This window comes from Triticum urartu, chromosome 6A, assembly GCF_056163025.1.
Source record: "Triticum urartu cultivar PI428250 chromosome 6A, HENAU_Tu73, whole genome shotgun sequence".
NCBI classification, from domain to species: Eukaryota; Viridiplantae; Streptophyta; class Magnoliopsida; order Poales; family Poaceae; genus Triticum; species Triticum urartu.
In genome coordinates, this window is record NC_141878.1 from 103,281,349 (window position 1) to 103,352,346 (window position 70,998).

Consider the following 70,998-nt stretch of genomic DNA (forward strand, 5'->3'; position numbering starts at 1 on the left):
TGGCTTCTTGCCAGTTAGGAGTTCATAGGATGTCTTGTTCAAGAGCTTGTGAAGATAAACACGATTGATTGTATGGCATGCAGTATCAATGGCTTCAGTCCAGAATTTTCTTGGAGTCTTGTATTCATCTAGCATTGTTCTGGCCATCTCAATGAGTGTTCTGTTCTTGCGTTCGACGACGCCATTCTGCTGTGGCGTGTATGGAGCTGAGAATTCTTGTGTGATGCCCAAGGTGTCCAGATATGTATCAAGACCAGTGTTTTTGAATTCAGTGCCATTGTCACTTCAAATGTGCTTTATCTTGGCGCCAAAATTGTTCATAGCTCGATTTGCGAAGCGTCTGAAGACATCCTGCACTTCAGTCTTGTAAAGGATTATGTGCACCCAAGTATATCTAGAATAATCATCAACAATTACGAAGCCATAGAGGCATGCAGAAGTAGTAAAAGTTGAGTAGTGAGTGGGACCGAAAAGATCCATGTGAAGCAGTTCGAAGGGTTGAGTAGTGGTCATGATTGTCTTCGAAGGATGTTTTGCCCTTGTCATCTTCCCTGCTTCACAGGCACCGCATAAGTGATCTTTCTTGAACTTGACGCCTTCGATGCCTATGCCGTGCTTTTTCTTCGCAAGGGTGTGGAGGTTCCTCATGCCAGCATGCCCAAGCCTTCGATGCCAAAGCCAGCATTCTGAAGCTTTTGCAAGAAGACATACTGCAAGTTGTGGTCCTGCTGAGAAATCTACCACATACAAATCACCTTTCCTATACCCTTCAAACACTAGAGATTTGTCAGATTCCATTAGCACCAGGCAGCGATATTTGCCAAACATTACAATCATATTCAAATCGCAAAGCATTGAGACAGACATTAAGTTGAAGCCAAGGGATTCAACAAGCATGACTTTATCCATGTGTTGATCCTTTGAGATTGCAACTCTACCTAGACCCAATACCTTACTTTTACCAGTGTCAGCGAATGTAATGTGGCTCTTGTCGGATGGACGTAAAGTTGAGTCCATAAGAAGGCTTCTTCTGCCAGTCATGTGATTTGTACACCCACTGTCAATAATCCATTCTGAAGACTTTGAAGTCGCTGGTATCGTACCCTACAGTGCAGTTAGGGGGATAGGCTTCACGAAGAGTGTTGTGAAGCATAAACATTTGGCGAACCAGTGGGTTATGAAAACTTAGATCCAGATTAGGACTAATGGGGAGAGTAGCATGCGATTCAGGAACGAAGTACATAATGATGCCATTTGGGCAGTTTATCTTGCGCCCCACAAGATTTTTATGGTCCCCAGCAATAGCATCAGAAGATTTTGTTTTTGTGCTGGAGACCTTTCCCTACAAAAAAAAGGTTAAGATTTCTTAACCACCCACATCTTCAAGGGTGGCTTAGAAGCTATGAGTCTAAGAGCAGCATCTGAGAATTTTGGCTTTGAAGCCTTAGCAAACAGTCTAGCAGGGGGACAATAATACTCATAGGAATAAGCAGAATAATTTTTGGTCATATGAACATGACGGTTCGATGAACCACTCTCATATTCATATGCCTGAGTATGGTTCCCCTGCAAAACATTTGCGTTAGTGCGACTCAGGTGAGTTCCCTGTTTGTATGAAGCATTTGGACCATATGAAGCCTTTGGTCTGAGGTTTGTCTTCTTCAAGTGAGGTGTCATGAAGACATTCACAGGAAGATTTTCCAGACATGTTTTCGGAACCCAGATCTTCTTCATAGGCGGTCCATTCCTGCAGTTAGTACCAATGTACCTGGCAAACACTTCACCATTCTGATTCTTAAACAGCTTATAGTTTGCATCAAAGGATTCATCAATGATAATTGGGTTAGCACAAGTGAAGCCAGATAAATTGGATGGATCTGCTGAAAGTTCCTTTGCAGCAACCCACGTAGTTTTGGGGTACTGCTCAGGTTTCCAGTAAGACCCATCTGCATTAATTTTCCTCACGAACCCAACACCCTCTTTCCTAGGGTTTCGGTTCAGAATCTGCTTCTTAAGGACATCACATAATGTCTGATGCCCTTTCAGACTTTTGTACATCCCTGTTTCAAGCAATGTCTTCAACCTAGCATTCTCATCAGCAATAGCAGTGGTATTCTCAGCAGAGGGGTTAGTTACCACATCAACAGTTGAAGATATTGAAACAGTAGTAGCAGTGGAACATTCAGCAACAGAAGCAGCATTATCATGCTCAATGCATTTAAGACATGGTGGTTCAAATCCTTCCTGAGCGGGACTGATCTGTTCAGCGCGAAGTGACTCGTTTTCCTTTTGAAGATCTTCATGAGCCACCCTCAATTTCTCAAGTTCTTGCTTCCTTTGAAGATAATCATAGGAAAGCTTTTCATGAGTTGTTGAGAGAGTATCATGACGATCTTCAAGTTCCTGATACTTAACGTGAAGGTTTTTTATGTCTTCAATTAAGGATTCAGATCGAGTCATTTCAGCACCCAACAGATCATCGCTTCTGTCTAACAATTTTTGAATATGTTCCATAGCTTTCTGTTGTTCAGTTGCAATTTTAGCAAGTGTTTTGTAGCTAGGTTTTGAATCACATTCAGAGTCATCGTCACTAGATGTTTCATAGCGAGTTGTGCGTGTGATTACCTTGGCACCGCGTGCCATGAAGCAGTAGGTAGGAGTGGAGTCGTTCTTGTCATTTGCGTCGGTGTCGGTGATGCAGTCATTGTCTTCAGTATTGAAGATAGACTTGGCGACGTATGCTGTAGCCAGACTCGCAATGCCAGAATCAGACTCCTCCTCAGACTCCACCTCTGCCTCCTCAGAGGCGGACTCCTCCTCTGAATCCATCTCCTTTCCAACAAACGCACGTGCCTTGCCAGATGAGCTCTTCTTGTGTGATGAAGACCTTGATGAAGTTTTGGAAGAAGACTTTGAGTATTTCTTCTTCTTCTTGTCGTCAGACTCATATTCCTTGCTCTTCTTCTTCCTTCTGTTCTCATTGTCCCACTGTGGACACTCAGAGATGAAGTGTCCAGTTTTCTTGCACTTGTGACATGTTTTCTTCTTGTAGTCATGAGCAGAAGCTTCATCATTCCTTGAGCTTGATCGTGAAGATTTCCTGAAGCCTTTCTTCTTAGTGAATTTTTGGAACTTCTTCACTAGCATTGCAAGTTCTCTTCCAATGTCTTCAGGATCATCAGAACTGCAGTCAGATTCTTCTTCAGATGAGGAGACAGCTTTTGCCTTCAAGGCACGAGTTCGCCCATAGTTTGGACCGTAGATATCTCTTTTCTCAGAAAGCTGAAACTCATGTGTGTTGAGCCTCTCAAGTATGTCAGACGGATCGAGTGTCTTGAAATCAGGACGTTCTTGAATCATCAGGGCCAGAATGTCAAACGAACTATCAAGTGATCTCAGCAGCGTCTTGACGATTTCATGTTTGGTGATCTCAGTAGCGCCGAGGGCTTGAAGCTCATTTGTGATGTCAGTGAGCCGATCAAAGGTGTGCTAGACATTCTCATTGTCATTTCGTTTGAAGCGGTTGAAGAGATTGTGAAGGACACTGATTCTTTGATCTCTCTGGGTTGATATGCCTTCATTAACTTTGGAGAGCCAATCCCAGACCAGTTTGGATGTCTTCAAGGCACTCACACGGCCATACTGTCCTTTGGTCAGATGACCACAGATGATATTCTTGGCAGTAGAGTCCAGTTGAACGAACTTCTTGACATCAGCAGCAGTGACACCTTCTCCAGCCTTGGGAACGCCGTTTTCGACGACATACCATAGGTCGACGTCAATGGCTTCAAGATGCATGCGCATCTTATTCTTCTAGTAGGGATATTCAGTTCCATCGAAGACGGGACAAGCAGCGGAGACTTTGATTATCCCTGCAGTCGACATAGCTAAAACTCCAGGTGGTTAAACCGAATCACACAGAACAAGGGAGCACCTTGCTCTGATACCAATTGAAAGTGCGTTATATCGACTAGAGGGGGGGTGAATAAGCGATTTTTATGAAAGTCTTCAAAACGTGAGAGTTATGAAGACAAACAGTGAAGATTATGCCTATTACTATGCAGCGGAAGTTAGATTACACTAGACCAGCCATGGTCATGTATTCAATAGAGTGAAAACGCAATGACAAACAGCTTCAGTGTAATAAGGATCAGGTAGGAAGAAGTTATGAAGCCGAACAGATCATACATTCATGTTGTGAAGACAAAAGATAAAGCAAGCATGCAATGGCTTCACAATGAATAACTGTAAGTAAGGGAAGTGAAGATGAAACCAGTGACACGTTGAAGACAATGATTTGTTGGACCAGTTCCAGTTGCTGTGACAACCGTACGTCTGGTTGGAGCGGCTAGGTATTTAAACCAAAGGACACACAGTCCGGACACCCAGTCAAGGACACTCAGTCCAAGACACCCAGTCCTCACCGTTTTCTCCTTGAGCTAAGGTCACACAGACCTCGCCCAATCACTCTGGTAAGTCTTCAAGGTAGACTCCCAAACCTTCACAGACCTCGTTCACTGGCAATCCACAATTTCTCTTGGATGCTCAGAACGCGACGCCTAACCGTCTGGAGGATGCACAGTCCTCAAGTGTAATAAGTCTTCAGATCACACATACACGAAGACTTAAGTGATGCCCAATTTACTCTGGCTCTGGGTGGTTAGGGCTTTTCTCCTCACTGGGAATTTTTCTTTCAAAGGCTTCGAGGTGGGTTGCTCTCAAACGACAAAAGCCGTGCACTGAAATCTGAGCAGCCGACCATTTAAGGTTGTGGGGGGTGGACTATTTATAGTCACTTGGCAACCCGACCTGATCTGTCCGAAATGACCCTGGGTCACTAAGGAACTGACACGTGTACCAACGGTCGAATTTTGAACTCACACGGCAACTTTACTTGGGCTACAAGTAAAGCTGACTTGTCTGACTCTGGACAAGATTTTCTCTCATAGACTTCGCTCGAAGACATAGAATTTGAATTAGGCATCACTTCAGTCATTCTGACTGGTTCTCTTCGACCCCACTTAATAGTACGGTGGTTCCTATGACACAACATGAATGAAATAAAACTACGAAGGATCTAGGTCTTCGAGTTCCAAAAGCTTCATAGGGAGTCTTCTCATGTCATTGTCTTCAATATGAATATCTTCATAAACCACCATTGTCTTCAATGTCTTCGTACATTTTTAGGGGTCATCTCTGGTAGTGAAACCGAATCAATGAGGGACTTCTACCTGTGTTTTCCTGCGATTCTCACAAACACATTAGTCCCTCAACTAGGTTTGTCGTCAATACTCCAAAACCAACTAGGGGTGGCACTAGATGCACTTACACACACATCAACAAATCGCAACCAAGTCATTGACTTTTAGAAAAATTGTAATGGTCACATTGTGAATTTAGGATTTTCGTGTCCTAAATCATGGATTATTTAAAAAAAATTACTTGTCACATGGGAAATTCAGATAGTTTTTTTTCTAAATCATGGGGAATTTATAAATTTTTGTAATGTTCACATGGCAAGTTTAGGTTTTTTTTTCCACAAAACATGGACAACTTATGTGGAAATATGAAATGGTCTTGTAGCAAATTTAAGATTTTTATTTCCTCAAAAAATAACCTATTTCTTGAAAATTTGTCTAAATCATGCTAATTATTTTGTTTGTATATAAACTCTTAACAATGATGGGAAAACGCAACTTTAGAGAATTTTGTTCTGCAAATCATGGCAACTGTATATGTAATGTATAGGAAAAATCATGAAGACATATTAACATGGCAAATTTCCGTAAAACAATCAAGTAAGATCATGGAAATTTATAATACTTTGTTTTACGAAAACATGGCAATTTTAGAAAATATTTATACTGGTCAAATGGAAAAGTTATAATTTTTTAATTCCCATAATGATGGATTCAAAAAAATTGTAATGTTCACATGGCAAACTTAAGAATTTTCCAATTGGCTTCTTTTGTGTTGTATTTTTGTTATGCATTTTTCCATGGCAAATTTTACTACTTTTTGTTTCCTAAAATCATGGCAATTTCATTATAATCAGCATGGCAAATTTCTTAAAATAAGTGTATTACCATGGCAAATGTTCACGTGGCAATTTTGCAGAACTCAGGAATAATAGCAACATTTTAAAAATTCAGGTACATATAGGTATAGCTAATTTTATTAAAAATTGTTCAATAGATCATGCCAATTCTAGATATGTTCCAATCGTTGGGGGTGACGGGGCAGGGGGGTGGGTGCTGAAGGGAGGGGTATTTCTGCCTGACAATTCCTCTCTTCCTCGCAATTTTCCACGTCATGGTTCGACAATGCGAAGGGTGGAAGCAGATTGCGCGAGGAGGAGAAGGTTTTCTTTGCTGGAGAGCCAGAAGATGGGTGAAGGGTTTGCTTTGTTTAGGTTGTATATATGTCGAGGAAGAGGAAGGAGAAGAAGGTGGAGGTGGAGGAGCAGCCTAGGAGGGAGAAGAAGGTCAAGGTCAGAGTGGAGGGGTAAGGAGAAGGTCGGTAGGAGGGGTACCTCTCTCCTTGAAATAGGCTTTTGCCCCGCTTTATAAATAAAGCAAGTAGGAGGGGTACCCAACGCGTACGGTATTCATTCGCTCGCTAGTCACGCGCAACACGAACATTTACGCGAGTGTTGTTGGGAGAGAACGCCATCACTATATTAGGGTCCATAGATAACAGGTCGAAGTCCAAATTCAACAAAATGTGACTGCTATCGAAACCCTTGGCCTATTTTGCATCCTCTATAGGCTCTTGGAATCATCAAACATAGCACACGGGAGCAGCTAGTGAGTTGTCCAGCTGTTATCATCAAAGATAGCACTCCTATAAATCATGCGAAAAATTCAACTGCATATGGAAGTTTGAATTGTATTTTTAATCCAGACCACCGATAGATATATTAACCAAGTCGGCGGTAACTTCTCCCGTGGGCTTGCACATAGCATTTGTCTTGTGAGGATAGTGCCTCATGTGTGCTTGTTGATAATCTTCTTGTTGTCACTGTCAGGGGTGCCAAGTATACACTTCTGCTAACAGGAAAAGAATGAGTACCGATGCAAACATCATCATAATACGAACATCGACATAAACAAAGGAAAATCTATGCAGGAAACTGACATGAATTGATTGTATAGCAGACGTTCTATCTATCACTATCAAAATAATGAAATTCCTTTTACAGGTTGCAATAAATATCAGCAATAACTCAATTCAGGCATTTGAAAACATAAAATTGACTATTAAGAAGAGGTAAAGTAAATCCTTCAGTTCAGGGAAGAGGGACATTACTAGGAAGGCCACTAGATACAAGATGCATATTAGTTGGCAAATATTTCAAAGCAGAGCAAAATTGACAGTAACACATTAGTCACTCCAGGCTGAAAAGCACATAACAGTCAGAGATTCTGATAATAACTTGTCTAAAAAGAACAGGGCAGCAGGCTCATACTTGATCCAGATATTGCACAAAAACTAGGCAGAAAGAGAAAGGACTTCACTCAACAACTTCACTGAAAACAATGAGCCGGTTTTATCTTCAGAGTTATTCAGTGAAAGTGCTTGATTTTGCCAAAAGTCTTCCGCTTTTGATCGTACGGAGAAATCAGCCTGTCTAGGTGTGCAATTTAGACGACATCAAAACCAAATCAAAGCCCCACACTTCTGAAAGTGACAAATTAAATCAGCCTGTCTAGTGGGTCCTCCTCAAATAATCTGAAATTTCAAACCTAATCATAGAATTACTACCAGAAATCATGACCGGCGCTAGGGTTTCAGGGGTACAGGAGAGGAGTTGGGTACAACAAAACTTCCGATTACATGGCGCCGAATTCACGAGAGACGAAATAGGTTCAGCATAAGATGGATCTCAGACAGTATCATAGATACACAGTACCAATATACTCCTACTAAATAAACATGGATGGATGAACTAAGCAACCAACTAAAAACTTAGCTGCATACAAACTTTAGATTCAGCATCATATAAAATCCCCAAGTTCTTCGGAATAACGGAGGATCCCGTCCTCGCTGCTGGCGAAGCGGAAGCGGCTGAAGTCAATCTTGTTCCACTCTTCCCTCAGCTCCTCCCAAAATTTGCCACTGTTGTCATAGTAGTCTTCGTCAACCTCGGCGTACCCCTTCTCGATCAGATCCTTGCGGACCTTGGCCTGCAACTCTCCAAACCTGTCATCGGCCTCCTTGTCGTTCCCCGGCGGCAGCTCCTTGTCCAGCTCCTCGCTTCTCTTGATCATATCAGCGGGGGATATTGTGGACGGAAGGATGTGGATGTTGGGGGGCTCCCACTTGTCAGCCAAGATCAGCCTTATGTCGTTTTTCAGCAGACGAACCTTGCCTGGGGCGGCCACGTCCCTGTACTCGGGCTTGGACTGCTCCAGCGCCCTCTCCACCGCGGCGTCCAGCTCCGTAGGACTCAAGCTGGCGGCCTCGGGGAAGCTTAGCAGCGCCGCCCTGAGTGCCGGCCGGTGCTTCGCGAACTCAGACTCCCAGTCGTAATCATCCTCGTCCTCGTATTCAGAGTCGTAGTCAGACCCAGACCCATACTCGTAATCATCCTCGTCGTCGTCGTAGCCGTCGTAGTCAGCGTCGTCTTGGTAATCAAGATCTGCTGCTTCCTCGTCATCGCAACCTTCCTGATCATCGGCCTCGGCCTGAGGCTCGGAAACCGGCTCCTCGATCTGAGCCTCCGCCTGAGGCTCGGTGGTGCACCGCTCCGGCGTGCGCACCCCGTCGGTGGCCGACGTCTGCTGCGCGGGGCTGGGGGAAGTCTCCTCGGCGGTCGCTGCCTTCTGCTCGGAACCTTCTTCGCCGGCCATCGGCGTTCTTCGTGTGATCAGGTGCGCCTCGCTAAGTTCTTTTATTTTTCACAACACCTCGCCAAAGTATCTGTGGCTCCGAGAAGGGGTATTTGTGTAGGAGGAGGAGGAGCTGGAAAATCACGCGACCGGCGTTTTCCTATTGGGCTTTTGACGCAGCCAGCCCACGTACACTTTTTTTTCTCATTGGTCTTGGAAACCTTTTTTTTAGGATCGGTATTGGAAACCTTCTAAGAGCCAGGGACGGTTTTTCACAAATTCGTTAATTTTTACCTCAAATATTCGGTTTTTAAAACTTTTCCTTTTCTTTTTCATTATTTTTCTTTCTTTTTCTCAAATTTGTAAATGTCGACTCAAATTCATGAACTTGTTTTCAATTTTTGTGAACATTTACAATCAACGAATTTTTTCCAAAGTCGCGAACAATATTCAAATGTCTGAATATTTTTTTTCAAATTTGTGAATAGTTTTAAATTTCGTGTCATTTTTTAAATTCACGAATCTTTTTTTAAATTCATAAACCCTTTTCAAATTCATGAACCTTTTTCAATGTCTTGACTATTTTTTAAAACCGTGAACACTTTTTTAATCCATGAACTTTTTTAAAATCCGCAAATATTTTCCAAATTGATTATTGCTTTCAGAATTCATGAACGTTTTTTTTTCAAATCCTTGAACATTTTTCAATTAAGTGAAGTTTTCTCATATCCGTGAATATTTTTCAAATTAGTAAACATTTTTCAAAATCATGTTTTTTTCTCAAATTCATGAATGTTTTCCAATTTTTGTAAATATTTTGAAATATGTGATTTTTCCAAATTCACAGGCATTATTCAAACCCATGAACTTTTATTTTAGATCAGTTAAATTTTCTCAATCCATGCACTTTTTTAAAATTCATTTTTTTCAAAATAGTCAAATTATTCTAATTTGTGATATATTTTGAAACTGAGGAAAAACAAGAAAATTTTTCCCAGGACAAAGTCCAGCAAGTATGAAAAAATTGGGAAAACAAAATAGCGATCGAGCAGGGACGAGGAACGAGCAAGCGTGGCCAAAAGGCTTATTAGGTTGTGGCGCATGCATCGCGTTTGTGCGTTGCAGCCTTGCAGGAGCAACAGGGGCTTAACACAATGATTAGGAGCTCTCTCCAGATCGTCACGAACTGTTTCACGCCCGGGCTCCAATTGGGCCAGCATCTGGTTTCTATAAAAAAATGACACCTACTTCGGTCAAAATCACTAATTAAGAAATACTCGTTGCAAAGAACACTTCACTTTCCCAAGTCGCGACAAGTGGCGTACATGCAACGCGCCACTTGTCGCAACTTGAGAGTTTTCCCTTTTTTCATAAATTGTTTATTTAAAACGTATTATCTCTTAAACTGTGCGTCCAAATCTCGAACCGTTTTCATCACTGGATTCCTCGCGTCGAGATCTTCAAAACTAGATCCCATGTTGATAGGTTTTGACAAACTTTTTTTTCACGAAAAAACTAGACGAAAAAAACTGGGCGAAAAAATCAAACCGGAAGCACGGTTTTTTTTCTCTTTCCAAAAGAAGCACGCCCGTGCCTCTCGTGAAATCACAACCGTGCCTTTCGTGGAAGGAAAAAGAAACAGAAAACACATTTTTTTCGTTTCCGAGAGGCACGGCCGTGACTCTCGCGAAAGCAAAACCGTGACTCTCGCAAAAAAAACGCGTATTTTTTCCTTTTCCTAGAGGCACGGCCGTGACTTTCGCGAAAGTACAACCGTGCCTCTCGCGGAAGCAAAACCGTGACTCTCACGAAAGAAAAAAAAACAGATAACACATTTTGTTTTTCCCTTTCCTAGAGGCACGGCCGTAACTTTCGCGAAAACACAACCGTGCCTCTCGCGGAAGCAAAGTCGTGACTCTCACGAAAGAGAAAAAAATAGAAAACGCGTTTTGTTTTTCCCTTTTCCGAGAGGCACGGCCGTGACTCTCGCAAAAGCACAACCGTGCCTCTCTCGGAAGCAAAACCGTGACTCTCGCGAAAGAAAAAAAAACAGAAAACACGTTTTTTTTCGTTTCAAAAAGGCACGACCGTGACTCTCGCTAAAGCACAACCGCGTCTCTCGCGGAAGAAAAGCCGTGACTTTCGCGAAAGGAAAATAAAAGAAAACGCGTTTTTTTGCGCAATTTTTTTTTGAAATTTTTTTTGATCGAAAAGTTAAGAAAGACCGGGGGAAAACCAAAACGTCGAAAACCCCCAGAAAAACCGTTTAAAAAGCCAAAAAAACGTGCAAAAAAATAAAAAACAAAATCCGAAGGGAGCGTCCAGAGCGCGACACGTCGCGAATGGCTGAGAGCGCGCCAAGTAGTCCTAGCCATCTTAGGCCCGGCCCTGTCGGCCCACCCAGGCCCGCCCGTAAAATCCAGGGCCTAGGCCTGATGGGCTTGCCCGTGGGCCAGGCTTGGGCCTAAGTTTTGAGCCCACCTGCAGGGCCTAGACGGGCTTGGACTTGGCATATTGGCATTTTAAGGAAGAGGCCCAGCCCATGACCCTAAGCCCTAAGGGCTATTCAGGGCTTTTTACCATATGGGCCGGGCTTGGGTTTGAAAACTAGGCCCGATGGTAGGGCTTGGGAGGGCCTGGGCCTTAGTTTTCTGTCGTGGGCTTTTTTAGGTCTGACCCAAGCCCGGCCCGGCCCGGCCCATGGCCAGATATAGCGCCAAGTGACGCTGATTGTTGCGAGGTTCTCGAAGGAGCGCTTGTTAACTAGTTGCTCCCTACTCCGGTTGTTATTATACTTATCAACGAAGTTAGGGTACCACCTTCCGTGGTCATCCCGCGTTGCTTCCACCCACCACATAATGGCACAACATCACGCGTCAAGGTTGATCGTTGGTGCGCCCCGTGTTGCTTCCACCCACCACATAATGGCACAACACCTACTCCGATAGAGGGTCACGTTGATTTTTTTTCCTTTTTTTCTCATTTTCCTTTCCAATTTGAAGATGGTCCATCACAAGGAGCATAGGTGTGCTCCGCCAGGGAGCATGGTAGTTCTTCACCGTGAAGAACATAATTTGTGCCCATGGTGAACTACACCCCTACTCCACACACTTGACCTCACTCATGCTTTGAAGCACATATGTGCTCGACCGGGGAGCACATTTGTGCTTCACTTTTTTTTTCCTTTTTAGGACACGTTCGTGCCCCACCAAGCGTAGTACACATACGCTTTGTAGTTAAGAATTCATGTTTTCTCCGACGAGTTACACATGTGCACCACCTTTGGAGCATATATGTGCTCCACCTTTGTTTCCTTTTCCGAGCATAGCCCTGCTCCACCCGCCGGAGGAAACCTACTCTTTGTGGTGAAACACATCTGTACTCCACGACGAAGTACACATATGCTCCACCTTTGGAGCCCATATATGTTTCATCTTTTTTTCTTGCTTAACCGCGAGGGACCACGCCTAGGCTTAGCAGTGAAGTACACCTATGCTTATGCGAAAAGCACAAATGTGCTCCAATCGCGTCCCTATGCTTTAGCATGGAGCATACCTGTCACTCACATCATAACACCAGTTTGAAGCCTAGACAAAAATATCGATAATATAATATGTTTTTTTAGTTTTATTTTTTAAAATTTATTTCAATCCATGCATTAACAGATGAATGTTTTCCACCATGAGAACCAAAACATGTATAAGGTGCCAAAAAAGAAAAAGAAAAGTGTGTGGTAAAAAATATAAATAGTAGTCCCAAAAGAAAAGGAGTTTCTACAATTTACACAAAATTATATTATTTCTAATAACATAATATTTGCCCCCAAAACATAATATTGATTATTGAATGTTATTCAAGATAAGAGATTTATTTTACAACAAAAAGAAGGCGTTTTAAGAAGTGGCACGTGCACTTGCACTGGCCACTATGCCGGTGATGCAAGATTATCTTCAGTTTTTACTTCTTCCAACCCCTAACATTATTCTCTTACGCCATTTATTAGGGTGCAAAACCTATGATTCTACTCAGATTGATTGACTAGCGCAGAAAAGTAACAAGCGATAGTATTTGGTCTTGTATCTAGGGTTGGCCTTGAAGTGATTGTCATGTAAAATGTTCTTTGTTATGAAGGTCATTACTATGTTTCAGATAAATATTGACAATCTTTCTAAACCATTGGCAATGTAATATTGACTTATTGATTTGATAAATAATATAGTCGAACTCTTGTTGTATGCATTCAGATAGTATAAAACTCTTAAAATAGACCCTTGCCATGCATGTACCTTTACTTTTGTTTTAGACTGACCAAAGAAGATGATACATCAGAGGATGAAGTTCTTGACAAGTATAGCATTCACATATAAAATTCACCTTTTTTGTTTATCATCCTACATGCTCGGAGGCGACCATAGATGAAGAATGGGGATGCTGATATTTATTTTTAAGTTTTATTTCTAAAATTCATTTTAATCAATACATTAACAACTTGATGTTTTTTTCACTATAACAACCAAAACATGTGTGCATAATGTGCCAAAAATGCAAAACAAATGAGTTTGTATAATTTACACAAAATTATGTTTATACTATTTCTAATAACATAATATTCACCCTAAAAACATAATATTTAATGTTACGCAAGATTAGAAATATATTCATGCAATAACATAAAGGCATTTTAAGAAGTTGCACGTGCACGGGCCAATGTGTGTTGGTTATTCAATAAAACCTTAAAGGGGAAGAAATAATTTGACCATACATGTCGGCATCTAGGTCTTGGCCGAGATAAAACTACCTAAACGAAAATTGCAAAGACCAATTTTGCAAGTGAAAGTACTTGATGTCTCCGTGACATCCGTCCATGTGTTGGTGCAAGGATAGTAGATTCGCACGGCTTGTGCTGGTTTATGATAAAAAGGGCACTGAAAGAGCAGCCCTTCACCGTCATGTGTCATCCCGAGAGGGGTGTGGAGTTGGATATGTGGATCCATAGGGATTGCATACGCCTTGTCCCAAATTCCCTTATTTGGATCGGTGAGAAGCCATACGTCGGTGAGCTGAGGCTTGGACGACGACTGGACCACGCAAAGGGTACCCTTGAGCTCAATCACACGGATATCCGTCCATAAGTTGTAGCCACCTTCTATCCGTGGGCCTTGGATCGCCGTCTTCCACCTCTCGCTCTCGAGGTCGAAGCAATGTATGTCCCAGCTGTCTCCCTCGCGTGACCCGAAGACATGCAGGATGCCATTCACAACAATGACACAGGTTGAGGAGCACGTGACATGGGCCGGGGGCGACGGCGCACACTTCCACCCGATGTCGCCTTTTACGGCGAGGACCTCGCATCTCACGTCGTCTATTATGTCTGTGAGATGGACTAGCTTGTAGTCACCGGACGGGACGGCGCGTCCCATGCCGAAGGCGGCCTTGGGTATCCTCCGAACGTCCCTCCCCATGCCCAGCGGTTTGAGGCAGCATGTTGAGCCCCGGGCAGGTCACGAGCACGTCTCCCATGGCCGGCTCAACCACGCGTGTGCCGAAAAAATCATTAGCAACGCAGATGAGGTCGCCGCCGCTGAGCTTCCTTGTTCCACCTCCGTCCCTGATCACACGCACAACACTGCCGTTCATGCCCACCAGCCGCAGTTCGGTGCCCTTGCCTCGGAAGGAGTAAACCCAAACGAGGGGCTCGGCGTGACCGCGGGACTCGTGCGCGGCGACGAAGTCCGGGCCGGAGATGAGCGCGCACCACTCGCTGGAGACGCATCGTGTTAGAGTCCTATCCTACGACGGCTACAGCTCACCTTGACGTGCACGTCCAGCTACCATCAAATCGATAGTTTCCATATTAGTCTCGATGTATTTGTAAACAAACTCTGTAATCTCCTATGATATATATATATATATATATATATATATATATATATATATATATATATATATATATACACACGAGGGGTTGAACCGTGGCTGGCATTGAGCCGCCCGATACTTTCATTGTTACATGGTATCCATCCTCCGGACACGCGAGGAAGAACTTCAGCGCCAAGCCGAAGAACGGGGGAAGGCCGTCGTCCCTCCTGCAGCCTCCACGTACGCCGCCTCCATCAAGAAGTTCGTCCCCATCACGCTTGATCTTCAGGACTCCAACTATGCCAAGTGGCGTGAGCTGTTCCTCGTCGCTCTCGGCCGCTACGGCCTCTCGGCTCATGTTCTCTCCGAGACTACCCCATCGGATACCTCCCCCGCCTCCGATTGGGGCCGCGATGACTTCACCGTCCTCTCATGAATATATGGCTCGATCTTTCTTGAGCTTTTCGGCATCATCATGGCACCAGGCTCCACCACCAAGCAAGTTTGGGACGCCATCGCCAATCTGTTCCGAGACAATAAGAAGAGTCGTGCTCTGGCTCTCGACGCCGAATTCCGCAACACTGCTCAAGGGGACATGACGATCTCCGAATATTGTGCCAAGCTCAAGTCCCTCTCTGACGCCCTCACCGATGTCAGTCAGTCGGTCACCGACGAGACTCTCGTGCTCACCTTACTTCGCGGGCTGAACGAACAGTACTCCCATCTACGTTCGTTCTTGCCGTTCCAAGTGCCTTTTCCATCCTTTCTCCAGACTCGCTCCGCGCTCGTTCTCGAGGAAGCCCAGAAGAAGACGGATGCCAAGAATTCCTCCTCCACCGCTCTATGGGCCAGCAGCAACAGTGTGCTTCCCGGTGCAGGCGGCGAGCGTGCTCCACCACTTAACGATGGCCGCAACTTCTCTCATGATCGCCGCAGCCCTGGACCTCTACCTTCTGGTGGTCGCGGGGGCAGCAACAGTGGCCGCGGACGCGGCCGTGGTGGGCGTGGTCGGCGTGACTCTCCCTGGATGTACAACCCGTGGACCGGGCAACAGACGCGTCTTCATCTCCAACAACAAACGTCGTCACCGCATCATCAACCACAAGCGCCGCCGCCTGCTTGGCCGCCTTGCTCCTGGCGTGCTCCTGCTCCTGCTCATGGGATGCTCAGTCCTCGCCCTACATCACATTCTCCACAAGCCTATACTGCATACGATCATGCGGCTCCTGGCTACAACATGATCAACCCTGCAGCAAATTCCAACAGCTTCCATCAGCATGTCGACCCAGCTCTCATCACCGCGCTCAACAATATGCAGCTCCCTGGCAACCAGGAGTGGTACATGGACTCTGGTGCATCCTCCCATATGGCATTTGACCCTGGTATACTCTCTACTTTCATCCCTTCTAATGCTCACACAGTCACTGTTGGTAACGGTGCATCTCTCCCTATATCTCACATCGGTTCTTACACTCTACCCACCCTGTCTAACCCTCTCTACTTAAATCATGTCCTTGTTGTCAGGGACGGAGCCATGATTTCGGCATAGGGGGGGGGGGGGGGGCGAGATTTCGCACTAAGTTCATCGGCAACTGCTATGTTGTGGTAGAAAATTTTAGGGTCTGGTCAATGGAAACACCGTGTGCAACCATGCCCGATTTTATTTATTAATTCCATTCACATGACAAAAACAATTTCTATAAATACATTACAAATTATTTTCTTAATGACAAAAACAAATTCACAACTCTAGAAACAGAAGATAATCTTACAAACTAATAATTACCATTAATACAATGTGGTAGATAACACATTACGAAATCTCATTAATTTCCCTGTAATTGATGGGATCGACTCACTAATTCAACCTAATATATTTTAGAAAGGTTCAACCGAATTCCAAAGCCAGAACATCAGAAAGCATGCAATTGTATGGAAGCAATCAACGAATAGTGGAACTGGGAGAAAGATTACAGTTTGAAAAGGACAAAACAAGAACTGATCTAATGCTCGTACGTATTAAACTAGAACCTGTTTTCCTCGTTTTGTTGCCGCTCATCTGATCTGCGCTCACCAGCGGCCGTCCCCTTCCCTTCTCTGATTCTCTTGACGTCGATGCCACGGAATCACGAAAAGACCGATATCAGGCAAGGCAAGGTACAGGAGGTAGTTTGGAAACTTAGCGATTATAGCGACCTGTGTGTACGTGGCTCATTATCTCTACATAGATCGCTTTTTATTTTTGTGAGAACGACTGCTGCTAGCCTGCTACTAACTGGCCCATTTATCTTCTATGATGGGCTGCAATGCTACTTGCTGTTTTGGGCTTTGGCCAATAATAGAATGTACATGTACCTATATGGCTTCTCGTTAACGAATAACACATGGACAGGGGGGGCGAAACAGCCCATGGCCAGTTGTCTAAGAGGAAAAATTAGCAAACAACAACCCCTATTAAGGGGGCGACACGATCGTTGCGGGGGGTCTAGCCCCCCCTCGCCCCCCCTTGAATCCGTCCCTGCTTGTTGTTCCCCACATTATCAAAAATCTTCTATCTGTTCGTAAACTTACAACTGACAATTATGTTTCCATCGAATTTGATCCGTGGGGTTTTTTTGTGAAGGCACTTCCTACTCGGACCGAGATTCTTCGATGCAATAGCTCAAGACCCCTCTACTCCGTCTGTCCACCTCCACCCGCCGAAGCCCACATCATCACCGTCTCCCCCGATCTCTGGCATCGTCGTTTGGGTCATCCCGGCAGTCACACCATGAAGTGTCTTCGTCACCACCAGGATATTTTGTCTCCTAAGTTATCCCGTCTCTTTGTCATGCATGTCAACTTGGACGACACGTTAGATTACCTTTCTATCCATCCAAATCGTATAGTGTCAAACCTTCTGAATTACTACATTGTGATCTTTGGACTTCTCCTGTACCCAGCACATCTGGTTTTTTATATTATCTTGTCGTAGTGGATGATTACACTCATTATTTTTGGACGTTTCCTCTTCGTAAAAAATCTGATGTCTATGTCACGTTTCTCACTTTTCATGCCTATGCCCGCACTCAATTTGATCTACCCATTATGTCTGTTCAATGTGACAATGGTCGGGAATTTGATAACACGAAGGTTGATTCTTTCTGTGCCTCCCATGGTATTCTCTTTCATTTTTCATGTCCATATACCTCTCAACAAAACGGCAAGGCCGAACGAGCAATTCGCACCACCAACAATGTCATTCGCACTCTCCTCATTCAAGCGTCTCTCCCACCATCCTTTTGGGCTGAAGCACTTCACACAGCCACCTTTCTCATTAATATTCGCCCCACTTCTTCAGAGAAATTCCTCACGTCATATACCCTACTTTTAGGCTCTCCACCTCCATACGCCAGCCTTCGTGTCTTCGGTTGCTTATGCTATCCAAACACTACATCCACCTCCGCTAACAAACTCTCTCCACGATCGACTAGATGTGTCTTTCTTGGCTACCCTTCACGACATAAAAGTTATGGTTGCTTTGATCTTACCACCCGTCGTATTATTATCTCTCGTCATGTAGTTTTCGACGAGTCTACCTTTCCCTACGAACCAGCCCCAGCACCCTCTCCACCACGTTGCACCGAAATCTTTGATCCACCCGTAGATCAACCCGCTATGCATGCGCCCACTCCACCCGAACCAACTATGCATGTGCCCGCTACACCTGCACCCACTATGCATGCACCCACTTCACCCCAACCTACTATGCATGCGCCCACTAACCCAACACCTCCCATACATGACCTGGGTTCCCCATCATCTCCATCGGGACCACCCAGTCCGCCCGCGCCTGTGACCTCTCCGCCTACTCCCGCCCCACCTCCTCCTCCAGCACCTACCCATCGTACACGTTCCACTACCGGTCGTCTTCCCCCACCCATCGATCGCTTAAACCTCTCGGCCATAGCCTCTTCGCCTCTTCCACATAACTATCTTATCGCCTTACGCGATCCAATTTGGCGCCAAGCCATTCAAGAGGAGTTTGATGCCCTTATACTTAATAACACTTGGACCTTGGTCCCTCCACCACCTGGAGCAAATATTGTGAGCGGGAAGTGGATCTTCTGTCACAAATACAATGCCGATGGCTCACTCTCTCGTCACAAAGCTCGTTGGGTCGTTCGTGGTTTCTCTCAACAACAGGGGGTTGATTTTGATGAAACGGTTAGCCCTGTCGTCAAACCAGCGACCATTCGCATAGTTCTTTCTCTAGCCATAACACAGTCTTGGCCTATCCATCAACTTGACGTCAAAAATGCCTTTCTTCATGGTCATATTGATGAGGTTGTTTATAGTCAACAACCCTCCGGTTTTGTTGATCCTCGTCATCCCACTCATGTTTGTCGTCTCCTCAAATCTTTATATGGTCTTAAACAGGCACCTCGTGCCTGGTTCCAACGCTTTGCGTCCTTTGCTCGTTCCATAGGTTTTGTCGAATCTAAATCTGATGCTTCTCTATTTATTTTTCAGCAAGGTACTTCCATGGCATATCTTCTTCTCTATGTCGATGATATCATTCTCACAGCTTTCTCTTTATCTTTTCTTACTACTAACTAGCTCCATGGCGTGCGAGTTCGCCATGAAGGATCTTGGTCCACTTCATCACTTTCTTGGTATTTCAGTCACCCGTTCTTCTACTGGTCTGCATCTTTCTCAACGGCAATATATTCTTGATATTTTATCTCGTGCTGGCATGCGCGACTGTCACCCAGTAACTACTCCTATTGACACTAAAGCCAAACTCCCTTCTTCTCTTGGTTCTTCGGTCCATGATCCCTCTCTCTATCGTAGCCTAGCCGGTGCACTTCAATATGCCACTCTAACTCGACCTGATATTGCTTATGCTGTCCAACAAGTTTGTCTCCATATGCATGACCCTCGTGAACCTCACTTCTCTCTCATCAAACGTATCCTTCGCTATCTGAATGGCACTCTTGACCATGGTCTCACGTTACACAATACTTCTTCACACTCACTTACCGCATACTCAGATGCCGATTGGGCTGGATGCCCGGACACACGTCGCTCCACTTCCGGATTTTGCATGTATCTTGGAGAAAATCTCATCTCTTGGTCCTCACGTCGACAGACAACGGTCTCTCGTTCTAGCGCAGAGGCTGAATACAGAGCTGTTGCTGCGGCTGTTGCAGAGTCTTGCTGGGTTCGTCAATTATTACAGGAGCTTCACAGGCCAATCTCGAGTGCTACTATCGTATATTGTGACAACGTCAGTGCTGTCTACTTATCCGCTAACCCGGTTCAACACCGCCGGACCAAACACATCGAGCTTGACATTCATTTTGTTCGGGAGAAAGTAGCACTTGGAGCTGTTCGCGTTTTACATGTTCCATCAACCTTGCAATTTGCAAACATATTCACTAAAGGTTTGCCAACAGCTCTTTTCCAAAAATTTCGCTCCAGTCTTCAGGTCACTACCATTCCCGGTTCAGACTGCGGGGGCGTGTTAGAGTCCTATCCTACGACGGCTACAGCTCACCTTGGCGTGCACGTCCAGCTACCACCGAATCGATAGTTTCCATATTAGTCTCGATGTATTTGTAAACAAACTCTGTAATCTCCTGTGATATGTATATATATATATACGAGGGGCTGAACCGTGGCTGGCATTGAGCCGCCCGGTACTTTCATTATTACACATCGGAATCTGCATGCCGACTTTACCGGCACTCTGGTGAGGATGTCGAAGATGATCTCGTCTGGTAACGGGACGGCGGCGGCGGTCGATGGAATCTCTGCGCTGCTGGCTGCGGCCGCGGCGGTTGACCTAGGATCGTGGTGGCATCGTTTGGGCGAGGGTGGAACGGGTGATCGCTGAGGCGTCATGGCGGTGGTGGGCGGCGTGGTCTCGTTGAGACGGCGCGACGAGGAGGACCTGATCCGTGTGGAGCGGTGGAGCGATGTCTACAACTGCCTTGTGGGTATATATTTGTTCCCTCGCTATCTGCTATCTGCTCGACCGATCGATATTTCAGCAGCGTATATAGAGGAGGTAAACTAAGCCAAGGGTTCCGGTAGCAATCGCATGGTGTTGGATTTGGACTCGGGTTTGTAATAATTTGTCTATGGACCCTAATAATATAACGCTGACGTCCCCTCCCAGGCAACCTTCTTCTCCTTCTTATATCTTTTCATGATTTTTCGTATGCATTTACATATATAGTTGCCATGATGGGTAAAATTCTCTAAAGTTCCCTAAAGAAAATCTCTAAAGTTGCCATTTTCCCATGATTGTTAAGAATTTATATAGAAAAAAAATAGTTGCAATGATTTTGAGAATTTGAATTTTTTTAATAAGTAATTTTTTTAGGAAATAAAAACCCCATATTTTCCATGTGACCATTACACATTTCCACATAAGCTGCCATAATAGGGTTAGCGTTGTGATAACTCATATGTGAGATAGAGCCTCGCTCATCCATCCGGATCTACTTCACTGAGAGAGACCGTCGCCTCTTCGGAGAAGATCCATCTTGGATTCAAGACCCCTAACGGGAAGACCTCAAGACCTCCTCGCGGAGAACCGGTTACCCTATGTATCGTCCCTTGTTGATCGTGGATCGTGTATCTCTTTTGTGTTTCGAGGATCTAGCATATGTGTGATCGTTCTTATTGGTTTGAGTGATTCTCCCATGTTTCTCCCTCGTGTTCTTCGTGTTCTTCGTGGGATTCGCTCCAATCGTGAAAGATCGGCCACCTAGAGTTCTACCCTACATCATAACCCCTCTTTCTCCGTGCTTGGTCGAAACATTATAGTGTGGCATGAAACTCTTATAAAGCAGGTGGCTGTGAAGGATTTTTCGGTCAGAGTAAGACTTCGTATTCCCACATATAAGGCATGGACAACACATAAAACCATTTTGCTTGTTTGCCTCAGCCACTTCAAGAAAATTATGCACGACCTTAATATACTCGGAGGTGCGTCTGTCACTGTACATCCATTGCCGGTTTATCTGCGTGCATTATATATAATTAAGTGTGTCAAAAACCATTACAGAACATAAGTAATCAAATTAATAGAAGTTCATCATCACATTAATACCAAAGTACATACATAGTTCCCATCGAACAACATACAACTCTCTAGAGCATCTAATTAAACCATACATTGAAACTATCTAAAACATTTCAATGCAAGAACAAATGCGATCATAATTGTAACTAGGGTAACAATTGATTCAACGACATAATGATACCAAGCCTCAATATGAATGGCATATTTTCTAATCTTTCTAATATTCAAGCGCATTGCATCCATCTTGATCTTGTGATTATCGACGACATCTGCAACATGCAACTCCACTATCATCTTCTCCTCATTTTTTTTCAATTTTCCCCTCAAATAATTGTTTTCTTCTTCAACTAAATTTAATCTCTCGACAATAGGGTCGGTTGGAATTTCCAGTTCACATACCTCCTAGATAAAAAAAACCTATGTCACGTTGGTCGGCATAATTGTCATAAACACTAAATGAAACAAATAGTTATAAAAGATAATATATACCACATCCGAATTATAGACAGGACGAGGGCCGGCGGAGGTGGATACCAAAACCATCGCACTATATAATAACAAACAATAATAAAAGTAAGAAAATTACACAAGTATCTATCTAAATCATACAAGTAAGATTTTTTTTATTTTAGAAAGAAGATAATATCAAGAGGCTCACCACGGTGGTGTCAGCGACGAGATCGGCGCGGGCGATCGACTGCGGTGAGGACGGGGGCGGGATAGGACGGATCGCCAAAGCTAGACAAATCTTGAGAAAAATGGAGTTTGGACAAGGACTTCGAGAGGAGAAAGCTTAAGTGTGGCTTGGGCATTTCATCGAACACCTCATGTGCATAGGAGGTGAGCTAGAGCACCACAAAGCTCTCCCACAGCCGGCCAAAAAAACAGAGCACTCCACTCCTCTACTCGCGGACAAGGGGGTATATATAGGCATCTCATTGGTCCTCATTTGTGGCTGGATCCGGAACTAAAGGACCCCATTTGATCCCGGTTCCAGCCACGAACCGAGACCAATGGTTGTGGGTCAGGAGCGAGGCCTATTGGTCCCAGTTCGTATCTGGAACCGGGACCAAAGGGGCCAGACGAACTGGGACCAATGCCCCACGAGGCTCGGCCTGCCCCCTGGCCTCATGAACCGGGACCTATGCCCCCATGGGTCCCGGTTCATGACTAAACCGGGATTAATGGGCTTACTCGGCCTGGACCAGCCCTGTTTTCTACTAGTGTTGTAGTTTTTGGCCGAATTGCCATGTATCTTACCCCATAGCTTACTCCTTCCTACCTAGACTATACATATTGTATCCCTACACTTTCTAGGGTTAGCAACGCATAATTAAACAACTTGAGAGAGCTTTGCTCCGTGTATCTCCTCTTTGAGGGACAAGACCTCCAATTGGAGAAGGATTCACTTCGATCATCAAGGCCTCCTACTAGGAAAAGGATTGCCCAAGTAAATCACCAAGGCCCCCATTTCTCCTTTAGATTTGGGGAAGATCTACCTCTCAAGATGTCATCTCCCTTAGGGGTTTGGGAATAACTACCTTAGCTATCTATTTCCCCTTGTTGTGTCTCGATCTTGTGCATCTTGACTTGGATTTTGCGTGGAAGTGCATGTGTGATTGGATCTAGTTCTTGAGTGTTGTTCCCTTTGTGATTCGTTGTGTTCCTGAGTGTTCCCCTTTTGATCCCATTCTCGTGGATTACCGTCTGGCGGTTCTGCCTATGCTGGATGTGGTGGTGGTGATTGTATTGTCAGACATGCTCTTATCACTTGGTATGTTGATTTGTTCCTCTATACTTCCGGCCTTTTTCCCCCTAAATTATGTTTATGAAGCAACGTTTTGGCAACCTGCCTTGTAAGAGGTGTATTCCTGACCATAGTGCGTTGAACGATATTAGGTTGTCGAATTCATGTACACTTTTCAGATATGCGAACATTTTTCAAATTCATGAATATATTTTTATTTTGTAAAAACAATTGGCAACATTTTTTCAAATTCATCAACCCTTTTTAAAGTCTTGAACATTTTTCAAAACCGTGAACATTTTTCCAATCGATGATTTTTTTTAAAAAAATCTGTGAGTATTTTCAAATTCGTGATTCTTTTCGAATTCATTTACTTTTTTCCAAACCCCTGAACATTTTTCAATTTTGTGAAATTTTCTCAAATCCGTGAACATGCATAATGTGCCAAAAATGAAAAACAAAGTATTTTCTATAATTTGAACAAAAGATTAGAAATTTATTCATACAATAATAAGAACACATTTTAAGAGGTTTTAAGGGCAAGGAGATAATTTGACTATGTCGGCATCTAGGTCTTGGCCGAGATAAAACTACCTAAGCGAAAATTGCAAAGACTGATTCTGCAATCAAAGGTGCCTGATGTCTTTGTGACATCCGTCCATGCGTTGGTGCAAGGATCGTAGATTCGCACAGCTTGTGCTGGTTTGTGATAGAAAGAGCACTGAAAGAGTAGCCTTTCACCATCATGTGTCATCCCCAAAGGGGTGTAGAGTTGGATATGTGGATCCATAGGGATTGCATACGTCTTGTCCCAAATGCCCTATTTGGATCAGTGAGAAGCCATATGTCGGTGAACCGAGCCTTTGACGACTGAACCACACAAAGAGTATCCTTGAGCTCAGCCATAGAGATTTCCTTCCACAACTTGTAGACACCTTCAATCGGCGGGCCTTCAATCTTCGTCTTCCACTTCTCGCTCTGGAGGTCGAAGCAATATATATTCCGGTCTCCCTCGCGTGACCCTAAGGCGTGCAGGACGCCATTCACGACGGCCACACAGCTCGAGCTGCACGTTACACGGGCTGGGGGCGACGGCGCCGGTTTCCACCCGGTGTCGCCTCTTACGGCGCGGACCTCGCAGCTCACGCTGTCTATGAGACGGACCAACTTGTACTCGCCCGATGGGACAGCGCGTCCCAAGCCGAAGGCGACGTTGGCGTGCCTGCAAATGTACCTCCAAGCGCTGAGCGGATCCAATTCCGACGACGACATGTCGAGCCGCGGGCAGGTCACGAGCACATCTCCGGTGGCCGGCTCAACCACGCGTGTACTGAAACTATCATTTACAACGCAGATGAGGTCGCCACCGCTGAGCTTCCTGGTGCCACCTCCGTCGTGGCCGCGGGACTCGGCGTGGCCGCAGGACTCGTGCGCGGCGACGAAGTCCGGGCCGGAGATGAGGGCGCACCACTCGCTGGAGACGCATCGGAATCTGCACGCCGACTTCACCGGCACTCTGGTGAGGATCTCGAAGATGATCTCGTCTGGTAAGGAGACGGCGCCGGCTGTCGATGGAATCTCTGCGCTGCTGGCTGCGGCCGCGGCGGTTGACCTAGGATGATGGAGGCGTCGTTTGGGCGAGGGTGGAACGGGTGATCGCTGAGGCGTCATGGTGGTGGTGGGTGTTGGTGCTAATCTTGTTACATTGCTTAATTCAAATATTTCATTCGTCCTTAGCTCCATGCACTAGTTCTGTAGGGTACTGTGTACGTGCATGTGTTTTCAACTTGTAGCCTGAAACGTGCTTGTTCACGTTGAGGTGTGTTTTTTTTTTTCTATTTTTGTGTTAAGTTGCAGGTAGTTGGCACGGCACATGTAACGTGCTGCATACTTTAGTTATGGGCTGACCCGAGAGTCTAGGTTTAGCCGGATCGTGTGTGTATTGTTGGGCCACAACGCCGAGTCGTGGGATGGCACGATTCATCTGGAGTTGTGGCGTAACTTTAGGATCTTGATTCTCGTTGAATAAAGGAAAGAGAAGGAAAAGCCGAGGAAGTTACGCGGCGCAAAAATCATCTCCTTCCTTGTGTCGTTCTGCTGCGTGCGTCTCTCGCCGCCACCGTGATCGCGTGAGTTTCCTGTCTGTGACCTAACAGTGGGCGGCCGCACGCTCGGCGACCGACGCGGTCTCGTCGAGACGGCGCGACGAGGAGGGACGTGGATTTTTAGAACATCTGCACCCGGGCCCTGCTATCCTAGCCGTCCAACATTGCTTTAAGATCTGTGCAACGCAACTAACTTTCTATCTGAAATTTTCTCTTTTTTGTTTCTCTCACATAAAACTTGTTTTGAAGTTCAAACCTTTGCAGCATGGCAAAGCTTTCTATCTAGAATCTAGGATAAATCTTTCAGATTTTTTGGTCAAAAATAAATATACAAAGTTTGACCAAAAAATCTGAAAGTCAAACTTTGTATATTTATTTTTGATCAAAAAATCTGAAAGATTTATCCTAGATTCTAGATAGAAAGCTTTGCCACGCTGCAAAGGTTTGAACTTCAAAACAAGTTTTATACGAGAGAAATAAAAAAGAGAAATGTGTTTGCACGAATCGCGAAGCGCAGAATGAATGGCTAGATAGAGAGGGCCTGGGTGCAGGTGTTCTATTATATATTTTCGCGACGAGAAGGGCCTGATCCGTGGAGCGGTGGAGAGGTTGGCGAGGTTCTCATGGAGATGCCATCTATGTCTACAATTGCCTCGTGGATCTACTAGACCCGATCGATCAGCAGCCTATTCAGGAGGTAAAGTAGCAATCGCGTCGTGTCGGATTTAGACTCGGCTTTGTAATTGGGATACCTATTTCTTTTTCATATAAAAAATCCTTTTTCTTTTGCAATTTTTCATATGAAAAAGCTGTGCAACCTGCTCTTGTTTGCGAAGCTTAGAATTCAGTAAAGGACATATATGCCGCTATGTCTGGATGCCCCAGGGATTCTTCTTCTTTTTTCCTCTTTTTTTTCCTCGGAAGCTCACGCTATCTACAAGGTCCTCACAACTCATGCTGTCTATGAGGTAAAGCGACCGTGTTTTACAAAGAAAAAAGTAAATGTTGTTCAAAAAAAGTAAATGACATATTGTTGCGAAAAGATAAATTTATTTTTGTGAAGAGCTTCAGCGGGGTGCCTAATAAGAACTTCTTTGATTCACAGGATTCTTAAAACACAGAAATAAAAGAAAACACCAAATAAGAGTGTCACGTCCTCCTACAAGATTACAAGACTGACTATAGTAACTTGCCCCAGTGAATGTTCGACATCACACATAAGACAAGGGAATTGTAACAACAGGTTTGAGCGAAAATTTCCTCCAAAACATAGTGGAATTCAATCCTTTGAAAACAAATTCATAAGCATTTCAATCCTATATATCATACGGATGGTACAAACGACTTCAACGATGGATTTATGCACTCCGGTGAAAATAACAAGATCTTTGATCGGACCATGTCAACACGTGCCTGTGTGGTCTCCTTGCTGAAGGTGGTGGAGTGAAGCTTTGCTTTGGGGATGAGAATCCAGAGTTCAACCTTGTTGTGGACACGCCATCATCGACGCATGTGCAGCGATTCCTTCTTGAAGGTGTAGCCTAGAAGTTGTATATTTTTCCTTTCTGACTGTGTCTTGTAACATAGGGTTAGTGGCTATCTGGGAGAGTTACTGTCGCGAGGTATACGGCCTTAGGATTTGTTTTTCGCTTTATTTTCAGGTCGAGATTGTTCGGTTGATGGATTTTGCATTATAAATAATATATAGCTGCATGCATTGTTCTGATGCAGAGACCAAAGGCAGAGCCGGGCCGGTAAATTCCGGGGCCGTGTGCGAAACTAAGAAATGATGTCCTGTTTTACTAAAATGAACTAATGAACTATTATCATGTAGTATATGATATAGTGTCTTACATAATAATTGGATATGTAAAAAAATTATACCTATTCAACTCCTGTTTGCATAATACTACACTGTTGTTTAACAAGGAGGCAAGAACCGGTCTCTAACAATATCTGTCAAAAGTTAATTAGGATTTATGGAATTAGAAATTAGGAGGAGCTGAAGATAGTTATAAAGGACTCGCTACCGGTAGGCTACCTGTTTTGAAGCCGTGAAGCACCTGGAGTCGATCGCCGGTCGATCTGACAAGGCGAGATCGATCCGACGAGGCGACAAGTCTAGAACTTAGGAGTGGAAGGCAGCAACTGCAGCAGCGTGAATTACTTGCGGCTTGCCGATCGATACGATGAGGGCTGAAGGCATGAGGCGATGAAGATTGAGGGCATGAGGCGAAGCCGTGAAGGAGACGATCCCGTTTCCTGTAACGACGCTGACGCACCTGCTATTAGAAGTTTGCGATTGATCTAGTCCATGATCTCTTTTTTTTTCTTGAGAGCGACGATCCCGTTTCCTTCTCGATCGAGGCATCGAACAACATTTTTTTAAGGAACATCAATCGAGCAGACGAGCAGCAGCGTCCCAACGACAGCGCACCCAGCGGCCCAGGCCTGCTATGACAGTCTTTTCTTTAAAATACTACGCCTATATACAGATTTTGGGGCCCCAAAAAATTAGGGGCCTGTGTGGACTGCACATATTTTACAACTATTGGCCCGGCCCTGGCCGGAGGTTATCCTCCTTTTCAAAAAAATCATGAGAAACATAGGAGGAAAAGTCTAATGATTGAACTTCTCTAATAACCCTATGAGTTTCCTTCAAATCAAAGGAGCCCTAAGCTTGGTTTCAAAATCTGAACCATTTAGAGTACCCCAAAGACCCGAGAACAGGACAATAGCCCCAATCTCCTATCATTTGCCCTCACCCAGATCAAGAACCCCCCCCCCCCCCCCCACAGATTGAGGTGCACGCTCCTAACCCATCATATCTTTAATGACACAACAGTGAAAAGAAAGCTACGAAACACTAGAAAACAGGTGATCACTGCCCAATCACTCCATGTAAAGGTCATTTGCCATCACCAGAAACATGACGTTAAGTAGTTGTTGTTAGAGTTATATTGATGATGACCTTTGGCCTTTTGTACTCTTACCTTTTGGCATCCTCATGTACATCATTTATATGATGGCTTTGGCCTCCTTGTAATATAAGTTGCTTTCCTAACATGGTATTAGAGCTCTAGGTTTTCTTGGCACGCGCAACTTGTGCTTCTTTCGATCCTATCTCGCGTCCGCTATTGCTCTCGGCGTCGCTGTGTTCTTCCCTACCGGCAGACACTGCTCCTTCAGCGTGGCTGTTCCCTGCTTCTCCCCCACGCCTGCGCCACGATCTGCTCTGCTAGGCGGGAAGGATAGGCCCAATCCAATCGCCCACCTGTCCGCCTCGTGCCGATCTGGTGCGCGGCTGTCACCAGTCTGCCGCGGCCGCGTCTGGGTGCCGACATCCAGTCCCGATCTGGCGCTTGATCTGGTGACGCGCCGCTGCATCTTCTAGCCGCTGGCTAGCCACAGCCGTCCACCAAGTGCGCCGCCGCCGACTGTCCGTCTTCTTGGCTCCCGCGCGATCTGGTCCTGTGCCAGCCGCTGTTCCACTGAGTGCTGGCTCTGTGTTTTCCGCTGCTGCATGTTGCTCCCGTCTCGGCTGCCGCTTGATTTCCGTCATTTCGCTGACACAAGAGAATCGATCCACCTACCTGTCTGTCTGTCTGTGTACAGCGTGCTCCGGCCTCAATTGCTCTTCTTTGGGCTGCTTCATGCTGGTGTACGTGCGTGTATCCTACACTGCCTATATTGCTCTTTTGGGCTCCCGGTGGGCAGCGGTGTAATGCCCCGGATACAACTTTCCATATTTGTAACTCCGACTCTTGCCTTTTCTGGAGATGCGATATGAGATTCCCTTCGTGGTTGGGTTTGGTCTTCATTTTGCATTTTGTTCATGTCATGCATTTCATATCATGTCATCATGTGCATCTCATTTGCATACGTGTTCGTCTCATGCATCCGAGCATTTTCCCCGTTGTCCGTTTTGCAATCCGACACTCCTACGTGCACCGGCGCACCCCTCTTGTCTCTTTTCGTGAGCGGGTGTTAAACGTTCTCGGAATGGACCGGGATTTGCCAAGTGGCCTTGATACACCACCGGTAGACAGCCCGTCAAATTTCGTGCCATTTGGAGTCCGTTTGATGCTCCAACAGTTAACCGGGTAACCGGGAAGGCCTCTTTTGTGTTGCAGCCCAACACCCCTCCAAAATGGCCCAATAACCCATCCAAACCACTCTCATGTCCTCCGTCGTCGGATCACGATTGTGTGGGCGAAAACTACACTCCATTTAGACACTCCTACCTCCTCCTACCTATAAATAGACGCCCCTCCCCGAATTTTCGCACAGATGAACCCTAAATCCACCCTCCTCGCGCCGCCGGATATGTCCGCCCGATGACCGGCCACGTCCAACCGCCGCCGCCACGTCCCTCCGTCCAATCCGAGGCCACCACGTCCTCACTGCCGCCTCCCTCCCCCACTCACCGGCCGCAACCTGTCCTCGCCGGCTCCTCTCCACCGTGTGGCCCAGGGAAGCCCATCGCGGGCCCGCCCGGGCCCGGGCGCCGCCACCGCTCTCTCGCGGCAACCCTATGCGCCCGTGGCGCCCTAGCCCCGCCGTCCGCCGCCTTGGCCGGCGACCGCCGCCGCAGCGCCTCACCGGCGCCCCTCTCCGCCGCCTCGTCTCCTTCCCCGCCGCCCATCCTTCGCCGAAGCGCGCCGACCTCGCCGGATCTGCGAGCCGTGCCGCCCGACCTCCAGTTGCTCCGCCCGACCCCGCCGCCTTCGCCCGTCGCCGGCGATCAACTCCGGTGACCCGCTCCGCCGACGACCACTCCCCTCGCCGTGCCCAGACGCCGGCGTTCGACCGGCTCCGCCACCGCCTTCGGGTCGATCAGGGAGGAGCCCCGATCCACCTGCACATTGACTTTGGCCTGCTCGCTGCGGGCCTAGTTAGCTGGGTCCACCAAGCCGACCCACGGGCCGCTAGGTGAGCGCCACGACCCTATTCCCCGCCCGAGCGCTGATTATGCTATCTGTCGCTCAACCTCCTTTTTTTCACGAAGTCCCGGAAGTCCATGCTATTTTATGCCCCCGTTCATCGCCTCATATCTCCATGACCGTAGCTCCGTTTCATGCGCACGATATATCAAAATGTTCACTGTGAGATGCTCTTCATTTAATTCCATTGTGGCATGCTTGTTTGAGTCCATAATGAGGCCCTAATCATTGATGCAATATTGCTATAAAATGTTTACTGCTGCTACTTATCAGTTTAGGGTGATTTGTCATTTTTGTCACATTTGATGTGTGCTTCATATAGGCATGAGCTCTACATGTGTTTTGATCTATGCCATTCCATCTTTACAGAGGTGCTTGCCATGTATTTTTGTGATTCATGTGGTGACTAGCACAAGCATGCAAAGTAGCCTTCGTGATATTGCTGATTTCAGGGAATTTTGCTAAGTCTTGTGCCTGTTGTTATTTCTATGCCATGTAAACATGATGCTACAGTGGGATACATGCTTATTTTGAGTTGCTTCAGTAAGGATGTTTTGAACATATGGTTATGATCTATCCATCCATGCCCCTGTTTGCAATTATGGAGTGACCTATCATGTCTTAATCTTGCTCTACTTTTGCTATAAAATGTTCCTGGCAGATTGTTTACGTGTTAATCAATTTTGCCATGGTTGTTGTTAGTGATCCATGCATGATATGAACTTGCTCTTGCCTTGGTTAGCTTCATGAACATGTCTTCTTGCTGTTAGTATGCTTATCTTGTCATGCAATGCCTTGTGGTGAGTGGTTTGAGCTTGCAAAGTTGCCTTCATAACTCTGTTTATGCCAGACTCTGTTTTCTGCTAAGTCTGAAACTGTTAATAAAACTTGCTATGTTTACATGGGTGCCATCGTATCTTCTGTGCCTTTTTGGCTTATGATCAGTAAGGGACTTTTGTTCTATGCATTTAGTAGATTCATGCCATGCCTTGTATTGCTATGATATGTTCCTGTAGCATGTTGTTAGATTGCTCTAAACATTGCTTCCTGATGCTGTTTATGCCATGTTAGTATTTTCACTAAGTCTGTGAAGCTGATATCCTTTGCACTTTTGCCATGCCTGTTTGAACCTGCTCTTGTGTGATTTAGCCGTAGCTCCGTGTTCATGTTTTGTCAAGCATCTTGAGTACATCACTTTCATATCCTGTGTGGTTATGTTGGAGTGAAGGAGCTTAGTTTCTTGTTGCATTCTAAATGGCATCGTGCTGTTAATCGCAGGAATGTGCCATTCTTGTTTTGCTTGCCATTTGCAAACCGTGCATCCGTTTCCGGTGATCTTTATATCGATTTCAACCAAAATCATCTCATCTTTCCAGGGACACACTTGGTTTGCCAAGTTGATGCCTTGATCATTCTTTCCCTTCCGGAGCTCGCATATGCATTGCATATCACATCTCGCATGTCATGCCATGTTTTGCATCATGTTGCTTGCGCATTGCACCGTGATTGATTGTTGGTCATTTACTTGTGTTATTGATTTGGATAGAACCGGGAGACGAGTATGTGATGAGGAACCTGTTGAGTACGCTTTCGAGGATCAAGCTTTCGACAACTATGAGAACTTTGCAGGCAAGATGACCATACCCTCGAAATCACTTCTATCTTTGCTTACTAGTTGATCGCTCTATTGCTATGCCGCGCTACCTACCACTTGCTATATCATGCCTCCCATATTTCCATGTCAAGCCCCTAACCCACCTTTCCAAGCAAACCGTTGCTTGGCTATGTTACCGCTTTGCTCAGCCCCTCTTATAGCGTTGCTAGTTGCAGGTGACGATGAAGCTGGTTTCATGTTAGAACATGGATATTGTTGGGATATCACTATTATATCTTATTTAATTAATGCATCTATATACTTGGTAAAGGGTGGAAGGCTCATCCTTATTCCTGGTGTTTTGTTCCACTCTTACCGCCTTAGTGTCCGTCATACCGGTGCTATGTTCCTTGATTTTGCGTTCCTTACGCGGTTGGGTGTTATGGGAACCCCTTGACAGTTCGCTTTGAATAAAACTCTTCCAACAAGGCCCAACCTTGGTTTTACATTTGCCTAACAACCTATATCTTTCCCTTGGGAGTAATTAACCTGAGGGTCATCTTTATTTTAACCCCCCCGGGCCAGTGCTTCTCTAAGCGTTGGTCCGAACCAGAGCCACTTGCGGTGCCACCTCGGGGAAACTTGAGAGCTGGTTTTAGCTGTACGTAGTGTTCATCCGGTGTTGCCCTGAGAATGAGATATGTGCAGCTCCTATTGGGATGTTGGCGCATCGGGCGGTCTTGCTGGTCTTGTTTTTACCATTATCGAAATGTCTTGTAAACGGGATTCTGAGACTGATCGGGTCTTCCCGGGAGAAGGAATATCCTTTGTTGATCGTGAGAGCTTGTGATGGGCTAAGTTGGGACACCCCTGCAGGGTATAAACTTTCGAGAGCCATGCCCGCGGTTATGTGGCAGATGAGAATTTGTTAATATCCGGTTGTAGAAAACTTGACACTTAACTTAAGTAAAATGAATCAACCACGTGTGTAGCCGTGATGGTCTCTTCTCGACGGAGTCCGGAAAGTGAACACGGTTCTTGTGTTATGCTTGAACGTAAATAGTTTCAGCATCACTTCTTGATCACTTCTAGTTCACGACCGTTGCGTTGCTTCTCTTCTCGCTCTTATTTACGTAAGTTAGCCACCACATGTGTGCTCTTCCAGGAAGCACATTTGTGCTCACGGAAAGCACACCCGTGTTCCACTACCTTCGAGCAAACTCACGCTTCGCGTTGAAGCACATATGTGGTCAACCGTGGAGCACATCTGGGACACGTCCCCGCTTCACCCATCATAGTAAATGTATGCCTCGTAGCGAAGCATACCTGTGAGTTCTACGATGAAGCACACATGTGCATCTCCTTCTTTGGAGCACGCATGTGCTTCACCATTTTCCTTTTCCAAGCACAGTTGTGCTCCATCCGCCGGAGCACACCTACTTCACGGTGAAGCACACAATGCTCAGCCTTTGGGGCCCATATATGTTTCACCCTTTTCCCCTGCTTAACCGTGGGGGAGCACACTTAGTCTTGGTGGAGAAGCACACCTATGCTTCGGCGGAAATCACACCTGTGCTCCACCCGCACGCCTGCGCTTTACATGAGCGCATCTGTTACTCACATCATAACATCAATTTCAAGTCAAGACAAAACATTGATAATATAATATGTTTTTTTAAGTTTTATATTTTAAAATTTAAAAAATGTTCGCTTCTTTTGAAAAAATGTTTGAAAATTCAAAAAATGTATAATTCCAAAATCTCAGAAAATCACATTTGTTGAAATTGGTTAACAAATTCAAAGAATGTTCAGGAGTTTAAATATTTATTCACAAATTCAAAATGTTTTTGAATTTTCCAACAAATCATATTTAAAAAATAATAAATTCAACAAAAATTCACGTTTTCAATTTAGTTCATGTTTTTTCAAAAGCGTTTAAGATTTCCAAAAAATGTTCGCGTTTTCACAAAATATTCAAGTTTTAAAAAAGATGTTCACAAATTTGAAAATGTCCGCGTTTCATGATATACAACGACACGCCAATTAAGAAAATAAGGGCTAGTTCTTTTGCTGGCTTCTAGGATAAGCTTGAATAAGCTGCCTCCTACCCACTTTATCTAGAAGTCCAAACAAAAAAAAATAGAAGCCTAGTATGTAAGATTTGACTAGTGGACGTATAACAAAATTTGATTGGGCTTATAGAATAAGCTAGGTAGGGGGCAGCTTATTCTGAAAGCCCAAAAGTGCGAGAAGAAGAACTAGCCCTAAATCTCAATAAGTACATCGGCACGCGAGAGGTTGCACTATCACTAGGTCTTGGCTTTGATCCCTCGCAGTGTTAGATTGGATCGATGGAAGCGTTCCTACTCCTTCGTAGAGGAGCCGCGGGTATATATTGATTGTGGACAGAAACAGCCTCTGCCTTGGCGTACAAGAAGCCCAGCGATCGCAAGGATCAGCGAGATAGAGATAGAAGATTAAACAGGAGAGGAAAGATAGAGATGGTAGTTGAGATTACATAATGTGAATATCTCTAAGTCTAACACCCTCCCTTAATCTGAACTACCTATCCTAAATTAAGATTGTTCTTGAATGCTTCAAATGGCTTGTACGACAGAGCTTTAGTGAATCCGTCGGCCACTTGATCTCTGGAAGGAATGAAGCGAATCTCCAGCTTCTTTTCTGCAACCCTTTCTCGTACAAAGTGAAAGTCTATCTCAATATGCTTGGTTCTGGCATGAAAGACAGGATTAGCACTTAAATAAGTGGCACCCAAATTATCACACCATAGGCATGAAATACGGTGTTGTTTCACACCAAATTCTTCAAGCAAAGATTCAAGCCAAATAATTTCAGCAGTAGCATTCGCCAATGATTTGTACTCGGCCTCAGTGCTTGACCTTGAGACTGTTGCTTGTTTCCTCGCACTCCAAGAAATAAGATTAGAACCAAAGAAAACAGCAAAACCACCTGTTGATTTTCTATCATCACTGCAACCTGCCCAGTCTGCATCAGAGAAAGCACTAACAAGTGTAGAGTTGGACCGTCCAAAATGAAGTCCCAAACCTACAGTGTGTTTGACATACCGAATGATCCTCTTAACAGCTGTCCAATGAGAAGAAGTGGGAGCATTTAGGTATTGACATACTTTGTTAACAACAAAAGAAATATCTGGTCGTGTCAAGGTTAAATATTGCAAGGCTCCAACAACACTTCTGTATTTGCTGCTTTCTTCCTCCTTAAGTAGCTCCCCTTCGTATGCTGACAATTGTTCTGATGAAGATAATGGTGTGGGTGATGCCTTGCAATCCTTCATTCCCATCCGAGCCAAGAGTTCAGTGGCATATTTTTCTTGTTTCAATACTATACCATCCTGAACCTTTTTAACTTCAATGCCTAAAAAGAAGCTCAAATCACCAAGATCCTTTAAAGCAAACTCTGAGCTTAGATCATGCAAAAAGGGCATCTATAGCATTCTGAGAGGAGCTTGCAACTATAATATCGTCAACATACATGAGCACAAAGATAAGAGTGTTTGCCTTATTGTATATGAAGAGAGATGTGTCAGCCTTTGATGCAATAAAGCCAAGACGTTTTAACTGCATACTTAACCTGGAGTACCATGCTCTAGGTGCTTGTTTCAAACCATAAAGAGCTTTGTCAAGTTTGCATACGTAATGAGGTTTTTGTTTGTTTTCATAACCTGGTGGTTGCCTCATGTAGACCTTCTCTTCCAGAACACCATGCAAAAACGCGTTCTGTACGTCTAGCTGCCTTATGCTCCATCCCCTAGACACAGCAATAGCTAGGACAAGTCTGATGGTTGTAGTTTTTACCACAGGGCTAAATGTATCCTCATAATCAATACCATAACGCTGCTTAAAACCTTTAGCAACGAGACGTGCTTTATACCTGTCAATGGAGCCATCAGCCTTTTTCTTGATCCTATACACCCATTTATAGTCAATAATGTTTTTACCTTTTCGGTTTGGCACCAAGTGCCATGTTTTGTTTCTCATTAAGGCTGTATATTCCTCATCCATATCCTTTTTCCACTGCTGATCTCCAAGTGCGTCATCCAATTTTGTTGGCTCGCCTGAAATGCACAACATGCCATACGGAATAGTGCCATCAGTTCTTATTTTTTGATTTTTAATACCTTTTTGTAGCCGAGTTGTAATTCTTGACGTGGTTGGTGGAGGCTGCTGTACACGCTGGCGCACGGCATTGCTGGTCGCAGAAGATCCTGGAGAGGAATCGGGAGATGCCACACCGGATCCAGTGGCCACGGATGTGGTTAGCTCATTCGGCACCGCACCGTCATTTGCCGCAGAAGATCCTGCGCCAGGTGAGCCTGTCGGGCGCGTGTGCTGATCGCGCCTCGTGATTGGCTGCATGCGCGAGCCGTTCAAGGATGATTCCCAGCGTGGAGGCGTGGCGGCCGCGGATTGCATCGCCCGCGCCTGGCCATGCAGACTGGTTGGCTCGCGATCCGGGGCGAATATCCGCGCCCGATCCGAGAAGGATTGGCGCGCAGGGGTGGCAGGCGCCACCAGATCGTCCTCGTTCGCCGCGCCAGCTTCGTCCTCTTCTTGCACATGAAATATAGCATCTTTTTGGACAAGATTTTGATCATTTTGACCGTTTTGAACTCCATTTTCTTCAGAGACCTGCACACACGGAAGACAAGGGCTGGTTCCAGTAGGAGTATTATCATCATGTTGGTTAGTGCAATTGTTTCCCCCGTGATCAAAATCTCGAAGTGTGGTTGGAAGAAGAAGAATCTCTTGACGAAGTAGAGCGCCGGCATTGGGATGGAGAGATTCAAACGGAAAAATGGATTCATCAAACACAACATCGCGAGATATATAAACTCGGCCTCATGTGCATAGGAGGTGAACTAGAGCACCACAAAGCCCTCCCCTTGCCGGCCAGAAAAAACAGAGCAATGGAGTGCTCTGCTCGTGGGCGAGGGATATATATAGCCACCTCATTGGTCCCAATTCGTGGCTGGAATCGGGACTAAAGGCCACCCTTTGGTCTTGGTTCCAGCCACAAACCGGGACCAATTGATGTGGGCCAGGAGCGAGGCCCATTAATCTTGATTTGTCCCGGGTCGTGTTAAAACCGGGACAAATGGGTCCAGACAAACCGGGACCAATGCCCCACGAGGCCGGCCGACCCCCTGGGCTCACAAACCAGGACGTATGGCCCCATGGGTCCCAGTTCGTAACTGAACCGGGACTAATGGACTGGCCAGGCCTGGACCAAAGCCCTGTTTTCTACTAGTGCTCTGACCGTTCTATAGAAACTATCTATCTACCGTCCATTGATTCAAGGATGAATCAAAAGACTACGACAAACCACAGCTTGTGTTGCTGCATTCTCCAGCCAACAAGGCCAACAACAGCTAGCTAGCTATGCTTTCGTTCAAAAGCAGCCTTTTATACGGCCGATGCACACTTGGCTGGCTGGCTAGCTATTTGGCTAACTCCATAAATTTGGTGATAAGCTTTCGTGTTTTTGCCAACACTTCATATGTAATCCTTGCTAGCTTGTGTTATGTACGTACAAGCTAGCTTTTTATCAATTATACTCCAGGTCAAATGGAAATGTGATAGCCTTTTGGATTACCCGGTGAAATACGTTAAGTGTTTGGTGAGATGCCTACAAAAAGGTGATCAAATAGTTGGATGCCATACATGCTTAACATGCTGCTTTGTGTTAGCAGTGAACAGAATTTGTGTTCTTGCTGTTGCGTATGTTGCTCAAAACGTGGGCAAAAGAAATGTTTGGTTCCGTTATTTCTACTTTCCCGGAAAATGGAGTTACTGTGTGCGACCGCCCTGCGCGGACCAGTTCAAAACCGTGTGACTATTAGTACTAGTTAAATACTTGGCAATATTACAATATTTTTAGTAAAATGCTAGTATATGGATTTACGGAGTAGTACTAAATGGTTCATAATTGTGTTGATCAGATCAACTGACTGACCAATCAGAATGAAGATCGTCATGCAGAAAAATTTGTTTGCTTTCCTTCCAATTTTACTGAAATAAATGAGCAGGCCGTAAATTCAATGGATGTGCCAGTAGTGTTAGAATGAGCAAGCTAGCCACGAGACATTACACATTTTTGGCAGCAACGGTTTGGAGATAGCTAGAGATAGAAAGAGAATTTTAGCACAATATCATGGCAATTAATTTTGTACATCCTGACAAACACGAAACCCCGTGACATATTTTGAGAAGACGCAAAAGCTTTGCGCATCCTTCCTTGAAGCGAGCAGAAAACGCCTTCTCTCCACATCCAAATTCCACACACCTTGCTTTGTGTTTAAGTTTTGTGCCATGGCGAAAGACAACGCTCCACGGGCGACCAGCTCCGACTCCATGAGCTCCGGCAAGGGCAGCAAGGGATCCAAGGCCAGCAGCCGGATGGTCCTCGGCGGCGCTATTGACAAGGGGAAGGGCGTCCCCAAGGTTGAAGAACAAGAGGAGGGTTGTAGATCTAAGGGTAAGATCATGACAGCGCCGGTGGTAGCTGCTCGCAGGGATGGCAGATCAGGCGGCCGCCGCGGCGACAGAGAACTGCACATCATCACGGAGCGCGAGAGGCGGAGGCGGATGAGCGAGATGTTCACCAAGCTGCACGGCCTCCTCCCCACCCTCCCCGACAAGGTGATGAGATCAGCAGATACCTAGCTAGGGTCGTATATTATAGGGCTAGTCGATCGTCAGATCGTCACTCGCTTAGTGTTTTGGTGTTTCAGGTTGACAAGTCGAGCATAGTGATGGAAGCCATACACTACATCAAGAGCCTGGAGGGGACGGTGAGCGAGCTGGAGAAGCAAAAGCTAGAGAGGGATTTCGCAGCAGGAGGCAAGCTCGCCGCCGCAGCCAATGGCGGGGTCTCCTCCTCAGTGGCAGCGGCCATGCCTATGGGCATGGCGACGCCGGTGACTGGGCTGTCGGGTGGTGGGATCTGGCAGACTGGGGCGGCGCAAGCGCCATCCATGGCTCTGGGCGCGGTGACCGCGGCGCCGGCACCGGTGCCGCTACAGACGTGGTCAGGGCCGAACGTCGTCCTGAGCCTGTCCGGCAACTACGCGTACATCCACATGTCCGTGGCGCGGCGTCCGGGAGTGCTCACCATGGTGACGGCCGTGCTGGAGAAGCACGGCATCGACGTGGTCACGACGGGGATCTCGTCTGACCGTTCCCAGTGCATGTACACCATCCAAGCTCGTGTAAGTAAACCCATGCTCTCGATCTAGCTAGCTTCTGCTGTTTTGGTCAGGGATGACGGTTTGCCAGGCTTATACATAGGTGCAAGATTACTACTAGTAGTCATAATATGATTGAGGCCGAAAACAACTAAATTCACATTATGAACATGAGGGGAAAGGGGAACATGTGCTATCTTGTTGTGGTGGTGCATATCTTTGCAGGGGGGTATATCCTCCCTGCAGGAGGGTCATATTTTTACCACACTATAATTTGTCGGTCTTATTTGATACTACCTCCGTATCAAAATATAAGATGTTTTTGTAGGCTAGTTTGATACGGAGTTAGTAGCACTACGAGAATTTACCCAATTGCCGACGGCCAAATCTATGCCGACGGCCCCCGTCGGCATCGACAGATCTATCCCGACGGCACAGGCCAGGCCGTCGGCGCAGGAAAGCCGTCGGCATACATCCACCTATGCCGACGGGGGCTGTCGGCACAGAAGGGCCGTCGGCATCCCAATAAATATGCCTACGGCGGCCGTCGGCATAGAGGATGCCTTCGGCATATCTGTGGGCCCGACTGCCCGGGCGGCGACATCCTTTGACGGCGTGAAGCCTACACCGATGGGGCCTATCGGTGGCCGTCGGCATATCTGCCACGTCATCAATCCGCGTGATCTGCCACGTCAACGATCCGAAACGCTCACCAGTCCGTGGGGTGGCATATCTATGCCGACAGCCTTGCCGTCGGCATAGGCTTGGCCCATGGGCGGTGCCACATCATCGATCCGCGCCATACGCCACGTCATCGATCCATGGCTCTACCCTTCTGTGGCTGTAGCTATGCCGACGGCATAGCTGTAGGCATAGATTTCTAATATTTTTTTTCATATTTTATTTGTTTTCTCTTTTTCCTTTTTATTTTTTCCCAAAATAATTAGATTAACTTAAATGTGCCTTATGTACAGAAAACATATCTCGATTATATATATATATATATCGATTGCCCCCTCTCTGGCGTCGCTTCCGTCGTGTTGCGGAGAGGGGAGACGGGACGGGGTACCTGGGGGGGGGGGGGTAGCAATGCCGCCAGGTGTTGCGGTCGGCCCTCCTACGGTTGTGGAAGCGTGGTGGCAGGCGCAGGCACCCGACACGCGGCTCCGGGGTGTGCCCCTCCCCTCACGGGCGTCGCTGCCGCCGTGTCCAGGAGGGGGGAAACGGCAACGTCGGGCCGACACGGAGGGAATCTTGGGGTGGGTTGGGTCGGGACTGTGTTGGGGATGTAGCTATGGGCTGGTCTATGACAACCAGGTGAAAAGGTCCACCGGTCAAACCCCGTGCGGTGAAAGTCAAAGGGCTAGACCCGGCGGTCGTCTGTGTCAGGGTTAGACGGGACGGTGTACCTGGGGGTTAGCAATGCTGCGAGGTGTCGCGGTGGGCCCTCCTACGGTTGTGGAAGTGTAGTGGCAGGCTCAGGCACCCGACACGCGGCTCCGGGGTGTGCCCCTCCCCTCACGGGCGTCGCTGCCGCTGTGTCCCGGAGGGGGGAAATGGCAACGTCGGGCCGACACGGAGGGAATCTTGGGGTGGGTTGGGCCGGGACTATGTTGGGGGTGTAGCTATGGGCTGGGCTATGACAACCAGGTGAAAAGGTCCACCGGTCAAACCTCGTGTGGTGAAAGTCAAAGGGCTAGACCCGGCGGTCGTCTGTGTCAGGGTTAGAAGGGACGGTGTACCTGGGGGGTAGCGATGCCGCGAGGTGTCGCAGTGGGCCCTCCTATGGTTGTGGAAGCGTAGTGGCAGGCTCAGGCACCCGACACGCGACTCCTGGGTGTTCCCCCCTCACGGGCGACGCTGCCACCGTGTCACAGAGGGGTGAAACGGCCACGTCAGGCCGACACGGAGGGAATCTTGGGGTGGGTTGGGCCGGGACGGTGTTGGGGGTCTAGCAATGGGCTGGGCTATGACAACCAGGTGAAAAGGTCTACCGGTCAAACCCCGTCCGGCGAAAGTCAAAGGGCTAGACCCAGCGGTCGTCTGTGTCAGGGTTAGACGGGACGGGGTACCTGGGGGGTAGCAATGCCGCCAGGCGTTGCGGTGGGCCCTCCTACGGTTCTGGAAGCATGGTGGCAGGCGCAGACACCCGGCACACGGCTCCGGGGAGTGCCCCCCTCACGGTTGAGGTCCCAGTGCGACGCTCCGGTGCCATTGCTACCCCCAGGGCCCCCGTCCCGCCTAAACCTGTAGCGTTTGACCACGGGATCTAGCCCGTTGACTTTACATGGACGGGCTTTGAGCAGTGGACCTCTCCACCCGGTTGTGTTAGGTCAGCCCATAGGAACACTTTGGAGCAACATCCGGGCCAGACCCACAGCAAGATCCCCTCCGTGTAGACCCGACGCGTCCGTTTCCCCCGTCCAGGTGCCGGCGGCGGCGCCGTCCGTGAGGGGGGGCACACCCCGGAGACGTGTGCCGGGAGTTTGCACCCGCCACAACACTTCCAGACTTGTGAGAGGCCGCCTACGCAAGATTTGGCGCCATGCTAGCCCCCGGAGGCCGCTGGCCACAGTCGTAGACACGCGAAGAGCAATCCGCGTAGAGGGAAGTGTTCAGATACTTCTCCATCATGAAAAATTATGAAAAACTACCATCAGTCCTATAGCACATGTGCCCACGTCGTGTAAAAAACTCATGATTTTATCGCGCTCCAAGTATTTAAAAATATTCACGCCGCATCGTTACCGCAGAACGTCTACTACCGTGTCATCGCCATCAGTGAGGGGGGGGCACACCCCGGAGACGCGTGCCGCCTCTTCGGACATGCCACCACACCATCCCGCATGTATGATGTCCCGGTGCGATGCTCCGGTGGCATTGCTACCCCCCAGGGCCCCCGTCCCACCTAACCCTATAGCGTTTGACCACGGGATCTAGCCCTTTGACTTTGCATGGACGGGCTTTGAGCAGTGGACCTCTCCACCCGGTTGTGTTAGGTCAGCCCATAGGAACACTTTGGAGCAACATCCGGGCCGGACCCACAGCAAGATCCCCTCCGTGTAGACCCGACGCGTCCGTTTCCCCCGTCCAGGTGCCGGCGGCGGCGCCATCCGTGAGGGGGGGGGGGCACACCCCGGAGACGCGTGCCGCCTCTTCGGACATGCCACCACACCACCCCGCATGTATGATGTCCCGGTGCGATGCTCCGGTGGCATTGCTACCCCCAGGGCCCCCGTCCCGCCTAACCGTATAGCGTTTGACCACGGGATCTAGCACTTTGACTTTGCATGGACGGGCTTCGAGCAATGGACCTCTCCATCCGGTTGTGTTAGGTCAGCCCATAGGAACACTTTGGAGCAACATCCGGGCCGGACCCACAGCAAGATCCCCTCCGTGTAGACCCGACGCGTCCGTTTCCCCCGTCCAGGTGCCGGCGGCGGCGCCGTCCGTGAGGGGGGGGGGCACACCCCGGAGACGCGTGCCGCCTCTTCGGACATGCCACCACACCACCCCGCATGTATGATGTCCCGGTGCGATGCTCCGGTGGCATTGCTACCCCCTAGGGCCCCCGTCCCGCCTAACCCTATAGCGTTTGACCACGGGATCTAGCCCTTTGACTTTGCATGGACGGGCTTTGAGCAGTGGACCTCTCCACCCGGTTGTGTTAGGTCAGCCCATAGACGCGCGATGGTATTTTTTCATAATTTTTGGTGATGGAGAAGTATCCGAAAAATTCCCTCTACGCGGATTGCCCTTCGCGCGTCTACGGCTGTGGCCGCCGGCCTCCGGGGGCTAGCATGCCGCCAAATCTTGCGTAGGCGGCCTCTCACGAGTCTGGAAGTGTTGTGGCGGTTGCAAACCCCCGACACGCGTGTCCGGGGTGCCCCCCCCTCACGGACGGCGCCGCCGCCGACACCTGGAGGGGGGAAACGGACGCTTGGGGTCTACAGGGAGGGGATCTTGCTGTGGGTCTGGCCCGGATGTTGCTCCAAAGTGTTTCTATGGGCTGACCTAACACAACCGGGTGGGGAGGTCCACTGGTCAAAGCCTGTCCGTGCAAAGTCAAAGGGCAAGATCCCGTGGTCAAACGCTACAGGGTTAGGCGGGACGGGGGCACTGGGGGCTAGCAATGCCACCGGAGCGTCGCACCGGGCCCTCATACATGCGGGGTGGTGTGGTGGCATGTCCGAAGAGGCGGGACGCGTCTCCGGGGCGTGGCCCCCCCTCACGGATGGCGATGACACGGTAGTAGACGTTCTGCGGTAACGATGCGGCGTCAATATTACTAAATACTCGGAGCGCGATAAAATCATGAGTTTTTTTGCACGACGCGGGCACATGTGCTATAGGAACGATGGTATTTTTTCATAATTTTTGGTGATGGAGAAGTATCCGAAAAATTCCCTCTACGCGGATTGCCCTTCGTGCGTCTACGGCTGTGGCCGGCGGCCTCCGGGGGCTAGCATGCCGCCAAATCTTGCGTAGGCGGCCTCTCACAAGTCTGGAAGTGTTGTGGCGGTTGCAAACGCCCGGCACGCGTGTCCGGGTTGTGCCCCCCCTCACGGACGGCGCCGCCGCCGGCACCTGGAGGGGGTAAACGGACACGTGGGGTCTACACGGAGGGGATCTTGCTGTGGGTCTGGCCCGGATGTTGCTCCAAAGTGTTCCTATGGGCTGACCTAACACAACCGGGTGGGGAGGTCCACTGGTCAAAGCCCGTCCATGCAAAGTCAAAGGGCTAGATCCCGTGGTCAAACGCTACAGGGTTAGGCGGGACAGGGGCACTGGGGGGTAGCAATGCCACCGGAGCGTCGCACCGGGCCCTCATACATGCGGGGTGGTGTGGTGGCATGTCCGAAGAGCCGGGAAGCGTCTCCGGGGCGTGGCCCCCCCTCACGGACGGCGATGACACGGTAGTAGACGGCTCACCCCGGAGACGCGTGCCGCCTCTTCAGACATGCCATCACACCACCCCTCATGTATGAGGGCCCGGTGCGACGCTCTGGTGGCATTGCTACCCCCCACCAGGGCCCCCGTCCCTCCGTGTAGACCTCACGGGCGTGGCTGCCGCCGTGTCCCGAAGGGGGGAAACGGCCACGTTGGGCCGACACGGAGGTTATCTTTGGGTGGGTTGGGCCGGGATGGTGTTGGGGGTGCAGCTATGGGCTGGGCTATGAAAATCAGGTGAAAAGGTCCACCGGTCAGACCCAGTCCGGCGCAAGTCAAAGAAGCTAGATCCGGCGGTCGTCTATGTCAGGGTTAGACGGGACGGGGTACCGAAGGGGGTAGCAATGCCGCCAGGTGTTGCGGTGGGCCCTACTATGCTTGTGGAAGCATGGTGGCACGCTCAGGCACCTGACACGCGACTCCGGGGTGTGCCCCCCTCACGGGCGTCGCTGCCGCCATGTCTCGGAGGTGGGCCCTACTATTTTTTACATTGTGCTGAGAGTCACACATATGTCATAACAAAAAAAATCGCAAAGTATCTATGCCGACGGCTTAGCCGTCGGCATAGCAGCGCGCACGGCCACGGATCGGTGACGTGGCAAAGGGCCAGGCCTATGCCGACGGCCAAGCCGTTGGCATAGGTTGACCTTACCGCTGCGGTTCGCCCCCGACCACCCATTCCCCATCTCCCCCTTTTCCTCCCGACCCACACCCGCGCCGCCGCCGGATCCTCTGCTCCGCCCGCCGCTGCCCTTCCTCTCCAGTCGCTGCCGCTGCCCTTCCTCTCCAGTCGCTGCCGCCGCCGTTCCCTCGCCCTAGTCCGCCGCCGCCCCACACGCGCTCTGGGCCGCCGCCGCCCTTCCTTCGCCACTCGCCGCAGCCTCCCCACCCGTGTTCCCCCCCGCAAGAAATGCAAAAAAATAGATGATAGATGATGATAGATTATGATGTTAATGATGATAGATGATGATGTTGATGATAGATGATAATGCTTTTTTTATGCCTTGATAATTTTTAGATGATGGCGATGACAGATTTCCTTTTTTTGCGAAAGAGATGATAAATGATGATGATTGTTGGATCATGATAAATGATGATGATGATTATTTTTTTATGCTTCGATGATTGTTACATGATGATAGATGATGACGGTGATGTTCTTAAATTTTGTCATGGTGCAGGTTCTGTGGTGTTCCATCTCGGTGGAGTGATCGTCGTAGGAGCTGTTGGACCCCGATTGTCCCTCCACTATTCAACTACTTCCTCTACAGCCGAGGGTGAGCTACGAATAATGTCACTAGATTTCATTCTCAAGTCAAGTGGCATAACCTAGGCGTCTCCCGTCCGAAAGGGTTGCATCGATAAATATGCATTCAATTGCATATTTATCACCATAGCTCTTTCGGATTGTCCAGCGTTTTCCATGGACAGCCCGAGGATGTGTAGATTGGGTATGTTCTCCATGTTCTACCCCGTTCTGAGACAGGATTTCGGCAGCACCTCCCCATTGTTCTCCGGAGCACATTCTCTCGGCTATTTGCCGAGACGTGTATCTGGAGAACAGCGGGGAGGTGCTGCCGAAATTTTGTCTCGGAACGGGGTAGAATGGAGAACGTACTCAATCTACAGATCCTCGGGTGGGATTAGGACCCATCTTTACCTATTAGAGATGTAGGTGGATTAAACGCGGTAGAAACTGAAAATTTGACGTGATTAATTTAAGTGAATCCTTAATTATGTTGTGTGGGTTGCAAAAAAGCAGAGGATGGCAGATAATCAGTGGATGTACAGTGGTTTTATCCGTCGGAATCGAGTAACATCAGAGTGGATCGCGAAAACCGATGTGCATTTGAAGGAGATATTCCGTCGTCCAATGAGAATTATCCCGCCATGCCCCTGTGCGAGATGTGCCAGACGTCACCGTAGAAATCAGACGGACATGAGTGAGCACCTTCGCACGCATGAATCTTTCAACGGGCAAAGTGACCGGCCTGAAGAGTCATGACTACAATGTATGGATTGAGCGGATAATGCCGGTGATGGTTCGAGGCTATGTCCCCGAGCATGTCTGGTGAGTGCTTGCCAAGCTTAGCCATTTCTTCCACACGCTCTGTGCTAAAGAAGTAAGTAAAGAGGTGATTGAAAAATTGCATAAGAAGGCACCGGAGTTGATAGTCAAGCTAGAGAAGATCTTTCCGCCAGGCTTCTTTACTCCGATGACACATCTCATTCTGCACCTCGCGAACGAGGTATTGTTGGGGGGCCCTGTGCAAAATCGCTGGCAGTATGGCCCTGAGAGGCAGAACAAGCATCTCCGACGGAAATGTGGAAACAAAGCTAAGATTGAAGTTTCCATAGCTGAGGCAGTTATCCTAGAGGAGGTGTCAGACCTCAGGACATCATACTATCCAGACCACGTTCCCCATCTGCATAACAAGGTGCCTCGATACAATATAGAAGAGCCCAAGTATCAACCCAGGCTCGATCTATTCAACGCGCAAGGTGGGAGGGCTGGGGCCTCAAAATCTTATAACATGCCACGACAAGAGTGGGAGGACCTCGTGTTCTATATCTTGCACAACATCAAGGAAGTTGAGGAAGTGTGGATGAGGTAATACCACTACACCATTCCTTTATGTCTTCCACATCATCATGTTTCATGTTCACTTAGTCCCGGTCTAACACCGCTTATCTTTTTTAGTGATTTCGTTCAAGAGGAATGGACGGGAGTGAATCCTCCTACTGAGGCGGAGGCACTTACTCTTCTCCGTCATGGAAACCCTGGACGTAAAAATTTTGTTGCTTGGTTCATGGAGAAAGTAATTTTCCACACTCCCCTATTAAATACCTACTTCAACATTTATTAGTTAACCGAACTAATGCACGCAACAATTTCCATTATACTTGTAGGGAAAAGATCCGAACATATCTATGGATGATGAATTGAGATGGGTTTCCATGGGTTTTGACCCTGCCATCGTGACATGTAAAAAGTATGATGTGAATGGGTATCGCTTCCATACAGAGGAGCACCAAAACAGCCGCCCCGATCCCAAAACTATAAATACTGGAGTGTACACCCCCGGTCAAAATTCAGTAGACTACTACGGAAGGGTACAAAATATATACGAGGTTAAATTCCGCCAGGGGCGTGAGACCCTAAGTCTGCCTGTGTTCAAATGCCGATGGTTCGATCCGCAGGAGGGGGTAAAACATACGCCTTCCATTGGTTTGGTCGAAGTTAAACCATCAACCGTCTATGCCGGAGCCGATCTCTTCATTGCGGCTACCCAAGCTACACAAGTATATTATCTGCCTTACCCATGCCAGAAAGTGTATCTAAAGGGTTGGGAAGTTGTGTTCAAGGTGTCGCCACATGGTAAGCTACCAGACCCGAATGAAGACGATTACTACAACATTAACCCCATGACATACGAGGGAGTGTTCTATCAAGAGCAACCTGATGATGATGATGATGTGGTTAGAAACGATGACGCTAGACCATTGGGTGATGATGATGTGGACCCAAACGTCGACGATGCACGGAATGATGGTGAGACCATTGTCAATGAAAATGACATACTTATGTTAGAAAAGTTAAATGAAGACGCTGACGACGAGGAAGAGCCTCCACCTCCGTCGGACAGCGAAGATGATATGATTGATAGTGATGATGAGACGGACCGAGAAAGAGGTTACAATAGTGATGATTCATATGGGTTCTAGCAGATGTACGTTTCAAGTATTTTTTTCTATAGTTTAGGAACATGCCTTTTTATGCATTTTTATTAATGTGTTTATTATCATGCCTTTTCCTTCATTTCATTAATTTACTAATTGCATTTTCTCTTTTCAATGCAGGTTCGTGGAACATGGGCAAGGGGAAGGCCGACGGTGTGGGTTTCCTACGCAAGGTCGTCGGCCTGCCTAGTCGGAGTGGTCGAGCACGTAATCCTCCCCCTCGGCTACTTGACGATGACTCCTCATAGGGAGGTCGAGGGAGAGGTGCCCCTAGAGGAGGAGGGGGCGGGGGGAGAGCCTCTAGAGGACGAGGTGCTGGAGGGAGAGCCACTACAGGGGGTCGCGGCCAGAAAGAGCGCACCCTCACCGACTTAGGGGTGTTGTCTTCGAGGCCCTCCTCTAGTGAGGTACCCTCTAGGGAGGAGGAGGAGGAGGAGGAGGTGGTGGTGGAGGAGGAGGAGGAGGAGGTGGAGGAGGAGGCAGGCGAGGAGGAGGAGGAGGAGGAGGTTGGGGAGGGGGAGGCAGGCGAGGAGGAGGGTGGTGGCAGGGATGATGGTGGTGACGGGAAGGGGGTTGACAAGAAGGGGTGGCTGCGTGGCAACGCAAAGCTACCAAAGCAGGTTCCTGCTACTGAGGAGCAGAAGTGGCTCATTGAGCCCACGGGAAAAGAGTAAGTGGTTCATTATTTTGCTTGTCACATGCTTATTCCGGTTGTTATTTATTTTGCTTGTCACATGCTAATAGTTCATTCTTTTGCAGCAACTGGATATATTCTAAAGGGGTCCGTATTCCCAACGGCCTCATCACCGTCTTGCTGAAGTTATATTGGCCGGGGTTGTACTGTCCTGATCCAGTCAGGCAGCCGGACCATCGGGTTTTGGCCACGAGCTGGGACCACTGGGAAGCGGCGCGCCACGCGGACCATGAGACCCATGCCAAGGCCATGATCACTACTTTCTGGGTGAGTTCTCTTCAGAAGCACAAGTCCATTCTAGTTTCATGAATGATTTAACTCATGGCTTCTTCCATTCTTGTTTCATGCATGATTGTAGACATTCTATCGAGTTCTTCCGGAGCACAGGGCTAGAGCGGACCAGATCGTGCTGTGCCAATGCAAGAAGAAGGCCCGCCAGATGCAGTATGAGGTGCGCTATGTGGCCATCTCCACATACTACCACGACTATCTTGGTGTGAAGATGACCAAGGAAGAAGCGCGGAGGATGGCCATTACCTTGGAGAGGCCCGAGTTCTTGGCGGTAAGTATAAAAGATTTTTCATTATGCTTTCATTACCTTGTGGTACATTATGCTTTATGCTTTATGCTTCCATAACACCAATTTGGACACACCTACATGCCATTATGCTTTTATTATGTAGGTGTGTCCAAATTGGTGTTATGGAAAAGACGAGTCCTGGGCGGCATTGGTGGATCTTTGGTGTGATGAGGCTGGAGCCTGGGCGGCTATGAGAACCAAAAATAAGGCTAACCAAGGGACGGAGGGAGTACATGCTCAGGGAAACCGAAACCACTATCTCCACAAGGCAGTTAATGTATGACTAACCCCATTAAACATTCTTCTTCTTCTATTTACCATCACTTTCTTATGTATGACTAATCTCTGTTTGGTGGTGCAGGAGGAGAAACTGAAGCGGCCGCTCTCAGACATGCAGGCGTGGGAGATCGCCCATACGCGGAAGGACTCCAAGCCTGGCGAGCCCCAGTACTACGGCAAGAAGACCACGGGGAGGAAGCAGGCCTACTCCGAAGCGTATCTGAAGTTGCATCCTAACACACCTGACCCCATTGCGGCGCCTCTGGACGACAGGGCGGTGGTGAGCATGGGGCCCAAGGAGCACGGTCGGGAGGCGGTTCTCGATGCTGTGATCACTCCTAGTATCTCCTACACACAGCTTCGTCGGATCGACCCGAGCCTGAGCTAGCGCACGAGCCAGCCAGTGACCAATACACAGTCCCTCTTTCAGGAGCAACAATCTGTAAGTATTTTCCCTCTTATCTTCATTGCTCACTTCATTTTCTGCATTTAGTAGTTTTATGAGTTCCATCATGTCATACTGTAGGCCTACATGGAGTACACACGCCAGGAGACCATGGCGTGGCATCAGAGGCTTTATGAACACCAAGTGCAGAGGGATAGCCAGATGCAGCAGGCTTTTCAGGATATGGCGGCCGGCAGGTGTCCTCAGTTCCCTCCAGCACAATGCCCTCCAGCACAACCAGTGCTGATGAGCTTTGAGGAGTTTGTGGCACAGAACGCTGGCCCCTCGCCGGTTAGTTCATCCCCAATCTATTCACCCAAAGCATGTCATGCCTTTCAACACAGTCATATATCCCGTGCATATGTCTTTTCAACATCCAGGGAACATGTGGATCTACCGTTGGCGGTGGTCTTCGCAGCACTCCGGAGACACGGAGCCCGACCACTCCGATCCACGGAGGCGGAGGCGGAGGCGGTCTTGGCGGTAGCGCTGCCGCTAGCAGTGACGACCTGGGCTTTGGCCGTCTTGGCGGTGACGACCTCCGCGGTGCTCGATGATCCTTGTGTGGTGATGATGCTTGAGATGACTTGTGTGTGGTGATGATCATTTAGATGACTTGTGTGCTTCTCTATATGCCTATGTTGGTTGTGAAGATGTTCATTTAGAGACTTGTGTGTGATGATGCTTATGCATATATTGTTGTGATGGTGCCGGATGATATCCCGTTGTGTTTTATATGTCTATCTCATCATATATATCTGCTGATATGTGCTGCTATTTGAATTGAATTGATCTGAAAACAAACAGAAAAAAGAAAAAAAAGCAAAAGCAAACTATGCCGACGGCCATCTGAAAACAAACAGAAAAAAGAAAAAAAAAGCAAAAGCAAACTATGCCGACGGCTAGGCCGTCGGCATAGGGCTAGCGTGAGCTCCGAGTAGCTGACACGTGGGCGCCTATGCCGACGGCCTAGCCGTCGGCTTAGTTTAAAAACTGTGCCGACGGCTAGGCCGTCGGCATAGGCGCCCACGTGTCAGCTACTGGGAGCTCTGTATGAAGGACTATGCCGACGGCCTGGTCGTCGGCTTAGTTTCAAATTATGCCCACGGCCAGGCCGTCGGCATAGCCCTGGTCCTAGAGCAGCGGCTAGTCGCCACGTGGCACACCTATGCCGACGGTCGAGCCGTCGGCATAGTTTTTGACTAAGCCGACGGCTAGGCCGTCGGCATAGTGGTGCCACGTGGCGACCGTTCGTTGGGCAGACTTGACGACGGCCGCCGTTAGGCGTGATAGTTGCCGACGGCTAGGGCCGTCGGCATAGATGTACGGCCCCCGTCGGCGTATCATATATGCCGACGGCTTTTCTATGCCGACGGCCTCCCTGGCTGTGCCGACGCATATGTTGCCGACGGCCCTATGCCGACGGGGGTCGTCGGCATAGGCCTATCCCGACGGGACTCAGGGCTATGCCGACGGCCCTGGCCGTCGGCATTGGGGGCGATTCTGGTAGTGATAGGGTTAGTGGCTATCTGGGAGAGTTACTGTCGCGAGGTATACGGCCTTAGGATTTGTTTTTCGCTTTATTTTCAGGTCGAGATTGTTCGGTTGATGGATTTTGCATTATAAATAATATATAGCTGCATGCATTGTTCTGATGCAGAGACCAGAGGCAGAGCCGGGCCGGTAAATTTCGGGGCCATGTGCGAAACTAAAAAATGAGGCCCTGTTTTACTAAAATGAACTAATGAACTATTATCATGTAGTATATGATATAGTGTCTTACATAATAATTGGATATGTAAAAAAATCATACCTATTCAACTCCTGTTTGCATAATACTACACTGTTGTTTAACAAGGAGGCAAGAACCGGTCTCTAACAATATCTGTCAAAAGTTAATTAGGATTTATGGAATTAGAAATTAGGAGTAGGAGCTGAAGATAGTTATAAAGGACTCGCTACCGACCGGCTACCTATTTTGAAACCGTGAAGCACCTGGAGTCTATCGCCGGTCGATCTGACGAGGCGAGATCGATCCGACGAGGCGACAAGTCTAGAACTTAGGAGTGGAAGGCAGCAACTGCAGCAGCGTGAATTACTTGCGGCTTGCCGATCGATACGATGAGGGCTGAAGGCATGAGGCGATGAAGACTGAGGGCATGAGGCGAAGCCGTGAAGGAGACGATCTCGTTTCCTGTAACGACGTTGACGCACCTGCTATTAGGAGTTTGCGATTGATCTAGTCCATGATCTCTTTTTTTTCTTGAGAGCGACGATCCCGTTTCCTTCTCGATCGAGGCATCGAACAACATTTTTTTAAGGAACATCGATCGAGCAGACGAGCAGCAGCGTCCCAACGACAGCGCACCCAGCGGCCCAGGCCTGCTATGACAGTCTTTTCTTTAAAATACTACGCCTATATACAGATTTTGGGGCCCCAAAAAATTAGGGGCCTGTGTGGACTGCACATATTTTACAACTATTGGCCCGGCCCTGGCCGGAGGTTATCCTCCTTTTCAAAAAAATCATGAGAAACATAGGAGGAAAAGTCTAATGATTGAACTTCTCTAATAACCCTATGAGTTTCCTTCAAATCAAAGGAGCCCTAAGCTTGGTTTCAAAATCTAAACCATTTAGAGTACCCCAAAGACCCGAGAACAGGACAATAGCCCCAATCTCCTATCATTTGCCCTCACCCAGATCAAGAACCCCCCCCCCCCCCCCCCCAGATTGAGGTGCACACTCCTAACCCATCATATCTTTAATGACACAACAGTGAAAAGAAAGCTACGAAACACTGGAAAACAGGTGATCACTGCCCAATCACTCCATGTAAAGGTCATTTGCCATCACCAGAAACATGACGTTAAGTAGTTGTTGTTAGAGTTATATTGATGATGACCTTTGGCCTTTTGTACTCTTACCTTTTGGCATCCTCATGTACATCATTTATATGATGGCTTTGGCCTCCTTGTAATATAAGTTGCTTTCCTAACATGGTATTAGAGCTCTAGGTTTTTTTGGCACGCGCAACTTGTGCTTCTTTCGATCCTATCTCACGTCCGCTATTGCTCTCGGCGTCGCTGTGTTCTTCCCTACCGGCAGACACTGCTCCTTCAGCGTGGCTGTTCCCTGCTTCTCCCCCACGCCTGCGCCATGATCTGCTCTGCTAGGCGGGAAGGATAGGCCCAATCCAATCGCCCACCTGTCTGCCTCGTGCCGATCTGGTGCACGGCTGTCACCAGTCTGCCGCGGCCGCGTCTGGGTGCCGGCATCCAGTCCCGATCCGGCGCTTGATCTGGTGATGCGCCGCTGCATCTTCTAGCCGCTGGCTAGCCACAACCGTCCACCTAGTGCGCCGCCGCCGACTGTCCGTCTTCTTGGCTCCCGCGCGATCTGGTCCTGTGCCAGCCGCTGTTCCACTGAGTTCTGGCTCTGTGTTTTTCGCTGCTGCATGTTGCTCCCATGTCGGCTGCCGCTTGATTTCCGTCGTTTCGCTGACACAAGAGAATCGATCCACCTGCCTGTCTGTCTGTCTGTGTACGGCGTGCTCCGGCCTCAATTGCTCTTCTTTGGGCTGCTTCATGCTGGTGTACGTGCGTGTATCCTACACTGCCTATATTGCTCTTTTGGGCTCCTGGTGGGCAGCGGTGTAATGCCCCGGATACAACTTTCCATATTTGTAACTCCGACTCTTGCCTTTTCTGGAGATGCGATATGAGATTCCCTTCGTGGTTGGGTTTGGTCTTCATTTTGCATTTTGTTCATGTCATCATGTGCATCTCATTTGCATACGTGTTCGTCTCATGCATCTGAGCATTTTCCCCGTTGTCCGTTTTGCAATCCGACACTCCTACGTGCACCGGCGCACCCCTCTTGTCTCTTTTCGTGAGCGGGTGTTAAACGTTCTCGGAATGGACCGGGATTTGCCAAGTGGCCTTGATACACCACCGGTAGACAGCCCGTCAAATTTCGTGCCATTTGGAGTCCGTTTGATGCTCCAATAGTTAACCGGGTAACCGGGAAGGCCTCTTTTGTGTTGCAGCCCAACACCCCTCCAAAACGGCCCAATAACCCATCCAAACCACTCTCATGTCCTCCGTCGTCGGATCACGATTGTGTGGGCGAAAACTACACTCCATTTAGACACTCCTACCTCCTCCTACCTATAAATAGATGCCCCTCCCCGAATTTTCGCACAGATGAACCCTAAATCCACCCTCCTCGCGCCGCCGGACATGTCCGCCCGATGACCGGCCACGTCCAGCCGCCGCCGCCACGTCCCTCCGTCCAATCCGAGGCCACCACGTCCTCACTGCCGCCTCCCTCCTCCACTCACCGGCCGCAACCTGTCCTCGCCGGCTCCTCTCCACCGTGCGGCCCAGGGAAGCCCATGGCGGGCCCGCCCGGGCCCGGGCGCCGCCACCGCTCTCTCGCGGCAACCCTGTGCGCCCGTGGCGCCCTAGCCCCGTCGTCCGCTGCCTTGGCCGGCGACCGCCGCCGCAGCGCCTCACCGGCGCCCCTCTCCGCCGCCTCATCTCCTTCCCCGCCGCCCATCCTTCGCCGAAGCGCGCCGACCTCGCCGGATCTGCGAGCCGTGCCGCCCGACCTCCAGTTGCTCCGCCCGACCCCGCCGCCTTCGCCCGTCGCCGGCGATCAACTCCGGTGACCCGCTCCGCCGGCGACCACTCCCCTCGCCGTGCCCATACGTCGTCGTTCGACCGGCTCCGCCGCCGCCTTCGGGTCAATCAGGGAGGAGCCCCGATCCACCTGCACATTGACTTCGGCCTGCTCGCTGCGGGCCTAGTTAGCTGGGTCCACCAAGCCGACCCACGGGCCGCTAGGTGAGCGCCACGACCCTATTCCCCGCCCAAGCGCTGATTATGCTATCTGTCGCTCGACCTCCTTTTTTTCACCAAGTCCCGGAAGTCCATGCTATTTTATGCCCCCGTTCATCGCCTCATATCTCCATGACCGTAGCTCCATTTCATGTGCACGATATATCAAAATGTTCACTGTGAGATGCTCTTCATTTAATTCCATTGTGGCATGCTTGTTTGAGTCCATATTGAGGCCCTAATCATTGATGCAATATTGCTATAAAATGTTTACTGCTGCTACTTATCAGTTTAAGGTGATTTGTCATTTTTGTCACATTTGATGTGTGCTTCATATAGGCATGAGCTCTACATGTGTTTTGATCTATGCCATTCCATCTTTACAGAGGTGCTTGCCATGTATTTTTGTGATTCATGTGGTGACTAGCACAAGCATGCAAAGTAGCCTTCGTGATATTGCTGATTTCAGGGAATTTTGCTAAGTCTTGTGCCTGTTGTTATTTCTATGCCATGTAAACATGATGCTACAGTGGGATCCATGCTTATTTTGAGTTGCTTCAGTAAGGATGTTTTGAACATATGGTTATGATCTATCCATCCATGCCCCTGTTTGCAATTATGGAGTGACCTAGCATGTCTTAATCTTGCTCTACTTTTGCTATAAAATGTTCCTGGCAGATTGTTTACGTGTTAATCAATTTTGCCATGGTTGTTGTTAGTGATCCATGCATGATATGAACTTGCTCTTGCCTTGGTTAGCTTCATGAACATGTCTTCTTGTTGTTAGTATGCTTATCTTGTCATGCAATGCCTTGTGGTGAGTGGTTTGAGCTTGCAAAGTTGCCTTCATAACTCTGTTTATGCCAGGCTCTGTTTTCTGCTAAGTCTGAAACTGTTAATAAAACTTGCTATGTTTACATGGGTGCCATCGTATCTTCTGTGCCTTTTTGGCTTATGATCAGTAAGGGACTTTTGTTCTATGCATTTAGTAGATTCATGCCATGCCTTGTATTGCTATGATATGTTCCTGTAGCATGTTGTTAGATTGCTCTAAACATTGCTTCCTGATGCTGTTTATGCCATGTTAGTATTTTCACTAAGTCTGTGAAGCTGATATCCTTTGCACTTTTGCCATGCCTGTTTGAACCTGCTCTTGTGTGATTTAGCCGTAGCTCCGTGTTCATGTTTTGTCAAGCATCTTGAGTACATCACTTTCATATGCTGTGTGGTTATGTTGGAGTGAAGGAGCTTAGTTTCTTGTTGCATTATAAATGGCATCGTGCTGTTAATCGCAGGAATGTGCCATTCTTGTTTTGCTTGCCATTTGCAAACCGTGCATCCGTTTCCGGTGATCTTTATATCGATTTCAACCAAAATCATCTCATCTTTCCAGGGGCACACTTGGTTTGCCAATTTGATGCCTTGATCATTCTTTCCCTTCCGGAGCTCGCATATGCATTGCATATCACATCTCGCATGTCATGCCATGTTTTGCATCATGTTGCTTGCGCATTGCACCGTGATTGATTGTTGGTCATTTGCTTGTGTTATTGATTTGGATAGAACCGGGAGATGAGTATGTGATGAGGAACCTGTTGAGTACACTTTCGAGGATCAAGTTTTCGACAACTATGAGAACTTTGCAGGCAAGATGACCATACCCTCGAAATCACTTCTATCTTTGCTTACTAGTTGATCGCTCTATTGCTATGCCACGCTACCTACCACTTGCTATATCATGCCTCCCATATTTCCATGTCAAGCCTCTAACCCACCTTTCCAAGCAAACCGTTGCTTGGCTATGTTACCGCTTTGCTCAGCCCCTCTTATAGCGTTGCTAGTTGCAGGTGACGATGAAGCTGGTTTCATGTTAGAACATGGATATTGTTGGGATATCACTATTATATCTTATTTAATTAATGCATCTATATACTTCGTAAAGGGTGGAAGGCTCGTCCTTATTCCTGGTGTTTTGTTCCACTCTTACCACCTTAGTGTCCGTCATACCGGTGTTATGTTCCTTGATTTTGCGTTCCTTACGCGGTTGGGTGTTATGGGAACCCCTTGACAGTTCGCTTTGAATAAAACTCTTCCAACAAGGCCCAACCTTGGTTTTACATTTGCCTAACAACCTATATCTTTCCCTTGGGAGTAATTAACCTGAGGGTCATCTTTATTTTAACCCCCCCGGGCCAGTGCTTCTCTAAGCGTTGGTCCGAACCAGAGCCACTTGCGGTGCCACCTCGGGGAAACTTGAGAGCTGGTTTTAGCTATACGTAGTGTTCATCCGGTGTTGCCCTGAGAATGAGATATGTGCAGCTCCTATTGGGATGTTGGCGCATCGGGCGGTCTTGTTGGTCTTGTTTTACCATTATCGAAATGTCTTGTAAACGGGATTCTGAGACTGATCGGGTCTTCCCGGGAGAAGGAATATCCTTTGTTGATTGTGAGAGCTTGTGATGGGCTAAGTTGGGACACCCCTGCAGGGTATAAACTTTCGAGAGCCATGCCCGCGGTTATGTGGCAGATGAGAATTTGTTAATATCCGGTTGTAGAAAACTTGACACTTAACTTAAGTAAAATGAATCAACCACGTGTGTAGCCGTGATGGTCTCTTCTCGACGGAGTCCGGAAAGTGAACACGGTTCTTGTGTTATGCTTGAACGTAAATAGTTTCAGCATCACTTCTTGATCACTTCTAGTTCACGATCGTTGTGTTGCTTCTCTTCTCGCTCTTATTTGCAAAAGTTAGCCACCACATGTGTGCTCTTCCATGAAGCACATTTGTGCTCACGGAAAGCACACCCGTGTTCCACTACCTTGAGCAAACTCACGCTTCGCGTTGAAGCACATATGTGGTCAACCGTGGAGCACATCTGGGACACGTCCCCGCTTCACCCATCATAGTAAATGTATGCCTCGTAGCGAAGCATACCTGTGAGTTCTACGATGAAGCACACATGTGCATCTCCTTCTTTGGAGCACGCATGTGCTTCACCATTTTCCTTTTCCAAGCACAATTGTGCTCCATCCGCCGGAGCACACCTACTTCACGGTGAAGCACACAATGCTCAGCCTTTGGGGCCCATATATGTTTCACCCTTTTCCCCTGCTTAACCGTGGGGGAGCACACTTAGTCTTGGTGGAGAAGCACACCTATGCTTCGGCGGAAATCACACCTGTGCTCCACCCGCACGCCTGCGCTTTACATGAGCGCATCTGTTACTCACATCATAACATCAATTTCAAGTCAACACAAAACATTGATAATATAATATGTTGTTTTAAGTTTTATATTTTAAAATTTAAAAAATGTTCGCTTCTTTTGAAAAAATGTTTGAAAATTCAAAAAATGTATAATTCCAAAATCTCAGAAAATCACATTTGTTGAAATTGGTTAACAAATTCAAAGAATGTTCAGGAGTTTAAATATTTATTCACAAATTCAAAATGTTTTCGAATTTTCCAAAAAATCATATTTAAAAAATAATAAATTCAACAAAAATTCACGTTTTCAATTTAGTTCATGTTTTTTCAAAAGCGTTTAAGATTTCCAAAAAATGTTCGCGTTTTCACAAAATATTCAAGTTTTAAAAAAGATGTTCACAAATTTGAAAATGTCCGCGTTTCATGATATACAACGACACGCCAATTAAGAAACTAAGGGCTAGTTCTTTTGCTGGCTTCTAGGATAAGCTTGAATAAGCTGCCTCCTACCCACTTTATCTAGAAGTCCAAACAAAAAAATAGAAGCCTAGTATGTAAGATTTGACTAGTGGACGTCTAACAAAATTTGATTGGGCTTATAGAATAAGCTAGGTAGGGGGCAGCTTATTCTGAAAGCCCAAAAGTGCGAGAAGAAGAACTAGCCCTAAATCTCAATAAGTACATCGGCATGCGAGAGGTTGCACTATCACTAGGTCTTGGCTTTGATCCCTTGCAGTGTTAGATTGGATCGATGGAAGCGTTCCTACTCCTTCGTAGAGGAGCCGCGGGTGTATATTGATTGTGGACAGAAACAGCCTCTGCCTTAGCGTACAAGAAGCCCAGCGATCGCAAGGATCAGCGAGATAGAGATAGAAGATTAAACAGGAGAGGAAAGATAGAGATGGTAGTTGAGATTACATAACGTGAATATCTCTAAGTCTAACACCCTCCCTTAATCTGAACTACCTATCCTAAATTAAGATTGTTCTTGAATGCTTCAAATGGCTTGTACGACAGAGCTTTAGTGAATCCGTCGGCCACTTGATCTCTGGAAGGAATGAAGCGAATCTCCAGCTTCTTTTCTGCAACCCTTTCTCGTACAAAGTGAAAGTCTATCTCAATATGCTTGGTTCTGGCATGAAAGACAGGATTAGCACTTAAATAAGTGGCACCCAAATTATCACACCATAGGCATGAAATACGATGTTATTTCACACCCAATTCTTCAAGCAAAGATTCAAGCCAAATAATTTCAGCAGTAGCATTCGCCAATGATTTGTACTCGGCCTCAGTGCTTGACCTTGAGACTGTTGCTTGTTTCCTCGCACTCCAAGAAATAAGATTAGAACCAAGGAAAACAGCAAAACCACCTGTTGATTTTCTATCATCACTGTAACCTGCCCAGTCTGCATCAGAGAAAGCACTAACAAGTGTAGAGTTGGACCGTCTAAAATGAAGTCCCAAACCTACAGTGTGTTTGACATACCGAATGATCCTCTTAACAGCTGTCCAATGAGCAGAAGTGGGAGCATGTAGGTATTGACATACTTTGTTAACAACAAAAGAAATATCTGGTCGTGTCAAGGTTAAATATTGCAAGGCTCCAACAACACTTCTGTATTTGCTGCTTTCTTCCTCATTAAGTAGCCCCCCTTCGTATGCTGACAATTGTTCTGATGAAGATAATGGTGTGGGTGATGCCTTGCAATCCTTCATTCCCATCCGAGCCAAGAGTTCAGTGGCATATTTTTCTTGTTTCAATACTATACCATCCTGAACTTTTTTAACTTCAATGCCTAAAAAGAAGCTCAAATCACCAAGATCCTTTAAAGCAAAATCTGAGCTTAGATCATGCAAAAAGGGCATCTGTAGCATTCTGAGAGGAGCTTGCAACTATAATATCGTCAACATATATGAGCACAAAGATAAGAGTGTTTGCCTTATTGTATATGAAGAGAGATGTGTCAGCCTTTGATGCAATAAAGCCAAGACGTTTTAACTGCATACTTAACCTGGAGTACCATGCTCTAGGTGCTTGTTTCAAACCATAAAGAGCTTTGTCAAGTTTGCATACGTAATGAGGTTTTTGTTTGTTTTCATAACCTGGTGGTTGCCTCATATAGACCTTCTCTTCCAGAACACCATGCAAAAACGCGTTCTGTACGTCTAGCTGCCTTAGGCTCCATCCCCTAGACACAGCAATAGCTAGCACAAGTCTGATGGTTGCAGTTTTTACCACAGGGCTAAATGTATCCTCATAATCAATACCATAACGCTGCTTAAAACCTTTAGCAACAAGACGTGCTTTATACCTGTCAATGGAGCCATCGGCCTTTTTCTTGATCCTATACACCCATTTACAGTCAATAATGTTTTTACCTTTTCGGTTTGGCACCAAGTGCCATGTTTTGTTTCTCATTAAGGCTGTATATTCCTCATCCATAGCCTTTTTCCACTTCTGATCTCCAAGTGCGTCATCCAATTTTGTTGGCTCGCCTGAAATGCACAACATGCCATACGGAATAGTGCCATCAGTTCTTATTTTTTGATTTTTAATACCTTTTTGTAGCCGAGTTGTAATTCTTGACGTGGTTGGTGGAGGCTGCTGTACACGCTGGCGCACGGCATTGCTGGTCGCAGAAGATCCTGGAGAGGAATCGGGAGATGCCACACCGGATCCAGTGGCCACGGATGTGGTTAGCTCATTCGGCACCGCACCGTCATTTGCCGCAGAAGATCCTGCGCCAGGTGAGCCTGTCGGGCGCGTGTGCTGATCGCGCCTCGTGATTGGCTGCATGCGCGAGCCGTTCAAGGATGATTCCCAGCGTGGAGGCTGCGGATTGCATCGCCCGCGCCTGGCCATGCAGACTGGCTGGCTCGCGATACGGGGCGAATATCCGCGCCCGATCCGAGGAGGATTGGCGCGCAGGGGTGGCAGGCGCCACCAGATCGTCCTCGTTCGCCGCGCCAGCTTCGTCCTCTTCTTGCACATGAAATATAGCATCTTTTTGGACAAGATTTTGATCATTTTGACCGTTTTGAACTCCATTTTCTTCAGAGACCTGCACACACGGAAGACAAGGGCTGGTTCCAGTAGGAGTATTATCATCATGTTGGTTAGTGCAATTATTTCCCCCATGATCAAAATCTCGAAGTGTGGTTGGAAGAAGAAGAATCTCTTGACGAAGTAGAGCGCCGGCATTGGGATGGAGAGATTCAAACGGAAAAATGGATTCATCAAACACAACATCGCGAGATATATAAACTCGGCCTGTGGGAACATCTAGACACTTTACTCCCTTGTGCATGGGGCTATATCCCAAAAACACACATTTTTTGGAACGAAACGCAAGTTTGCGTGTGTTGTATGGTCTTAGATTTGGCCAACATGCACAACCAAATACTCGAAGAGATTTGAAGTCTGGTTTGACACCAAAAAGACGTGTGATGGGACTCTCAAATTTGATGACTTTGCTCGGTCGAATATTTATGAGATATGTGGCAGTGAGAAAGGCTTCATCCTAGAATTTGAGGGGCATGGAAGCATTGGCTAGTAGTGCTAGTCCTACCTCAACAACATGGCGGTGTTTGCGTTCAGCCGGCCCATTCTGTTGGTGAGCATGGGGGCAAGAAACATGGTGAGAAATTCCAATCTTTTGAAAGAAAGAATTTAGTTTTTCATACTCACCACCCCAGTCGGTTTTCATAGCAAGAATCTTTGAGTCTAGTTAGCGTTCAACAAGGTTTTGGAAATTAAGAAACACTTGAAAGACATCAGATCGTTTCTTTAGCAAATAGATCCAAGTGAACTTGCTATAATCATCAATGAAACTAACATAATAGGAAAATCTGCCAACTGATGTGGGAGCTGGTCCCCATACATCTGAAAAAACTAACTGCAATGGAGCAGTGGATACACTTGTAGATATAGGATAAGGTAGCTGATGACTCTTAGCTTGCTGGCAAGCATCACAAATTGACTCAACACTAGACTCATAGGAAAGATTATGACTGAGGAGGGATGACCAAGACGATTGTGCCACTTTGCCGAGGAGGGTTTGATGACACTCCATGCTTGTTTATTCGACCATGATGAAGATGAAGATGATATGAGTGGATATAGGCCTCCCTCACACTTTCCTCTAAGTATGACCTTCCTCGTTGCCAAGTCCTTGATCACAAAAGAGTGGGGATAAAATATTATGAGAACATTGTTGTCAAGAGCAAAACGATGAACAAAAACAAGATTTTTGGAAGCATGTGGAACATGTAAGACATTATTGAGATGTAAATCTTTTACGGGGGTTTTAACAATTGATTTTCCAACATGAGTAATGTCCATACCAGTTCCACTTGCCGTGTGTATCTGATCACCGCCATGATACCTTTCCCGCTTTGTTAGCTTGTCAAGTTCTCCGGTGATGTGCTCAGTAGCACCGGAGTCGGCATACCAGTTGGTGTCAATGCCGTAGTTGTTGGTGACGAGGTTAGCTGCCTTCTTCTCCTCATGATCATCATCATAGCGATGCCAGCAAGCTCTTGCGCCACCGGCATGAAACTTGTAGCAGATCTGGCACTCTGGATAGTCTCCTTCTTGCTGTTGTTGTTGCTGTGGTTGGGGATGAAGCCGTTGCTGCTGATAGCCGCCACCACCACCGCGACCAGGAGAAGAAGAAGGGCGGTTCCCTCGACCGCGTCCTCCTCTGGTGCTTCGACCACGGCCTCCCCTGCCACGGGACTGCCCGCGCCCCTGTCGACGGCGTTGGCAGAGGAGCGGAAGCCTGCTGGTCCGTCCCCCAGCATCTCCATGCGCTGATCGAACGCAGAAATCTGCGCGAAGAGGTCGTCGACGCTGATGGAGTTCTTGATCGTGCCGATTGCTGCCACAACGGGATCATAGTCCCGATCAAGGCCAGCCAATATGTAGTCTACCATCTCTGGATCGGTCACCGGACGCCCAGCCGCAGCTAGTTTGTCCCCGAGGTTCTTCATCTTGGCGATGAAGGCGTTGCTCGACATGTTGCCCTTCTTGGTGTTGGAGATGGCCATCCGTAGATTGGTTATGCGGGATTGCGACTGCACAGTGAATATTGTGGTAAGAGCAGTCCACAGATCAAAGGTGCTGTCCTTACCGATGACTTGTGCAAGGATTTCCTGGGTGAGCGAGTTCAACAGGTAGCTCAGAACCTGCTGATCCTTCGACAACCACGGGCCGTACAGAGGGTTGGGCTCAATGGCCGTGGTTTTATCCGCCTTGGTGACTTCTGTGGTCTTTGGCGGTGCGGCGTCGCTGCCGTCGAGGAGGCCGGTCACTTGCGCGCCTCGCAGTGCCGGCATGACCTGCGCCTTCCACAGGAGGTAGTTCCCCCTTGCGAGCTTCTCTGTTGGTGGAGCTCCTAGGTTGAGACCGACGGTGCTTGAGCTCGTGGCCATGGCGATGGAAGGGTGTTCAGGGTTTTGGTTTTGCTAGACGATAGGAAGAGACGTGGCTCTATATACCATGTTAGATTGGATCGATGGAAGCGTTCCTACTCCTCCGTAGAGGAGCCGCGGGTATATATTGATTGTGGACAGAAACAGCCTCTGCCTTGGCGTACAAGAAGCCCACCGATCGCAAGGATCAGCGAGATAGAGATAGAAGATTAAACAGGAGAGGAAAGATAGAGATGGTAGTTGAGATTACATAACATGAATATCTCTAAGTCTAACACGCAGCGCGTTTGTTTTTGGATTTTACGCATTTGTTCGCACTCTCGCAGCTGGGTCGGCCGAGTCGGATGACCCCATGTGCCGCGCACGTCACATAAGAGCTCCCTGGGGTTGAGACTGTCACGGCGGATTGCTCCACACCCGTGCTGCAATAGAACTTTTTATTTATTTTTTCTCTTCATAGGAGTGGAATATTTACATCCCGCCTGCTATAAAAAAATTGTCACCTCCTCCGGCGGGCAAAATCACTGTTTTAGCCCTTAAGACTAAGTTTAGCACAAAATAAACCCAGTTCGAAAGAATAACATGTTCTTACCCTTTTTTGCAACGCCCAACCCGTGGCGTTTCATCTGGACATCAAAATGTCGATATCCATGGAGTTACGTCATGCACACCATTGTTGACCTGTAGACATGGCAAAGCCTGAAATGCCACCGCTCTTGATGTTCGTAGGTTAAATGAAACAACAACCCTTTTGTCGTTCGCTGAGTACTGGGTGGAAACAGACTGACCTAATCTCTACTGGTGCAGAGCACCCCATGGACATCATCATGGATTACACCAACACCTCAAGTCCCAAATGAACCGATGACCACAGCACACATATGTATCATCAAAACCGAGGTGAACTCACTCCTCTTCAAATTCCTTATGCAGACCTATTAGACATGGCTACTACCTCATTCTAAAACATTGTGCATACTTAGGTATGAAGGCACCTATCATGGAGAAGCAAGAAAGGAAGCCCAAGGACCGGAAGTGAAGAAAGGAGAACAAGAAGAGGATGAGGCAGGGTGGACAAAGAGAGGCGACCGGACCGTCCAAACAATCATCCGGGAAAACAACCAACCATACCCGAAGCTCCAAAAATGTACCCGGACGATGCCAGGACTGTCCGACCACATGTTACCTAGAGCATTCCGACGCCCGAGCCAACACTGAAGTGCACAATGCTTGGATTGTCCGACCTGAATTAGGTCGGACTATCTAGTCGGCTGCCTGCGTGCGGTTTTTGGCCGAACTGACATGTATCTTATCCCACAGCTTACCCCTCCCTACCTAGACTATATATACTGTACCCCCTGCACTTTCTAGGGTTAGCAACGCATAATTAAACTACTTGAGAGAGCTTTGCTCCGTGTATCTCCTCTTTGAGGGACAAGACCTCCAAATTGGAGAAGGATTCACTTGGATCATCAAGGGCCCCTACTAGGAAAAGGATTGCCCAAGTGAATCACGAAGGCCCCAATTTCTCCTTTAGATTTGGGAAAGATCTACCTCTCAAGATGTCATCTCCCTTAGGGAACTGGGAATAACTACCTTAGCTACCTATTTCCCCTTGTCGTGTCTGGATCTTGTGTATCTTGACTTGGATCTTGCGTGGAGAGTGAATGTGTGATTGGATCTAGTTCTTGAGTGTTGTTCCCTTTGTGATTCAGTGTGTTCTCGAGTGTTCCTCTTTCAATCCCATCCTCGTGGATTACCGTCTAGCGGTTCTGCCTATCTTAAACTATCTTGGATGTGGTGGCGGTGATCATATTGTCAGGCATGCTCTTGTCACTTGGTATGTTGATTTGTTCCTCTGTACTTCTGGTCTTTTTATCCTTAATTATGTTTATGAAGCAAAGTTTTGGCAACCTACCATGTAAGAGGTGTATTCCTGACCATAGTGTGTTGAACGATATTAGGTTCTCAAATTCATGTATACTTTTCATATATGCGAACATTTTTCGAATTCATGAATATTTTTTATTTTGTAAAAACAATTGGCAACATTTTTTCAAATTCGTGAACCCTTTTCAAAGTCTTGATTTTTTTCAAAACTATGAACATTTGTCCAACATTTTTATAGTTCTCATTCTCCCTTGGTCTCGATATTATAAACATGGTAATTTTGTTTGTTTGGTTTGGTTGTGTGTTCCCTACCTTATTGTCTTGCTGGATATAACGAGAAAGAACTAAACTTTTTTGTTGTATGTAATTGGGCAGTTGATTGTGCGTCACAATGCAAGTGCTTGCCCTTTCTTCTGTTGTGGATGTCGACTTGCAAGTGAATGGCTTGTCAATGAGCAGTCTAGGAGCAGCTCTTGCCTCGTGTGACCACAGCGAGTTCACCGCGCGCAACTGCCTTTCCTGTGACTGCCTTTCAGGTAATTGTTCGGTCTCCTCCCTGCTCTACCTAATGCTCTATGGTGCTTGGCCATCGCACCGAAGCCATGCTGTGATCCTGTCCTTCGAGCTGTGGTAATTGTTAGGGTCGGGCTTAGCTTGTGTGGTGGTCATCTAGAGAACGAGCGGAGAGGCTTGTTTCCACTCATGCTTGATCTGGGGTACTTTTGGATGTCAACTCGGTGTTCATATTACTGATCTATGCTCTTTGTTCATGTTGAGTAACTACAATTTTTCGTCCCATGGCATGGTGGGCTAGTGTGGGTGTTTTCTTCCTGATCATGTATCCTATCATGTTTAGCTTTGTCTCTACTAGGTTATATGTACCGAATTCCTCGATCTACTCATGTTATGCATTTGGCGATCTATGCATGGAAGTAGTCATTTTTTTTAATGGATGGATAGCCCATTGTGGTGATTTGGTTCTGTGGTGTGCTCCTAGCCATTGAGATGATTATTTTTTGTGCGTGTGCTGATGGACTTGGATTGGAGCTAGTGGTTGGTGTGCAACGTATATTTGATTCTTAGATGATTACTTACACTGATTTGGTCTCCAGAACATAGCTTTTGTTTAATATTCTGATTTGGCGGATACGATATGATGACTATTTGTGTATCACGGGATAGGAAATTTGATGTTCTGGAGGGCGGAGCGATCGCATCTCGGGCAAGAAGACCGATCGATGTTGGTGGATTTGTAGTGCAGCTTGGTCTATGTGAAGATTATACTTCCAGCGTCTGTAAATCTGAGATTTTTGTATGGGGTTTGCTGCTCAATGTAATATTGTGGTGAGTGCCTGATGATGGGTTCTTGCTTTTTGTATTGGAGTGTCTTTGAAACTCAAGGTCCTTGTCCTCTGCAGGAGATGTGGTTTATTTTGTCTCATATTGTATGCCAATGATAACATTCAATCAAAAGTGAGATATCTTTTTGAACCGATCCATAGACCATAAACTTCTCTTTGTTCGTTCATGGCAAGTGTTTCGCTGTGGTTAACAGTGCCACAGCCGCCTTGGCTATTTCTTCTTGTGATTGTGCTTGTTAGAATGAAAAGCCCTCATTGTGGCCATGGCCATACCGAAGCAGTTTCATAGCCAAAGTGATGGAAGCAAACTGTTTCATGTCTTGCATTTTTTTGGTAGATTATGTATGTTTGACTAAGAGCAGCAGATGTTTTCATCATACTACCTCATTCTGGGATTTTGTGCAAATTTTGCCAGCTAGTTAAATTTATGGTCAAACTTCGGCCCAAAATGCAAGGAGGGAATAATTATTCGTCTGTCTTGATAACCGTGTTGTACAATGGTGTCGTCAACATTTCTTGCAAAGCTAAGCTCCCCAGACTTGTTTAAATCCAGGCCTTATGGAGAATACATCCACTTCTTTTTTAATCCATTAGTGCATGTATCTAAGAGAAAATCCGGAACAAACGCAAGGTAATCATAGTGAGGATTATTAAGATGTGTGTGCAAACACAAACTACTATTTTGCAAGCATTCCAGAGCAGCCTAAAATCAAATCCTAGTGAGTACGATGGACCACTTCACCAGATGCAAGGCTCTCTCTCGTCAACACATTATCTATATCTGGGCCATTGTAGGTTGTGGGCCTCGGTGCGTCTCAACTACTGAAATTGCAAACAGTAGATGGGGCAGTGTGTGCAGGGGTGGGGTGGGAGTTGTGGACAAGTTTTTAGACCACCTTATAAGGGCAGCTCTCATGGTTCCTTGGATGAGGTGTTAGAAGATAGCTATGCTACATGTAGGACACATATGTGTATAGCGCGTGCGCTCACCAATTTAGCCGCGACTTATACTTTGACGCTTGGCGCGACCGCGACTAGTTTATGTTGTGTTTTTCTTCTTGTCATTTTTTCGCAAACTTACGCCCTCAAAGGACCATTGGACAGATATTGACAGTCTTCCTAAACCACTGGCATTGCGCATACACATTTACTAGTTTTAAGAAGGAGCTCTTGCACTGGCCATTGTGCTAGTTATTTATCAACAAACTCAGGGTACCCCTTATGGGGTAACCCCGTGTTGCTTCCACATATCAAAATAGTGCATGATCGCGCATTGAGATCGAACAATAATTGTTATTTGTAAAATTTTATCACTTGTTTATCCTCGAGGCTGAACATTTCCACTTCTAATTGCTACATTCGAAACGGCTACTACCCCATTATGCAGACCATTCGAAATGGACCGATGACTAGAGCACGCATACATGTCATCAAAACGGAGGTGAACTCACTCCTCTTGAAATTCATTATGCAGACCTATGAGACACGGCTACTACCTCATTCAAAAAAATTGTGCAAACTTAGGCATGAAGGCAACTATCATGGCGAAGCAAGAAAGAAAGCCCAAGGATCGAAAGTGAAGAAAGGAGAACAAGATGAGGATGAGGCAGGGTGGACAAAGATAGGCGATCGGACCATCCAACCAATCATCCGCGCAAACAACCAACCATACCCGAAGCTCCAAAAACGTACCCGGACAACGCCCGGACTGTCCGGCTACCTGTTACCTGGAGCATCCCGACGCCCGAGCCAACACTGAAGCGCACAACGCTTGGATTGTCCGACTTGAATTAGGTCGGACTATCTGGTCGGATGCCTGCGTGCAGTTTTTGGCCGAACTGACATGTATCTTATCCCATAGCTTACCCCTTCCTACCTAGACTATATATACCGTGCCCCATGCACTTTCTAGGGTTAGCGACGCATAATTAAGCTACTTGAGAGTGCTTTGCTCCGTGTATCTCCCCTTTGAGGGACAAGACCTCCAAATTGGAGAAGGATTCACTTGGATCATCAAGGCCCCCTACTAGGAAAAGGATTGCCCAAGTGAATCACCAAGGCCCCGATTTCTCCTTTAGATTTGGGGAAGATCTACCTCTCAGGATGTCATCTCCCTTAGGGAACTGGGAATAACTACCTTAGCTACCTATTTCCCCTTGTTGTGTCTCGTTCTTGTGTATCTTGACTTGGATCTTGCATGGAGAGTGCATGTGTGATTGGATCTAGTTCTTGAGTGTTGTTCCCTTTGTGATTTAATGTGTTCTCGAGTGGGCCCCTTTCAATCCCATCCTCGTGGATTACCATCTGGCCTATCTTAACCTATCTTGGATGTGGTGGCGGTGATCGTTGTCAGGCAGGCATGCTCTTGTCACTGTTGATTTGTTCCTTTATACTTCCGGTCTTTTTTCCTTAATTATGTTTACGAAGCAAAGTTTCGGCAACCTACCATAGTGCATTGAACGATATTAGGTTCTCAAATTCGTGAACACTTTTCAGATATGCGAACATTTTTTGAATTCATGAATATTTTTTATTTTGTAAAAACAATTGGCAATATTTTTTCAAATTCATGAACCCGTTTCAAAGTCTTGATTTTTTTTAAAAAACCGTGAACATTTGTCCAACAGATGATTTTTTTAAAAATATCAGTGAATATTTTTCAAATTCGTGATTTTTTTTGAATTCATGAACTTTTTTCTAATCCCCTAAAAAAATAATTTTGTGAATTTTCTTAAATCCATGAACATTCTATAATGTGCCAAAAAGGAAAAACAAAGGATTTTCTACAATTTGAACAAAAGATTAGAAATTTATTCATACAATAATAAGACACCATTTTAAGAGGTTGCGCGTGCACTTGCACTGGTCACTGTGCTTGTTATTCAATACAAACTTAAAGGCAAGGAGATAATTTGACTATATATGTCGGCCTCTAGGTCTTAGCCGATCGAGATAAAACTACCTAAGAAAAATTGCGAAGACTGATTCTGCAATCAAAGGTGCCTGATGTCTCTGTGACATCCGTCCATACGTTGGTGCAAGGATCGTAGATTCGCACAGCTTGTGCTGGTTTGTGATAAAAAGAGCACTGAAAGAGTAGCCTTTCACCGTCATGTGTCATCCCCAAAGGGGTGTAGAGTTGGATATGTGTATCCATAGGGATTGCATACGTCTTGTCCCAAATGCCCTTATTTGAATCAGTGAGAAGCCATATGTCGGTGAACCGAGCCTTCGACGACTGAACCACACAAAGAGTACCCTTGAGCACAGTCATACAAATTTCCTTCCACAACTCGTAGACACCTTCTATTGGCGGGTCTTCAATCTTCGTCTTCCACTTCTCGCTCTCGAGGTCGAAGCAATATATATTCCGGTCTCCCTCGAGTGACCCTAAGGCGTGCAGGACGCCATTCACGACGGCCACACAGCTCGAGCTGCACGTTACACGGGCTGGGGGCGACGGCGCCGGTTTCCACCCGGTGTCGCCTCTTATGGCGCGGACCTCGCAGCTCACGCTGTCTATGAGACGGACCAACTTGTACTCGCCCGATGGGACAGCGCGTCCCAAGCCGAAGGCGACGTTGGCGAACCTGCAAATGTACCTCCAAGCGCTGAGCGGATCCAATTCCGACCACGACATGTCGAGCCGCGGGCAGGTGACCAGCACATCTCCGGTGGCCGGCTCAACCACGCGCGTACCGAAACGATCATTTACAACGCAGATGAGGTCACCACCGCTGAGCTTCCTGGTGCCACCTCCGTCGTGGATCACACGCACAACACCGCCGTTCATGCCCACCAACCGCAGCTCGGTGCCCTTGCCTCGGAAGGTGTAAACCGCGACGAGGGGCTCGGCGTGGCCGCGGGACTCGTGCGCGGCGACGAAGTCCGGGCCGGAGATGAGGGCGCACCACTCGCTGGAGACGCATCGGAATCTACACGCCGACCACACCGGCACTCTGGTGAGGATGTCGAAGATGATCTCGTCTGGTAACGAGACGGCGCCGGCAGTCGATCGAATCTCTGTGCTGCCGGCTGCGGCCGCGGCGGTTGACCTAGGATGGTGGTGGCGTCGTTTGGGCGAGGGTGGAACCGGTGATCGCTGAGGCGTCATGGTGGTGGTGAGCGGCCGCACGCTCGGCCACCGGCGTGGTCTCGATCGGTCGAGACGGCGCGACGAGGAGGACCTGATCCGTGGAGC

General features: G+C 47.4%; 5 protein-coding genes across 5 annotated transcripts; 2 read left to right on the forward strand and 3 right to left on the reverse strand.

Moving 5' to 3' along the window:
- Nucleotides 1-7,974: 7,974 nt before the first annotated feature.
- LOC147964251 (uncharacterized) lies at nt 7,975-8,852 on the reverse strand. The gene has a single exon (XM_087529894.1). It carries the CDS (start codon nt 8,850-8,852, stop codon nt 7,998-8,000), a length of 855 nt encoding a protein of 284 aa, XP_087386020.1. The 3' UTR covers nt 7,975-7,997.
- A 15,228-nt stretch (nt 8,853-24,080) lies between these two features.
- Nucleotides 24,081-25,183, reverse strand: LOC147964252 (F-box/kelch-repeat protein At3g06240-like). Its single transcript, XM_087529895.1, has 2 exons — nt 24,316-25,183; nt 24,081-24,106 (listed from the first exon to the last, which is right to left on the reverse strand). Exons 1-2 carry the CDS (start codon nt 25,181-25,183, stop codon nt 24,081-24,083), a joined length of 894 nt encoding a protein of 297 aa, XP_087386021.1.
- A 13,207-nt stretch (nt 25,184-38,390) lies between these two features.
- LOC147964253 (transcription factor bHLH95-like) lies at nt 38,391-45,582 on the forward strand. The gene is made up of 3 exons (XM_087529294.1): nt 38,391-38,834; nt 38,927-39,403; nt 45,511-45,582. Exons 1-3 carry the CDS (start codon nt 38,505-38,507, stop codon nt 45,538-45,540), a joined length of 837 nt encoding a protein of 278 aa, XP_087385420.1. The 5' UTR covers nt 38,391-38,504; the 3' UTR covers nt 45,541-45,582.
- Nucleotides 45,583-48,618: 3,036 nt separating this feature from the next.
- LOC147964254 (uncharacterized) lies at nt 48,619-50,805 on the forward strand. The gene is made up of 7 exons (XM_087529299.1): nt 48,619-48,740; nt 48,830-49,031; nt 49,123-49,326; nt 49,448-49,621; nt 49,706-50,065; nt 50,150-50,359; nt 50,449-50,805. The coding sequence occupies exons 2-5, from the start codon at nt 49,014-49,016 to the stop codon at nt 50,009-50,011; spliced, it is 702 nt and encodes a 233-aa protein (XP_087385425.1). The 5' UTR covers nt 48,619-48,740; nt 48,830-49,013; the 3' UTR covers nt 50,012-50,065; nt 50,150-50,359; nt 50,449-50,805.
- Nucleotides 50,806-69,759: 18,954 nt separating this feature from the next.
- On the reverse strand, nt 69,760-70,911 carry LOC147964255 (F-box protein At1g53790-like). Its single transcript, XM_087529896.1, has one exon. The coding sequence runs from the start codon at nt 70,909-70,911 to the stop codon at nt 69,760-69,762; it is 1,152 nt and encodes a 383-aa protein (XP_087386022.1).
- Between the last annotated feature and the right edge of the window lie 87 nt (nt 70,912-70,998).

What these genes read in the sequence shown, in the direction of transcription:
- LOC147964251 (XM_087529894.1), bottom strand. Translation starts at nt 8,852, where the DNA reads ATGGCCGGCGAAGAAGGTTCCGAGCAGAAGGCAGCGACCGCCGAGGAG.
- LOC147964252 (XM_087529895.1), bottom strand. Translation starts at nt 25,183, where the DNA reads ATGACGCCTCAGCGATCACCCGTTCCACCCTCGCCCAAACGACGCCTC. An exon ending in TAGGGCATTTGGGACAAGAC is followed by an intron (nt 24,107 to 24,315) that starts GTATGCAATCCC and finishes ATTTTCGCTTAG; the next exon opens with GTAGTTTTATCTCGGCCAAG.
- LOC147964253 (XM_087529294.1), top strand. Translation starts at nt 38,505, where the DNA reads ATGGCGAAAGACAACGCTCCACGGGCGACCAGCTCCGACTCCATGAGC. An exon ending in TCCCCACCCTCCCCGACAAG is followed by an intron (nt 38,835 to 38,926) that starts GTGATGAGATCA and finishes TTGGTGTTTCAG; the next exon opens with GTTGACAAGTCGAGCATAGT. An exon ending in TGTACACCATCCAAGCTCGT is followed by an intron (nt 39,404 to 45,510) that starts GTAAGTAAACCC and finishes GTCATGGTGCAG; the next exon opens with GTTCTGTGGTGTTCCATCTC.
- LOC147964254 (XM_087529299.1), top strand. An exon ending in AGAGGCCCGAGTTCTTGGCG is followed by an intron (nt 49,327 to 49,447) that starts GTAAGTATAAAA and finishes TTTATTATGTAG; the next exon opens with GTGTGTCCAAATTGGTGTTA. An exon ending in ATCTCCACAAGGCAGTTAAT is followed by an intron (nt 49,622 to 49,705) that starts GTATGACTAACC and finishes TTGGTGGTGCAG; the next exon opens with GAGGAGAAACTGAAGCGGCC.
- LOC147964255 (XM_087529896.1), bottom strand. Translation starts at nt 70,911, where the DNA reads ATGACGCCTCAGCGATCACCGGTTCCACCCTCGCCCAAACGACGCCAC.